This window comes from Ixodes scapularis, unplaced genomic scaffold, assembly GCF_016920785.2.
Source record: "Ixodes scapularis isolate PalLabHiFi unplaced genomic scaffold, ASM1692078v2 PGA_scaffold12__126_contigs__length_90152505, whole genome shotgun sequence".
NCBI classification, from domain to species: Eukaryota; Metazoa; Arthropoda; class Arachnida; order Ixodida; family Ixodidae; genus Ixodes; species Ixodes scapularis.
In genome coordinates, this window is record NW_024609838.1 from 51,845,801 (window position 1) to 51,917,889 (window position 72,089).

At 47.1% G+C, this 72,089-nt stretch overlaps 1 protein-coding gene and 1 pseudogene across 1 annotated transcript; both read left to right on the forward strand.

Moving 5' to 3' along the window:
- Positions 1-28,560: 28,560 nt before the first annotated feature.
- On the forward strand, positions 28,561-29,439 carry LOC121045893 (the record flags this gene model as incomplete). Its single annotated transcript, XM_040499336.2, has 1 exon — positions 28,561-29,439. A coding segment is annotated over exon 1 (879 nt), but the record flags the coding sequence as incomplete, so codon positions are not given.
- Positions 29,440-31,475: 2,036 nt separating this feature from the next.
- Positions 31,476-32,154, forward strand: LOC120837004 (annotated as a pseudogene).
- The last annotated feature ends 39,935 nt before the right edge of the window (positions 32,155-72,089 follow it).

The following is a 72,089-nucleotide window of genomic DNA, read 5'->3' on the forward strand; positions in this document are numbered from 1 at the left end:
CCTAGAGGTACGGTAGTTCAACTAATAAAACCACGCAGGTGCACCACACAGACACACACACGTATACTGTAGCACGTTTAGCGAAAACCACGATCGCGAGGAACGAACATCCACCACCGTTGAAAAATCCAGGGCACATTCATGATGTCGTTCCAGATGCCGTCACCGCGGTTGCACCAGGCGGACGCATAGACACTCTCAGTAGCACGTTTAGCGAAAACCACGAACGCGCGAAACGAGCATCCGCCGACGTTGAGAAATCTTGGGCACAGTCCTTTCTCTCGCTGGATCCTTCTGAAGCGGGATGTACAAAAAGGCGTAAGAAACAGGTCACTGAAAAATATTTTCTTTTCATCTGCACACCCAGCTGCTCTGGAAGATAGAGGTCGCACACATGGAACAAGAGACCGAGACTGAGCGTCCGTTCCTTGCCGGCTGTTGCTTGTTGACGGACAAAGAAACCGGTTTTCTTCAAAAGAGTCAGCAAAACGACCCTCTCGCATTTTCCCAGCGAACCCAATGCGAGGGAGAGGATGCGTGAGGACTCGTCCTTGGTGCGTTGTGGGCACCATAACTACACGCCCAGTGCCCGGCTCGTCTCGGCTTCCCCCTCCCCTCGCGTCGGCTTCGAGTGAAGTTCGGTAAACAGAGAAGCGTGTCACCCATTTTCGGTAAGATGTCTGGAAAAACCGGGCCGTCTGGTAAAGAAAGTGGCTGCCGGTGACATTCCAGCGAAATCTGGAAACCTGATGCCGGTGAAATTCCAGTGAAATCTGTTTGCCGGCAAATAATCTAGCAAAGCCTGGTAAACTGGTTTCGGATGAAAACGGGTGAAAGTGCCGATCTTTGTGGATTGTCAAAACAGTTCGCTGTTCGCACTTCTTGAGGATTGCAATGCCGTCCCAAGCTAAGACTCGCACTCACCGAAAATGCCGTCCGAGAGGTCTCGTACCTGCTCTGGCCCCGAGTTTTGCTTGTCGGAAATAGCAAGTTGTCGGTGATCGCTGTCTACCTTTTTGCATCGTCAAAACAGTTCGGTGCACGCACGTCTTGCAGGATTGCAACGTTGTGTCGAGCTAAAACACGCACTCACGAGAATGCCACTGCATTGGCGGCCACCATTACAAACTCAGTCCCCCTGCTCGTCTTGGCTTCCCTGCCATTACCCGTTCCCCTTGCGTCGGCTTACAGTAAAGTTCGGTGTCCGTCAAACGAGAGCGGCTTCTGGTAGGGTTCCAGCGACGGGTAATCGAAAATGGTTCTCGTAAACCTTCCAGCAAGTGGTTGCCGGTAATATCTCCACCAAAGAGTGGTAAACTACGCTGGTTGCTGGTGAAAATAAGTGGATATTACCCCGTTTCCACCGAGTGTCACTGGAAGTTTTTGACGGATTTTAACCGAAAGTGGTCTAAGTAAGGCATCCACCGAAATCTGGTAACTGAAAGTGGCGGCCGGTAATACTTCCACCAAAAAACTGCTAAACTACGCTGGTTTCTGGTGAAAATCAGTGAAAATTGATTCGCTTCCACCGAATGTCACTTGCAATTTTTGCGGGATTTTTCAATAGGGTTGTTCTTTTAAAAAAAACTGGGTCGTACAATGCATCAAAAAGCAAGAACTTAGTAATAAAGCAGCGGTTGCCAATAATAGGTAGCAGAAGTCTGCAGCATTGAACAAATATTTTTCCCAAATAAAACACAGGAAGCTTGTCTAACGTTGCCGGCCGTTGGTAATGCATGCAACAGCATTTATTGTACCAACGAAAGCGTCGCGTCGCCTGCAGGTCAAGAGAGGCATATGACACAGCACAGTTGATGCCGACCACAGACGCCCAAATTGCACCTGCCGCGGCAAGCTAAACACTAAGGAGAGAGCAACGTATTGCAAAAGCGCTAACGGCAGTGCCTGCATCAAAGGTGACGTAGCTGCTCTGACGCCGAGCGAGTGCTAAGATATCGACGTCATTAACGCTCTTGTGCTGGTCAGTTTTGGTTTCAAAGAGCCTGTGGGAATGAAATAATTTAGCCAGTAACGCACGCGGGAATTCTTTGTGCCTTTACTTCGGTGTGGGGTTGGAGCCTATTAAGGTTGGGCTTCAATTTCGTAAATGCAATAGGTTTACTAACAGCAATTAAAGAAGTTAATTAAAAGGTCTCCGTTGATTAGTCGCTTAGTTGCACAAAATACCTGGTTCCAAGTGCGCGCCAGGTCGGGTATGCTAATTGTCGTGAGGTTAGTGATATGGTAAAGAAATGACAGAAGACACGATGATGCGTTATGGGATAATTCACATTGCACTGTAGAAATATAGAAAAAGAATATTTACACAACTATTTACACCACTTCAACAAATGTTAAGGTTTGAGTGTCCCCTAAAAAGTCACTCGCTCACAACCTTTCAGTCCTTGCGGCGTAGCACCCGTGGTAGCCGATGATCAGGCGTCTACGATGTCAGGGCCGAGGTCCGGACGTAGTGACGAGGCAGTTTACCGATGGCCGAAGGCTTGAATCAGGCCCAGAACGTCTGTGTCACGGAGTGGCAGCGGGTGTTCAACTGCGCCACGCATGCAGTCTTGTCTACCTCCGAAAGGTTGGCGCCCGGACTGCGTGAGAAGTTGGTTGTGGGTCCCCTACTGAAAAAAACCATTTGGCGCCCATATGAAAATAAACGGGTCCATACCGGTAACCGTTTAACCATACTGGTCACCAGTTTGTCAAAGGGGTCGCCCGTATGGCTCAAAGGGGTCCCCCGTATGAGCCATAACGGTCACCTATTTAGCAAACGGGTCGCTCGTCTGGGCAAATGGGCGACTCGTTTGGGCAAAGTTGTCGCACGTTTGCTCAAACCGGCGACCATGTTGCAAACTGCACCGGTTTAATCAAACGGCTCTCCGGAGCCCGTTTGATATTGAACGTACAGATAGGCGGCGTGGGCACGCCTAGCGTTTCAGCCGTGGCAGCCAATGTTTTCCGGAAGGCTGGGAGCGCCGGTTCATCGATTTCAGATCGTCCGCGTAATGCAAGTAATTATATATATATTTCAATTGCGCTGATTTTCGATTATACTGCAACTAAAACTAACACCTTTTTTTTTGTTTTACGTAAAGGCGCGACGTTGGTGAGCCGATATTTTTGACAGACCTTTAATACTTTGTCCATCTTTGTTGCCTCAATTTACTTATTCAGCTCGAATCTCCCTCGCAGAAGACGCGACCGCGTGAAAGAATGTACGTCTAGACTCCGTTTCACTTTAATTCAAGACGCAGCGAAGGTAGCACGCGTACACGCGGCTGCAAGAACATCGAGCATTGCGAGAGCACGCCCGCCGTTGCAGCACTCAAACTACGAGCTTGCGCTGAGTTCTTTCTTCGCTCGGGCGCAAGCCGAGCTTCTGGCAGCCCCGCCGCCATTTCCAAAGTTCGAGCGCGCGCGCGCGCGCGCGCTTGTTCTTCGGGACTACAAAAATGCATCTCCCTGGAATGCCTGGGGAGAGGGAGAGGGGCTGTCGCGGTGGTCCCAGCGCCTTGACCTCGCCCCCTCCCTCCTCTCTTGTCACCCCTGTCACGTGACCCACAGCAGCGCGCGAGCTACACGCTGATAAGCATCGAGATCCGGAAGGGCGCGCCTTGCAGCCGCTTTTTTCTTTGTCTGCTTGTTGTCAGTTGCTGCTCGAAGTTCGCTCGTCCTACCTGCTTCAATCTGTCACCTAACCCTGCGGTCGTATTGGGATGTCTCTCGACAACGTATTGGATGTGCACCAAAGCTATCAGTGTTCGAAAAGACCCACGTGTATGTCGGCAACGAGCGATTCTTCAAAGAAGTCGCAAATTCTCGCGGTTTGGTTGGGTTCGGCGAATGACAGCTTGTGCGCCGCATCGTGTTGAAACTTCCAAGGAGCCGTTCCCTCTCGTTTGTGTTTGTGTGGTTGTCCTGCTTTGACCGTGTCGACAAATATCACGGATTACCTCTTTCAAGTCCGCTATTGTTATGGCAAGTGCACTGCAACCTACGTGTTGGCAACGATTGACCGTTCTTCTACGCGTACTCTTCTAAATTATCTAAAGAATTATGCAGCGCCTATTCGCGCGGCAGCCAGGAGAATAATTTCCCCGAAAGTCTACCTGTATAGTGTTCACAGATCGCTTGCACGTTTGTACTTGTCTACAGAAGAGGTAATGAACTTCGAGAAGAATTGAAAACAATCTTTTGTGTCGGTTTTCCTGTCCACTTACAAGCACCTACGCGAGTGCATTTGTTCTACGTGTTTTCTCCATGTTATAAATACGTTTATGAGTTTCGGGACGTCTTAAATATGTTTAAGATAACCAACCTCCCAGACGACACCCATTTAGGGCTAGCGCATAATTTGACATTTCGAAGTGCACGTTCAAACGTGTGGTCACGTGCCATGTCGAACGGGTACTCGTACCATACGACACCCGTATGAAACGGGCACCTGTATCAAACGGGTACCGTTTCGAACGGGTACCGTTTCCAAACGGGTACCCGTATCCCATAATCACGTTTGATCCAAACGGATCGACAGGTTTGATTCAAACGGGCGACCAGTTTGCCACCCGTTTGAATTTCAAATGGTTTTTTTCAGTAGGGTCGGGCCTCTCGACATCTTGTCACGCCGACGGAGGTCCGGCCTGGTCGCGTCTGCTCCGTCCTTTGTCAACCGCCCGAATCCCCTCTCGCGCTCTTCGCATGCCCCCCCTCGTCTTCTTCTTCCTCGTCCCCTTCGGCTGGTCGCGGGATCGCTCATCACATTAATGGCATATCTAAACGTGCCCTAACGCAGGTCTTCTTTTTTTTGAAAATTCGGTGCAGCTAAAAAACACCCTGTATATTCTATTAAGCACGACGTACGCAGAAAGCAGACTAACTCTCAAGTCGTATAATCCTTCAAGTAGCCTCGACGCCAGCCGCCTTTAGTGAACCTTCATTTAATTGAAATATTTCTTTGGGTACCTTGAGCTTACTCAAGTGAGAATTTACTGTATTGCATCAAAATGAGGCTGAACTTCCAACTAAAACCAATAATATAATGCGCCCAACGGGCTTTCACCGTCACTGTGGTGCAAACCCATCTTCTTCCTGCCTTTCCACTGCTGTGTAAAGTGATAACTATAGCTGCTTTTTACCTTTTCTTGTTGTTCTGTTTCGTTTGTAGGCAATTTACACACCTAGATTATCCCTTTTACTATGTGTCAACCAGGTTGAGATACTTGCGTTTGACTGCTTTTGAATTGTACAATTAGCCATATACATACTTTGTGTGCCACTTGCTATGCTGCAATTTGAATTGGTTGTCATACTCAATTACAATAAATACGTGTTTTAGGGCGCAGCTCTTAGGCGCCCGTTCCGGCTTGAGCGGCGTCGCCGTCGGCGTAACCAAGGTCACCCCAAGGTCACGTGACCCCCCAAGGTCACCACAAGGTCAAGTGACCAGCGAAGACACGTGACCCCCGAGGTCACGTGACCCCTCCCAAGGTCACCGCAAGGTAACATGACCCCCAAGGTGACCCCCACGTGACCCCCCCGAGGTCACGTGGCCCCCCTCCCCAAGGTCACGAGACCCCCTCCACCCCCGAGGTCACGTGACCCCTTCCCCCCGAGGTCAGGTGACTCCCCGGAGCATATTAAAGAATGAGGGGAGTAGGATGAGGAGGGGTCTACCCTACCCTCGGTACCCTTCCCTCCTCCTCCTCAAGAGCTGCGCTCCAATTCGGTGTTACAGGGAGTTCTAAACGGCTTTCACTTTTTTAGTGCATTTTTATACCCCCTTTTGAAGTATTCCCTTTGGGGTTTACACGATTGATCGCTTTTTGATCAGTCAGATTTGACCTTGGAATTTTTGTTTTCAGGTGAGTCTACAGTGCTGGACAGCAAAACTGGGGCGTCGTGGGGCAGCTCAGAAAAATCGGCGGACTCGGAGGAGTTGTTCCATTCCTTACCTGCAGGGAACCTATCGTCGCTGCCTGTGTAGGCTGCAGAGACTGACGAGGTTCCTCCTGCTGAACCACACAGCAAGTTTGCTGACAATGTAAATTAGCTGAACAGTAAAAACTATAGTTCATTCATAAATAATGTGTGGGTCAACTTCGAATGAAAAACAAAGAGGAATGTATTTCGTAGTACTAACATACATAGAGTGTAGGAACAACATCAATGTCCCTATACAAGGCCAGGATGACCACTGCAAGTGCACAATTATTATTTCTTTCGAATGGAGCTGAGGTACTTTCTGTCTCTAAGATATGCTCGCCATTGGAAAGAGATGTAGGTCCGTTATGAGCCTATTAAGAATACTATAATATTTTAATGGCTCCCTCTTTCCTATTAAAGCAGTAGCGAGATCTGATGAACCCAGGCATTGCCGAATTATCAGTGACAGAGAGCTCGAGAATCTCTCGTTCGGTGCTGGTCACGAGGTTTAGACAAAAAAAAAATGAAAGCCGTTTACAAATCCCTGTAACGCCGAATTGGAGCGCAGCTCTTGAGGAGGAGTAGGGAAGGGTACTGAGGGGGGTCACGTCACCTGCGGGTTGTCACGTGACCCCGGGGGGGGGATCACGTGACCTCGGGGGGGGGGGGATCACGTGACCTCGGGGGGGAGAGTCACGTGACCCCCCCCCCGGTTACGCCGACGCCGACGCCGCTCAGGCTGGAAACAGGCCTCTAAGAGCTGCGCTCTAAAAGTCACACTTCCCTTGATCATTCGATAAACTCGGGAAGCAGAATGTCTGGTGTGTGCGTTACGGCTGCGTTATGTATGATTGGTTATGCTCAGTTACAAGGAGCTGTGAGATGTTTCAGATAGAAACTCGTGCATGCATTTCATACACAACAGATTCATGTTCTTCCATGTTTATCAGAATAATCAAGACAAGTTTAAAGTTTTTCAGAAGTCGAAGTAGGAGCAGTTGTTGGATCATGTGCCGAGGTGCAATCAATTATTCTCAGGGCAACTGTGTATGATAACAGTCACCTGCTAACAGGGGCTCCCATAAGTAATTTTCAGGGTGCATTTACATGTATGCATCTGTTCCAGAGTACTGACATCAAATCAGTTTCATAATGCTGGTTCACACACTTACCAAGGTATATGTATATGGGTAGCGAAGCTTCCATAGAAGCCCACATGTCGAAAAAATGGCGGCCCATGGAGCTGCTTTAGCGCCATCTATGAGTCGTGGGGACACTTCCGGCGGAACAAAAAATCAACAGGAAATGACGACACTTCCGGAAAAAAAATGTGACGTCATGCGTGCGTGCGGTTTGGCGCGAAAATTAAACAAAACTAATTCCAGAGATCACAGGTAAAGGAACGACATATACACTTAAAAGTCTCTAACATAGCTCCGTGTTTGAGCTTTGTTTGATACTTTTTAGTGTATATGACGTTCTTTTTACCTGCAGTCTCGGGCTTTTCTTGGGGTGTTTACACCTTGTGTTCACTCTATACTGGAATACTGGATCGTTTACACCCTTATTTGCCCTTGCTCTTATATTTTGTTCGAAATGTTTTTTTTTCTGCAGCCAACTTTGTTAGCCGACCTGCTATGAGAGTAGTTTCATTTCGTCACACCATCGTGTCTTTGCACTGTGGTCAAACTCCAGCCGCAGTGTTTTGCTTTTTGTTCCTTCAGGATCCCTGGGAAATCTGTGAGAAACCTTAAAGCAAATTATGTAATGTCACAAAAAAGAGTGAATCAAATTTCTGGAGTGTGTTGGGCGTATGGAATACACAACAGTAACTCTAATGCAAGTTCAACGTCGCTTTAACAGTCGCGTTTTATTTGTTTTATTCACTTACAATTATTCAATCATATTACTCACTAGAATTATACACTCGGTATCAACTATTTTTAAAAGGTCATGGTCGAAGAAAATGAGTAGATCGGTACGTAAGGCACACACTGTTATAACATAAGACATTGTACAATCGGCTGGATGTTGTGAGGACATTGACAGTTGATAGGCAGCCACTAATAACTCGGAGGTTCCACAGTGTTCCGACGACAGCTGAGGCCACCACTGTAATACATAGAAAAGCTACACTTTTCTACACATTCCTTGGGCAAGGTACCATAATGCTGAAAATATCTTAACTTGCATCTGCTGGTGCTGCTACACTGCAACACAGCGATTGTTTGGTGCAGGTCAAGGAAGCCAAGTGGAGTAAACCCTCTTGGAGCCCTGTGGTATGCTGCACTTCATAAGCCAGTTTTGCTTCACAGCTTTAAACTCCATATATGTGAATAAGTTAGAAGACTACATTACTCCTCAAGAAACCGAAGAAAATGAAAGGCTCGAATTGAACATGCCTGAACTGCTTTAAAAAGTACTCTGGGTGGTCTCACATACGTAGTCTGCGCACTTGCTGCCTAGCTTTACACTTTGCTACTGTATCAAATAGTCAGCATTTTTTTTTCCGCTCGAACCAGTGCAGAATGACTCCGGCAATCAGAGAAAACAAATTATCATAAACACTTTCGTCACATACAGTCAGAGACTTTGAAATCTTCTGGTTAAAAAGGACACAAAGAGTTCGCCCTACGTTCTCCTTTGAAATTAGGTTGTTGATACATGCCTCGAAGACTTCCCCACAAGCTTCAACAAATAATATGAAAGAAGCAGAAGGAACTGAGAGGATTCCAAAGTGGAAGTCGGCAGTTCCTTTCACACTCAAATACAAGAGCACTTGATTTCCCTCATAAAAACACGCATTTTCTGTCCTCAACTCATATTTCTGGGATGTTCCTACACAGGAAAGAACCTTAAGGAATTTCGATGCCAGCCACCCAGCAAAATAAACCATGTTGTTTTCTCCTATTGACAAAGGGTAGTTTGAAGGCGAATCGTCTGCCGTGGTAAGAAAAACTGTGCTTCCTAAGGCAAGACGAGGAGAAGGTGCCAAAAGGCCTGCTGGGAACGTAGCAAGGAGAGACATGTCATCAGCACAGTTTAATTTTTCCGACAGCTTGAATAGGTTGCTAATCAAAAGGTGTCTGAACGCAGCCTGAAATTCACGGAAAGTGGAGTTCGTGTTTGCACCTGATTTTGAACGTATAACAGCAAAAGTGTTTTCAAGGGTGTCCTGGTTCAGAGGGCGGTTTAAAGGTGGGAAAAACCGCAATTAACCGCGTGGTGATTGCTGAGCAGCAGTAGAGACTTAACTGTTAAGCAGAAGCCACGAATGCAGTGCGGCTACCTTCCACATCCGAGTACTTGCAGGCTCTTAAAAACCAGAATGCACTCTTTCAGAAACTCCTCATGGATAGAGCCGCTACAGATTGCAGAGGCATATGGCGTCTTTGCAGATTTCTGCGAGCTATTTAGGCTGTCAAAGAGACGGTCGATTCTTTCAAAGAATCTCGCTGTGTGAACAGCTGTGGCTGGCAATTGCTAAGAAGTAACAAGGGCATATATTGCAGCTGCGCAGTGATTGCTAAACACTTGAGCTGCTAGCTTCACCGACATCTCTGACGAGAAGGTCAAATTAAAATGCTTCTCCTTCAGCTTTGGCATAGAACCGATCTCAAGTTTACGGTCCTTTTCATAAGCTTCCTTGATGTAGGAACTTTTCACTATGTAATCACCAACTTTTTAGTCGTATTTAAATAACATGTTTCTTAGTCACTTCAAAAGGTGCGGAGCATCGAAAAGGAAAAAAAAAAGAAAAGTCGCTTGCCATTGCTCTCTACGTAAGGCTTTTCGGCAGTTACGATGCTTGAAAAAGAGACACGTTCTGGCACCGTTCATCGCATACAACAGCTACCGGCTTCAGGCCAGCGTCCACAAGGGCGCTGCAGCACTGGAAAAAGAGATCTTTTAGTACATCTGAAGGTGTGCCTTTGTGAGCAAAAAATAGCCAAGCGGCTCCTTCCACGGTGTTCCGACTCCTTTCGCCATGAACATGAGAGCCTTATTTGCCAGTTTTTTGCCTTGCTGTCCATATGTTATTTAAGTCTTTTAAACCTGTCAGACGAGGGGTTGTATGAAAGCTCTTTTTTGATGTGCATTTCATCAAAGACTATGCTGCAGGCCCGATCGGCTCGAGGAAAAGAAGCTGCCCGCCTCTTTATCAGCTCGAAAATGCCAGGGTAAAATCCAATCTTTAGTGGCACACGCTGAAACCATAGCTGCAGTGACCTTACTGATGGCAGCCTGAGCAGTCGCCTGCAATACTTATAGCCTTTGAGGCTATGAAAGTAGAGGCCTAAAGCCAAGGCTTTGTTGTGGCTGCACCATCTCTGGCCAAACAGGCTCACATTGCTCATTCTAAGCTCGGCTTCAACGAGTGCGGCGACACGAGGAGACACATGAACGCGGACACTCTCAACGACTTCGGCAACAGTCCTCATCTGACGAAGTCGTTGCAGCCTTCTTTGCAGCCTCTTGTTGCGCTCTTGAAGCTGTCGCACCTTGGCTCTCAGGCGTTCACCTTCTTGTTGCCGATGCTGCGGCTTTTGCAGGGTGCTGCAATTTGGCAAATGACCCAGATTAGGTCTCCAAGAAAAACTTGCATTCGCCATCAATTTATTAAATGTGTAATCGATTCACGCTCAAGAACATTCCTCAATGATCTGAAGTGTCTTTAAACAACAACCGCAAGTTTGACAAACTACACATGCAATTTAAGTTTAGGAAAGCAACAGTACATCTTTATGTTGGACTAGGTGCTTGATGTTGGCCAGAGACCTGATAATCTAAAAAGACAAGGGCGCACACAGAAACATGCAAGTCAGAATAGGCATCCAAACTGTAAAATGCATTTTTTTAAAGCTTGATCATACCTTACTTATTCCCATGGCATTGTAACAGTGAAGCGCTCGCACAACAACAGGCGACTAAAGTTTGGCATATAGGACAAGGGACCATGACAGGCTCAGCATCACACACAAATGACCACGGCAGCTTTTCGATAACTTTAAAATATACTGTCTTACGTGAGGTATTGCGGTAAGACTTATAATTCAGTGAAACCGGTTCAGCTGTTTTTATTTGACGGTGTTTTACACCTGAGTGTTGAACTTTTTTTTTGTCTTTTTGTGTGCTTGATAATGATAATACCGTGAAACAAAAACGTGGTGAACTTTGAACAAACTTCGATTTGTAGCTACCAGCTAGTCGGTCTGGTGTTATGTGACCCCTTGCGTCATCTGCTCTCAAGTTAAAGTTTAGTATCCCCGGGTGTTTTTCGAGGATTGGCTTTTTATTTTTGCGGCCTGATCTTTATAACTTCACAAAAAAAAAAAACTGCAAAAGAAAAAAGTTCGCATCATTGAAAGCACTCACATTTGTGAGAAGGCCCAGCAGCACAGCCAGAGAGAGAGTCTCTAGGCGACGGTGAAGAAACCAAAATCTCCATGTCAGCCACGTCCCCGCTGGACTCTTGAGCAGGAGCAGCATCTTGACGTAGAGCGTAGCTGTGATCAACCGCAAAAAAAAAGAAAAAAAGAAAGAAAAGCTTTTGTAAAAACTGCAAGTAAGAAAGCAAGTTCAACAGAGTGGAAAGTTGGACGAGTTGGTCGTTCATTTAAGCTGGCAGAAACAGTGCCTCTCTGTGTACTTTTACTGCGCCTGTCTGTATACTCCTTGTTTCCTGTTTTACGTCAAGTTGCGCTGTTTCTACCACTTGAGAAAGCAAGCTCACAAAGAAAAGGAAATAAAAAAGATAGAACAAGCAATATTCGGCCACCACTTATTATTGGCCCCTAGTCGACTGTTTTCTAGTAAGGTGGACGAGTATGTGTGGTCCAATGAAGCCACAGAAATCCGCTCTGCAAATTTAATGTGAACTTAGCAAAGGAGAAGAGGAAGTCCTCCCTTATTCCTCTATTTGAATGCAAAAAAAGTATATTCACCTTCTTTTATGACAAGTTTAATTCAGAAGACTGGTCGTCAGGGTGACTACAGGAACTCCACCAGCCTGAGTGGCCGGAGTATGTGCAGCTCGATGAGGCTGGCGAAATCCTCTCTGCAAATTTAGCGTGAAGTTGGCCATGGAATAGTAGTTGAGTTCCTTCCTATGTGTCTATTCTAACACACGACAAAGAAAATCACCTTGTTCCCACGAAAGTTTCATTTCGGAAGATTGGTCGTCAGGGTGACTACAGAAGCTCCGTGAGTCTGAACTGCCGAAGCATGTGTAGCTCATTGAGGGTCTCACACTTACCTCTGCAAATTTATGGTGAATTCGCCTATTTTAACACAAAATGTAAATCACTTTCTTTCATGGGCAGCTTTATTATGGAAGACTGGGTGTCGGCAAGGCAAAAGATGCTCTGTGACGTTGAATATGTCACCTCAAGTAAAACATGCCATTATAAACGGGCCTGAAATGAACTTCTAGCAGTACCTCTGTCCATGTTCAACCAGCTTTTCCCAGCTAATCTCACCTAGTTCTTTTGCAAAATGCTCAAGTCATAAAGACCATAAGGTAATGCAGTGGTGCTGGCAGTTGCTGCCACTTTATGTTAGTGTCAGTGAAAAAGCTCACCATGCAAAACTGCTGAACCTGGAGAGCTTTTTCTGGAAATGTCGCCATGTGTCGTCCCTGCAAATAATATAAAAATGTTATGAGCCCACAAAAGCAATATTTCAACCCCATGTGGTAACCATTTTTCTAAGAGCGGGTTAACCATGCTTAGTCACAAAGTGCACGGAAGGTTTATTGGTCTGCTTACTTTTTGTGGGAAGCACACTTGGCAACGCATTGTGACGGAGGTGTCCAGGGCGCAGGAGAGCTGACTCCTCGAAATATAAGGAGCAAACTACCCTCTCTCGTAGCTGCCATGGAGTCTTCCCCTGTAGACTTTGGTTGTTGCAGAACCGAACCCAGGCTTCGCGCCTGCAGATAAGGCATGGTGCTATGAGGGTGCCATGAATACTTACGAAAAGAAAATGTAGCCAAAATGTCCACAAACCAAAGCAAATCAGTGCAAGGACCTTAACAAATGCATGACATCACTGCTCTGTGTACATCATGAAGAGTAAAAACACGAGTCTTACGCACAGATGCCCTATTAGATATCTGTGTTGTAGCACTGATAACCACGCCGATGATCACGACATTAGGCTCCTCAGAGCCAGGCCGGTACAGGTAAATTTTAATATCGTGGGCACTTTTATAATGACGGCACACAACGCTGCGAAGTCAGAGTGATTTCGAACTTAAAACATTCCTAGTATAACATATTACGCCTTCAGGTGTAGTTTCTTGTGCACATCCAGACAACCCTAATAGATTTAGGTAAAACTAACAAGAGTTAAGAGGAGACCGAACAAGGGGCATACATCACACAGCAGGCATGTCACTAACAGTAGCGAAGTCTCACCTTCGAGAGTCGAGGGGAAACCGGTGCAGCGAGATGCCAGCCGTGCGGGTGTTGCTTTCACACATTTCGACGGAGCACCGTTTCTTTCCGTATCGCGCTGTGCTCATCATCGCAAAAGACGTCGAGCCTTTTGGGCGCTGTAGCGTCCAAGATCCAAGCGCACGACAGCCGAGTTCCCGCGCAGGTAACTGGGCTAATCACGCCCGAGCAAACAACAAAACTCCCGAAACGGTGTTAACTGCCGCTAAAACAATTAAAAGCGAAGAGCACGTGGAGGCCCAAACACAAGCAAGCAGACGGACGTCAGTAGACTGCCTTTCCGCGCGCAACGAGGTCTACAAAAAACTGCAAATATCGCTATTGCTAGTCGGCCTTTTTGCTAGTGGCGTACAGAGGACGCTAATAAGAAGTATGCATAATATTAGCAAAAACAAAGACAGTTTTGAATTTTGTAGCGCGTTAAATATGATTAATACTATCTAATAATTATATTTAGCTTGCTTAAAAATACCAATGATTATACTTCTAGTCACAAACTAATTAATTTTAATAATGTTTGTCCCCACCTCTCCTAGTCGCGCTTCAATCGCATCCTTCACGTGACCCTCCAGGTCGATGTCGCTGGCGATTTGTTTTGAACCGCTTTTTGGCCGAAGCTTCGCTACCCATGTACATATACCTTGCACTTACGTTGAGTCTGACCGAGTGCGACTGCACGCACTTGCGACACTTAAGACAAGATGACGGCGTCTACGATGTTCAGCCAATGGCAGTGTTAATATGGTTCATGGAACGAGTTTTCGAGTAGTGTGTTTACTGTTCTATATCCGCCCCCCCCCCCATATTGCATTGATAATAGTCCGGAAGTGGCAACAAACTTCGCCAGAAAAGCCAAAAATGTCATGCAGTCGGGCGTCGGAATCCTCGCGGTTGGTTGTCGACTCACCAGGTGCGCCAGGTAACAAGATGACCGGACATAAAAAGTAGCTGTTGTCGGAATGTCCCGTCTCATGTCCACTTGAGTTTCCGTCAACTGTTGAGCAGCAGAGTGAGACATGGTAGAACAGTCGTCTGCCAGCTCTACCTTCGCTATTACACCGCCGCCAGTGTCAAGACCAGCGACAGCATGACACTTTTGCGACATCAGAAGGTGTAAATCGAGGAACCAAAATGAGAACGTCTTAAACGCACCTGTCAAAGACGCGTTCTATCACCGTAGTGTTGCCAACACATTTATTGCTTAATGCAGTGAATGTCATCTGCGGTTATGTCTGAATGCATTTTGATACATTAAGTACGTTCCTAACGCTGCCGTTGGTGCCATCTCGCAGACGCCTCCATGTTGTTTTAAGCATTGCAAGTGGTTGAAGTCACACTCGGTTGGACGCAACGCAAGTGTGTGAATTAGACTTTTTTCAACGCTTCTTTCTCTTTGCTCTGGAGCATCTGAAAGAGTGTCTCAGGTTTGAATTTATATTTTGCCTGCACTACAGCAGCATTTGTGTTGTGCTCTCCCTTTGTGTTCTCTCCACGAGTATGTGCTGTTGTTCAGGTACTACGAAGAATAATGCAAGAAGAACATAGAGGCGCTCTAGTCATCCTTAGACGAGCTGGTTCCGCACCCCCTCACGGTCCTAAAGTAACGCATCGGCGTTTAGGTCACTAGGTCTGCTCTTCGGTTCTATTCGCCACCCAGGGCCGGTTTGCTCATCTCGCAGCTTCTGCTCCAACTGCGGCCAACTTAGCCACATGTGTGTTATTTCACGAGACCAGCTTCATGGAATCATAAAAGTACCTTGCGTTCCTGCCTAATGGCAGAGTCATTTGCGTCGCTTACAGCACAATGGTTCGATTTTTCTCCCAGAAATCGACTGCAGAAGCTTGCAATTCAAGTTAAATCAACTGCACCCTTACATTTTAGGAGTGGCTGGTAAATTTACGGCTGGAATAGACTAAATGTCATTCATTTCTCTATATAACTCCTTAATTTCATAAAGCCAGCTAGGTTTTTCAAGTTGCTGATGTTGAGAATTGGCAATTAGCACTTCAAGGTGATGCCAGGGCTGCTGGCTGGGGGGGGGGGGGTCTGGGGATGTTCCTTATCCTCCGCTTCTTGCTGTCCTGGATGCTCAAGTATGCATGGGAGCCTAAAAATATTTTGTTAAATATTTCCATTGAAAGGGCAGTTTTCGGAACGAACGTGCTATTGATTATAATAACTAAGCTAATACCTAGGCAAGCTTCTTACGTATGTAACGGAGTATCCCAAGAGATGCTCCACCACCTAAAGGTAGTCCACTGGTCACCTACGTAGAGACAGGGCAAGCCACAAAAGGGGGCGAGCAAGCCATGAGGGCTGAAAACAAGAGATAGCCTTCATTCAGTTAGCCCTTGCAGCTATAACAGGCTTGACAACAAACGGGGTCAAAAACAGCATCATGTAAATCACAAGTAGGCAGTTGGTCTTGCCAACTCGACTGGAAATCACCAGGCTTTGAAGTTCTTGAAAAAAGTATGTGTTCTTGGCTTTGTTGCTACAAAATTTTTATATTTTTATCAAGCTCTGAAAGTTGGCTTTCCCACTACTTTCACTTAGTTTGCTCTTAAATTGAGCTGGCTATCTTTTAGTGTAGTATGATATGTCTACGTTGTCTAATGAACCAGTCAGAATGGGTGTTTGCTGTAGATGTTGAAGTGCATTTTTTTTCAGGTGGCAAACAATGCAATTAATGGTGTGTTAACGCTTAAGAAAATAAGTTTGCATTTTTTAGTGCCAGAACTAGGTAAGTAGGATCGAGGGCTTTTGAGAGCAAGGTGCATCACTTATTTAGGCATAATAGACGGTGCTTGCAGCCAGCTCCATGTAACAAAAATATTGTGCCTATTACTCGGTCAGACCACAGACGAATGCCACAAGCTCGGCCACCTGAAAATGTGTACTGTTAGGGCTGAGAACTCGTGACTAACTAGTCCACAAAATTACTAAGCATGCGTCCTGCTAAATCTGCTACTTTGTGGCTAATCAAATTCAATACCATTGCGAGCATTACTGGTGATACAGTGGCAAATTGTTGCTTACTAAACCTAAATGAATAGATGATAACTCTTATAAAAAATACAATTATTAAGAGGGATGCTGTATCCCCCCCCCCCCCCCTTTTTCAGTATAGAAAAGTTGTATCGAAAATATTTTGCATGGAGAAAAATGAAAACAATTTCAGGGTGTGAGTAATTTTGTAGTGATCTGTGTTTTCCTTCATGTGTCCTCTTTCGTTTTACTGTAACCATACCAACGTGGTGCAAACAAGTACTACAGAGAGGAGGGGAGAGTTATGATGATTAACGGTTTAATGGCAAAAAAGCAAAGAAGGCGATGCTGCGCCAGACTACAAGACTGATGCGACTCAGAGTAACGGTAATTGAGAGCACACATGAAGCTGATGTTTTATGTATTTATGGTGAACAAAATGCAGTACTTAAATTTTGTGTAGAAGGCCACTTGCTTGCAAAACGTTGAGGACCCGATTGAATGGAATGATGGGATGCTCTGCCTAACAAAACTGTTGGATGAAAAGGAATCTGATATATAAAAACCTCTGGAAAACAGGCAGGCCGGTTCTGCTCAAAGCCCGGACAGGCACACAAAATATGCAAAATTGTCAAAGGTTCACCGCAATGCTCGCAGCTTGGAGCGTCTTCTCCACAAAAAATATGTCCGTCAGTCAGGAAGGTGTGGCCGATTCTAAGACGGCACAAGAGAACCTCATGAAAACGGTTTTTACGAGATGAATTCTCCCACAACCCCAAAACTGGCTTAATAGCATGCAGCTTATTTGCACTCTCTAGGTTCCACTCAGATTGCCAAGCATCGAGGAGAGCTTTCCTAAGGAGGGGTTTGATAACTTGAAAGGGTATGCCCCGTCGGATTTCTAGGAGATTGCTTGCGGAGGTAGCCAGCTGGTCTGCTTTCTCATTGCCTTTGATCCCAACATGGCTTGGGATCCAGCAGAATTTGATAACGAACCCACGCTCTAAACAGCGATTGATTTTATAGTGTTTTAGCTTAGCGAGCATGTTTTTTGTATATCTTACACAGCAGAGGGCCACAATGACACCTTGGGAGTCTACAAAAAGAATCGCCCTCATTGTTTTGCTGGTGGTGATATACTCGATTGCAAGGAGAACACCGTATAGCTCCGGAGTAAAAATACTAGCCATGCAGCTAAGCCACTTGGCCTGTATGAAAACCTCAGAATACACAGCCGATCCCACTGCAGAAAAAGTCTTGGAGCCATCTGTTTAAAATTGAGTATAGTCGTCATATTTTTTCTGTAAGCCAAGAAATTCTTGTTGAATAAGCAGAGGGGACACATTACGCTTCCTATACCGTGTGAATGACTAGTCACATGATACTGGAAGTCTTTTCAAAGGGGGAATACGTTCGGCCTTTTGGAGAAGGTTAATGCCATGAAGGTCGAGACCGAGAGATGACTGATCACTGTGAACACGAAAGCTCAATGGCCGCACAATGCGTGGTTTATTTTCAAAAAGGCGAGCAACTTGAGATTGCTAGAAAGCAAAAAAGGTTGGATGGTGAGGATCAGACAAAATCCTCGAAGTATAGCTCAATCCCAGGTACTGCCTTCGCTTGAAAAGGGGCATCTTTGAGAGTCCGCGTACAAGCTTAAAACAAGCGATGTCGGAAATGCACCCGTAGCGAGGCGCAAGCCAAGGTGGTGTACCGGGTCCAACATCTTCAGGGAGGATGGTCGCGCTGAGTTGTTCACGACGGCACCATAATCAAGACGGGATCGTACCAAGGTGCTATACAAGCGTAGCAGGCATAGTCTGTCAGAGCCCCACGTTTTATGTGACAACATTTTCAGGATGTTTAGGGATTTCAGGCACTTTTGTTTCAGTTCCTTTAAGTGAGAGATAAAATTCAACTTCTTATCAAATATGACTCCCAGGAATTTATGCTCGGCTTTAACTGGTATAGGTGCTCTCTTCAATTCCAACACTGGCTCAAGAGACAGCCCTCGTCGAAGAGAAAATGGAACGCACACCGTTTTTCCGGATGAAAACCTGAAGCCATTTTCGTCGGCCCACTTACTGATCTTATTAATTGCTAGCTGCAGCTTGCGTTCACAGCTGGACAGAATACAAGAGGAAAATGATATCTGTAGGTCGTCTACATACAATGAATGTTAAATGGAAGGTGGCAGTATTTGAGCTAGGGTGTTAATCTTCAAAACAAATAATGTGACACTCAGGATGCCCCCCCTGAGGAACCCCATTTTCTTGAACAAATGTGTCCGATAATGTGGTGCCTAGTCGAACCTGAAAGGTCCGCCCAGTCAGAAAAGCTTTTATAAAACGTAACATCCGGCCGCGTACTCCGCAGGCATAAAGGTCTCGCATGATTCCATATCTCCAGGTCGTGTCGTACGCCTTCTCCGTGTCAAAAAACACAAACACACAGTGCTGCCTCTTTACAAAAGCCTCCCGGATCCTCGTCTCGAGGCGCACGAGGTGATCTAGAGTAGACCGGCCTTGGCGGAAACCACACTGATTGTTATCAAATAGGTTTTGTTCTTCAAGAAAAAACACCAGCCGTTTGTTGATAAGTCTTTCGTACGTCTTACCAAGACAGCTCGTAAGGGCAATTGGGCGGTAGCTCGGGCAAAGAGAGGGGTCTTTGCCAGCTTTCAAGAAGGGTATAACATGTGCTCTTTTCCAGGATTCAGGGAAGTAAGCTCTTTCCCAGAGAAGGTTGAAAAAACTAAGCAGATGTTGTAGGGGCAGCTTACGAAGTGTCTCATAGTGGATGAAATCAGGACCTGGGGCAGACTGTTTCCTGATGTCAAGAGCCAACTCCAGTTCACGGAGCGTAAAGGGCTGGTTGTATGGTGTAGAGGTTGCCTTGACAGAACTATTCGCTCGCATTCTGCTTTCATTTTAAAGTGTTTAAAATTGGCACTGTAGTTTTCAGAACTCGAAACGCTCTGGAAGTGAACGCCAAGAGTATTGCCCAAGTCTTTCAGTGATGTGGGAACAGTCTTGAACAATGGAGGGGTAATAAAACAGCGGTTTTATTATCCCTTGATTTTGCGATAACGGTCCCACACCTCCTTTGCGGGGGCAAAGCTGTTCAGTGAGGAGACATATTTCGTCCACGATTTCTTTTTTGCTTGCCTTCTAGTCCAGCGGGCTTGAGCTTTTCGCCTTTTGAATTCGATCTTGTTATTTACGGTGCGGTACCGTCGAAATATGCCCCAAGCTTTGTCGTGCTTCTTCATTGTCGTGAAACATTCTTCAGTGTACCATGGCCTGCACTTTCTAGGTAATTTCCCAGAGGTGCGAGGAAAAGATTGTTCTGCAGCCTCAGTTATCTTCTCAGTAACATAGGCAGTAGCATCATATGGAGACAAGACTGATAATAAAGAAATATCAAATGTTGCAGATGAGCAAAACAGTTCCCAATCAGCTTTGACAAGGGGCCATCTCGGCGCACATACTTAAAGAGTACTAACAGCAGCAAGGCTCTCTACGACAATCGGGAAGTGGTCGCTCTCGAATGGGCTTCCTAAAACCTTCCAAGAAAAACAAGGAAGCAGAGATGGCGATGATAAAGATAAATCGATGCAGGTGAAGGAGTTATGTGCGTCACTAAAAAAAGATTGGAGATTTCGTGTTTAAAAGACAAAGATTCGATGACAATAAAAGTCGTTCTATGAGCTCTTCACGCGAATCAACTTGTGCACTGCCCCACATGGAGTGATGAGCACTAAAATCCCCTAATATTAAAAAGGGTTGTGGTAGTTGGGCAATGAGCTTTTGAATCTCACGCATGTGCTCTGTGATGTGTGGCGAAAGGTACAATGAAACAACGGTGATTAAACGGTCGGTCAGAACCCTCACAGCCACTGCCTCGGGCGGAGTGTCCAGGGGCACCCCGGCACATGCCGCCCTCTCTGCACAACAACTGCCACACCACCGTCTGAATGAGATGATGGGCGGTCTTTACGAAAAGCGTGATAGGACCGGAAAACCTTTCAATGACTGGAATTCAAATGAGTCTCCTGCAAAGCCAGAGCTATCGGTCGTAGCTCACTAAGAAAAAAACTAATGTCATCAATGTTGCGTAGGAGACCTCGACAGTTCCATTGCATAAAAGAGAGATGACCCATAAAAATTATTTAAAATCAATAAAAAGTCGTGGGCAAAAGTGCATAAAAATATCGGTGTGGCTGCCTTTTAGTGAAATTCCCTGAAAACGCATAAAAAAGTTAAAAAGATACATATTTATAGTTCAGCTAATTTTCTTTCGGAGCTAAAATGCGAGGAATATTTATTTTCTTTGTAGCTTTGTCCTTCTGTCGTTCTACGAGCTCACCCGCGGAAGACGACAAGGACTCCGCTCTCGAAAGAAGCAAGTCGTCATCTGAAGCTGGACTGGCCTCTTCCATTTTTTCTTACGTTGATACCTCTGGGCCCTTCAACGAGACTGCCTCGTCAGAGTGACCCGGCTTTCTCGGATTGTCGGTCAGGCAAGTGGGCTGTGCCCGGCCTCTGCCTGACGGGCTGGCACGCACCTGGAATGCCTGCGCTGGTTTTTTTAGGGGTGCAGAGGAAACACTGCCTGCCTTCCAGCATGAAGGCACAGGGGTGGCAGTTTCCATGCTACCCTCGGTGGATGGGACATTGACCTCCATGGCCTCCTCCACCCCCTGTGTAGAGGAAGGAGGGAATCCCTTTCGGACTTGGGAACGGGTGGTGTCAAGCACCACCCGAACCTTTGGGGCCAGGCGTTGCGGAAACGCCTTGGACTTCGTGAGCATCTGTGGGGCCTCAGGCGTCTGAGATCGCACAGAAGTCTCTGTAGGGGTGAGGGGACTGGGTGGGCACTCAGTGTCTCGAAGACTATACTGGGAACTCACTGATGCCTTCGACAGCGACCTAGTCCCCCCGACGGCCGCCTCGGCGTACGTTCCTCCTTGAAGGAACGAAAAGCGTTTTCGTGCTTCATGGTAGCTCAAGTTCTCCTTTGTTTTTAAGGTTAAAATTTCTTTCTCCTCTTTAAACTTTAGACACGATCGCGAGTAAGCAGGATGGGCACCAGTGCAGTTGATGCACTTAGGGGTTGAGCTGCCACACGTGACTGTTGGGCGGTCTATGCATGCACACTTTGCACAGGCTGTTTTTCCGCGGCAGGTGGCAGAGCCATGACCAAACCGTTGACACTTGAAGCAGCGTTTCGGGTTGGGGACGTATGGGCGCACCTTACAGTGGAGGTAGCCCGCCTTGATACTTTGTGGCAGCACCGTGGAAGAGAATTTAAGTGTTATATGTTTTGTTGGTCTCTCGTTTCTGTCTTGACGAAGCAGAATTCGTCGTACTGCATTGCTCCTTGACTAGAAAGACCTTCTAAAATCTCCTCGTTACTTGACTCTAGCAAATCATCCTCGGAAATTACTCCTTGGCAACTTTTTAATGTTCGATGTGGAGTGACGGAGACTCTATACTCAGAAATCTTGTTTAGGTCCAAGAGGGCAGCACTCTGTGTGCCATTTTTCACTTCAACAGGCAAGTCACCAGATACTAGCTTTTTTTGCTTTGAAGTTTTTGTCTTCAAGGGTTTCTAGGGTTTTTGCGATCAGAAAAGGTGACAGCTTCGCAAGAGGTTTTTCTTCTTGTTCAGAGTGCATAACCAGGACTCGGCTAAAAGTGTTCTGTACTGGTGAAGACTTATCATTCAGTTTTACTTCGGTCCGACCCCTTTTCAGGGGCCGATCAGGGGGTTTAGTACGGAGGGGTGCCATAAGAGGGCAAAGAATGTTCAGAATCCGCGGTGCACCGCCCACCGCCGAGCCCAACAAGGGGTTAGGTAACGCACCATAACAAGAAGGGCATGGCTGGAGACGTTACGCTAACAGTGCTGCCGGGAAACAATACCCAAGTGTGGGTCAAGACAGAGGTCTATTGCCACCCAAGGTTAGGCCTTGCCGCCAAAGAGGAGTGAAAAAGGAGTAAGAGAAATGAGAGAGAAATAAAAGAAGCAGGAAAGGTAAAGGTAAAAGATTGGAGGGGATAGTAGAAGAAAAGGCGACTAGACTGAATCATCCTGGCCGGGCCTTACCAGGACTCCCGTCTACAGGATGCAGGGGCCAAAGTGGTGTATTGCCTCGCCCGGGGGGCCCCGAAGGGTCCAAACCTACCCCGGGCTCGGCTCAACCACCAGGATGCCCTTTTACCTGGACACGGGCTCGCCACGCACAGCCAGACGTTGGTGGGTCTTACCCACTTGTTACTCAGGGTCCGCAGTGTAGCCAAAGTGGCTGGGGTCCATGGTGACGCTGCGCACCAAGCACATAGAACCTAAGGTGCAGGCGCCCCCTGCGGGGCTCGGGGTCCGTGGAGACGCCACTCTCCAAACAGCTGCTTTCACAGGTGCCCCCTGCGGGGGAGGGGAGAGGTAGACAGCTAATGTAAATTCCATTGTGCAGCATCAATAATAAGCTAAATTGTTTCTTAAAGGAAAATGCATCTTTGCAACATGCGTGTTGTATACGCACCGTTAAAGAAGTTATTTTTTTGATTGCAGTTGCCTTTTGAATTGCGATGTAGCACTGCATTTACACGTTTTGCCTAGCTGATGGTATCTGGACGCACAGTAAAACCTCGTTAATTCGAAATCTGTCGAACTGAGAAAAATATTCCAGTTAAGCGGGATTTCAAATTATACAAAAAAAAAATAAAAGTACTAAAATCACGTGCGGCAAACCTTAAGAAACTTTTTATTGCAAAACGCCATGCAGTTACATAAAGTAATCACCAATCTGTGTTTAACGCGTCCTGTGGTTGGTGGTACTTATGTTGTCAAAAATGACGATTAGGCAAAAATTGTCCAAATAGCCGCCCTATTTACACTCAAAAAACTGCAGACAACCCCTAGCAATTGCAAGACTTCTTCAAGAGCGAAGGTACGGGTAACTCCTAGTCGCTGTCATCTTGGGCTTCAACAGCCACACTCCGAGTAATATCACTTTCAGTGCCTGCATAGCATGTCTGCCAGGTGATCAAGGCGCCTTCAACCTTGGCAAAGGTAGGAAGAATAATTAGTGAACGCTTTGATTACTGTGTCTTGTCGCAGGCTTCGAGAATCGTCTTCCTCGTCGAGGGGCAGCTGACGTTTCTCGACAAGCTTCGCTCTCAAAAGTGCGAACTTGTCTGCTTTCTCAATGAGGCCCACTTTCTGGCGCGGCGTTGGAGTTTTGTACTTCGGCATGTTCCATCCGCACTACAATCGTTGCCGAGAGAGTTCATCTCGGCCACGGCATAGCTCTGGTGCAGGCCACGATAACCCATGCTGTGAGCAGTGCCTCCACTCCAGAACAGTTCGTGAGAATGATCAGTCGTGGCTTCTGGGAGCGTGCAGCGCTGTTTGACAGGAGCGTCACCGGACAAGCCTGCAGGCGCATTCTAAAGGATGGGGCAGTGGGGAAGACGCCCCTCACCCCAGAAAAAGTTGATGCCGTCGTTGGTGAGTGGATTATTCACGTAAGTTACCCCGCCAAGGGTTTCCAACTAGGTTTGTACGTGCATAAACTACGCCCACGCTAGTATATGGGACTTTAGTAACACAATAAAATGTATTTGTTAACCAATTTGTGTTACTTATTTTATAATATGTAAAATAAACTCATGATTGAAGCTACTTTTTCTCTTTGTTGATTGTGCAGCCAGAACCAGCAGCGTTCGTAATTGTTGGAACATCTCTTTAAAATATGTGAATGACATGTGGATTTGCGGGTGCTTCAGCTGAAAGTGGGAGCAAAAACCACTCACCAAAAGGCATACACATTATTTCACGTCTACGTTTCCAGCCAGTCTTGTCTCTGGATGCCAATGCCGTCGGCAGGACGTCACCAAGCGCACGCGTTTGCCATCGACTGGCGCTCCGTTCGAAACACACTTTAATTTTCTTCTTCATGGTGCAGGGATCTTTTAAAAAAGGGCTTTATACGTGGGAATTTTAGCCCCTAAACTCCAGGCAATAAAAACTAAACACGCTGCAATTCTTTGGTTTTGCCAGTTGCCTACGGCTGCTACGAACAAACGCAGGAGGCCGGAGTCAAGAAAGACAAGGAGGAAGGCAAGAAAGACAAGGAGGACGGCGTCCTTGACGGCGAAAAGCCATGTGCCAAGAAAGGCAAAGAGCGGTTCGTCAGGGACATTGTCAAAAAGCTCTTAGGTGACTACTTCTTCGATAAGAACAGGGAAGAGGAGAGGGCCAAGAAGAAAACTATGAACGCCCACGGATCTCTGTTAGGAGTCCCCCCCCCCCTAAACGCCTGTCGCTTCCGCTATTTGTCCTGTTGTTTTTTCACTGCGATTTCATTTTGAAAGTTTTATTGTGTTTTTTTATTATGTATTTTTATTCACAAAGCTAGTTTTTCTCTACGAGTTAATAATTATTTTGCACAGTCTTGAATGTGTGTTCTCTTCAACGAGATAGAGGGCCTTGAGCAATAAACTGGCAGCTGAGATTGACCCGCGATTGGCTATCACCACGTTGCACATTTGTTACCAATAGACACGTCTAGATTTTAGTGAAGCACCGCGCACAGATAATGGAGTATTGATCTTTAATAACGGTACCGACGAGATAAGTTTTATTTCGTTTGTTTTAAGTCGAAAATGTGCTTTTACAAAACAAAACTTGGGCAGCTTCGCAATGCGTGCACCAGGTGCTGTCAGCCGTTGTGTTGTATTTTGGGTTTTTATCAAAGCTAGACACTGATCTCTGGGGCTAACAATATTAAAAAAATAGTTTATCATGCTTTCACAGCAATCGCAATAAAATCTCGGCTCAGGTTTTTGTAAAAGCCTCAGGATTTTGTATGGTCATGTGTCCAGTGGTCTAACAACATAGCGGCAGCCAAGCAGGGGTCAGTTTTTCCTGGTGAACGGAATACCAGTTTATCGCTTTAAGCCCCTCTGTATAGCTAGTTGGTACTCTTCTAGATATTTGTGGTTTTGCCTTATTTTGTTGATTTTTTTAGAAGATTTTGTGTCTGCAAGGTTCGCACGGGTCCTTTCGAATATCAGCACCTCTTCGGCAAATACGCCTTTTGCTAGGTATGGTACAATAAAGAATTTTTGCAGTGCATTTTAAAAAAAAGTTTTTATATTACAAATTTACTAGATGAATATTGTAATATATCTTTACAGGCCCCTAAAAGTTCTTAAAATCCTTGAATTTTTTTAAAGCCTGTACGCACCCGGGTGTGAAATGTTTGAGTTTTGAGGAACCTTAAAAGTATTCCCTAAATTGTTTTACGAAATTTTAAATGTATCATTCCTCAGATTTTATGCGATTGTGTGTTTTCATAATATATATATGAAACCTCTCGTTTTTTCACAATTTCCTGTGTTGCGTCGTACCTCATTATTTCCGGTGATATTGGTGAGTAACCAACACTATGTTCTGTTTTACTTCTGATGTAGAGCAGCAGATGCTATGAGCCATTGCTATCAACCAAGGGCAGTGAATATTTTGCATGGCTCAATGCATTCCGTGCCGCTGGGTCTTGCCAGAGAGTCAGATGACATGCTCTCAAGCACTGGACTGACTAGAAAGACTCTTAGCATCAGCTTCAGTACACCAGAAGGTGAAAGTTAGCATTACCTCTGTATTAATCTAACTCCTTTTTTGTTCGTAGTGCCCCGGTGCGGCATAACCTCCGGTTAAATTATCCGTATTGGAAACACCCGATTTAGCTTACGATTTGAACAAGTACGGTTAGGCCTCCGAATGGTTGTCTCCAGTTTAGTTCCCGTTTTCATATGACGGTCCGAAACTCAGGATACGTTTCTGTTTAATTTCAAACCGCTACTTTTTGTAGGGAAGCGCAATAAATTTTGCTGAACCTGTACTAAAAATTTCGTTCTGAGTATCTGAGCGAGTTGCACAGAGCGATCGTTCAAAAAAGGCATGAGCTGTGTTGAATAAGGAGGAAAAGTGCCACTGGGAGCATGTCTGGTGTGGCCAGCAAAAGTACGTTTGTTGTTGACTTCCCTTTTTTGTCGTTGCAAAAATGACAAACGGATTCGTTCTGCTACGCGTGGATTGTCAGTAACTGCCGAACAGCGTTCCGTAGTGTACTGTCAGTAGTCGTCATTGGAATTTTTAAATTTAAGCATAAACCCATCTCGCGAGGGCGTTGGGTTGGAGTTCACGTTTCATTCTCCACCTACACCTGATTTGTTGCTCGGCGGGAAAGTCTCTAATTTTCTGTGTGGCAAAAGAAATGAGCACAAGAGTTTAGGAAGAGCCTGCTTCCGCTCGGCGTGCAAGGCGTCTGTGATAAGATAGCGTACTATGCCATCCCACCAATCCCACTCACAAAATTAAAACCGCACAGATGCGCGTCCACCACGGCACGTCGAGAAGTTCCAGCAATAAGCTCCAAAGATACTTGAATTTGTGCAGTAAATCGAGTGAATTATTTCACATTTGAGTTTTCTCGAACACAGCAGACAAAAACATTTCACTTGCACCGCGTCTATGCCGGATCTCCAGCCACCGCCATTTCAACTCGCGCACTTACACACGCCCTAGGAGTGAGTGGACGTAACTTTTAAACTGCTGCTTGATTGGCTGAGGAGGCCCCTAGCCTTCCGCTGCGGTTCAACGTAGGATAAACGAAGTATAGTTACGCTTTGGCAAAACACGGCTTCGCAATCGCGAGGCGTGAAGGCGCAGATCACGCCGAAACTAAGCGGCGGACACCGTTTTGAAGGGCAGCAAAAAGAAGGGAAAATACCAACTCCGCTTCAAAAGGAGACCAAGATGGTTTCCGTCCGCCAATTAGAACAGGAGTGGCCTAAAGGTCCGTTTCGATTTTGCCGCTTAGGTACCATCAAAAGCCGCCAAAAGCTCGTGAAAATATTTATTCATTTATTTTAGAAAATTGGGTGCTCATACTAACATCTGAGACAGTCTATGTAACTAAAACCCCCAAAAAGGTGAGTAATTTTTTTTCTCAAATTAATGTGATACATTTTTCACTAAGTTTTGGGCATTTCGTTAGCACAGAACTGAAGCCTGGATAAATGCGTTGGATCAAGGCTCGACACTGATTGGTTGACAGGTGGAAGAGGAGGAGTGCAGTGCTCGACCCTGATTGGTAAGCAGAGAAATTACGTGACCAGAGGGGTAGGCGAGGTTGTGTGAGGCAGTTGAGGAGCAGCTCGACCGCCTGTGCGGATTGACGGAGAGGAGCTCGAGATATTGGAAGGTAATTGAAGATTGCCAGGCTTATCTGCCTGCCCGATGAGCGCTAGTATCGCTTCATTCTAGGAATTATCAAGTGTACTATGGTACGTGCTCACTTATCTGATGAAGAGCACCGTGAACGCAGGAGGCTGGCGTCGGGAAACTCAGACTCGCTAAATGCCTGTGACTCTAAAATGTTTCACGTATTCAACATAAATACCTAGAAATTTGCCATAATTTTTAGGCCCCTGTTTTTTCGAAAAAGTGTAATAAGTAGAAAATGTATCAGAAAGTGCTTGTATCATGCAAGTAACGCACGCGCTGCATGTAAACCGCGATGTCATATCTCGTTAACAGGTAAACTGTTGACAAGTGTTGCGCTGCCGCGCAGCCGCGTCGTACTATATAACTAATCGCTTTCTGAATAAACGTTGTTGTCTTGACGCATCACGGCTGATGCATGCTATCACAAGTGGGATGCCGTCCACGTTGGCGATAGCTCGAAGTAACGACGTCAGTCACCGTAGCTATGGAACTACTCAAGCCACCGGAGCTACTGCTGCTCTCTGTGAACATTCCAAAAAACTGGGACCTGTTCAAGCAGAAATTCGAGCTCTTTCTGAGGGCAACGGAGCCAGCCAAAAAACTAAGGTCGGCAACTGTCAAGACCGCTCTCCTGCTGAGTGTAGCCGAGGATGACGCTTTGAAGGTATTCAACAATTTTGTGTTTGCCGCAAACGAGAATAAGGAGGATTACGCGACGGTCGCGCTCAAGTTTGAGGAGTACTGTAGACAACAGCAGAATGAGGTCTACGAGAGGTACATCTTTCGAACAAGAACGCAAGTTGAAGCAGAACCCTCGAACATTGTTTGCGTGAATTGAGGAAACAAGCACGCGGCTGTAACTTCGCGCAGTTGACCGACACAATGATTCGGGATCAGGTTGTGTTCGGTACAAACAATTCAAAGTTATGGGAAAAAATGCTCAAAGAAAAAGATATAACGCTGCTCAAGGCTGAACAGATCTATAAAGCAGCGGAAGTATCCGCCCAGCAGAACGAAGTGTGGGCGCAGGCGGAAAAACAAATGGCGCTGGTGAAAAAGAAGCAACAGTACAAATGTGCCAAGTGCAACCGGCCGCTCGAGCCAGGACGGTGTCCGGCATTTGGAAGGTCATGCTTCTTGTGCACAGGTACTGACCATTTTGCGGCTTGCTGCAAGAAAGGTCCGCAAGTCAAGGTCCACCTTAAGATAGACAGCGTCGGCAACCATGCAGACTGGATCATCCACGCAAAGGTGGCGGACCAGCCAGTCGTCTTGAAGGTGGACACGGGCTCCCAAGCTAACCTGCTGCCTTACTCGATCTATCGGAGGTGCACGGAGAAGGCGAACTTGAAACCAAGCGCCTCTGTGCTTCGATCATACAGCGGGGACGCCATCAAGCACATCGGGGTTGCAACTCTACGAGTGGTCATTTACAATCGGTCCGGCGACATCGAATTCTTCATTGTCAAAAAAGGCAGCCAGGCACTACTCGGACTGCTAGCAAGTGAGGCGCTGGGACTTGTGTCGCGCTCGGTGAGTGTTGTGAACACCAGCAATATCGAGAAAATAGTGACAGAATTCCGCCCTCTGTTTCAGGGTACCGGCTGCCTGGCACGTCAGTATCGGATGGTCCTGCGAGATGACGCAACACCGGTAGTTCAACCGGCACGACGAGTACCTCTGGCGCTGCGAGAGCCTCTTCGAGAGGAGCTGGAGCGTATGGAACGAGCTGACATCATCCGCAAAGTCAATGGGCCAACGGACTGGGTAAGTACATTGGTCATTGTACGGACAAAAGACGGAAAACTACGCGTGTGTATGGGCCCCAGGCGCATTTTACGAGTGTCTAAAGCTCGAGCACTATCAGATACCTAAGCGGGAAGACATTGAGGCCGAACTAGCAGGAGCTAAATATTTTTAAGCCTCGACGCGAACTCTGGGTTTCACCGAATTCCCTTGGATGAGGATACCTCGGCTATTTGCACGTTCGGTACGCCTTTTGGTCGCTACCAGTTTTTGAGACTTCCATACGGGATTGCGTCGGAACCCGAGGTGTTCTAAAAAACTCCAAGCGAGATATTCGATCCGTCCCCAGGGGTCCGCGTATACATTGACGATATTTTGATCTGGGGATCCACTAAAGAAGAGCACGATTCACGCCTCAAAAACGCACTGCAGTTAGCCAGTCGGACGGGTTTGACATTCAACGCCGCGAAATGCAAGTTTGGGCTAACTGAGATCGAATTTCTCGGTGACGTCACAAGCCAAGAAGGAATAAGGCCGAGCTCGGCATTGATCACGTCACTGGGGGAGATGTCATGCCCTACAGAAAAGACAGCGGTGCATAGAATGCTCGGAGTCGCAAATTACTTTGGGAAGTACCTACCGAACTTGGCAGGAAAAACAGAACTTCTGCGTAGTCTTTAAAAAAAAAAAAAAAGAAACAGTTTTTGAATGGAAAGACAACCACGCCAAAGAATGGAAAGATATCTGCCTAATGCTTACCAGCACGCCCGTGTTTGCTATTTTTGATCCAACCAGAGATACGAAGATCTTGTCAGACGCATCAAGGAATGGATTAGGGTCTGCACTTCTGCAGCGTCATGGTGACAGGTGGCGGCCGGTCACCTACGCATCACGCGTTATGACTGACGCAGAACAGTGGTTCTCGCAAATAGAAAAGGAAACGATGGGCATCACGTTCGGCTGCAAGAAGTTTCATCACTGCGTGTACGAGCGTAAGATCGCGTTTGAAACCGATCACCATTCACTGTTAGCAATCGCCTCAAAAGGAATCGGTGATATGCCGCCGAGACTTCAGCGTTTCTTTCTGCGTTTACTGATGCACGATTATACCCTTCAATTCGTACCATAAAAACTGCTACTGCTGGCCGACATGCTATCAAGGTCGTCACCAGTTACCACAAAGGACACCGCCGGCTCAACGGAAGACGGGGAAGTTTACGCAGTGAGCGACCTCTCAGACTTGGTAAGCAAGAAAACCCTAGATCGCCTTGCTGAGGCGACCGCGAAGGACGCAGACCTGCAGTCAGTCATTTGTTACATGAACGCAAGGGTGACATTGACGGCAGGCTGAAACCTTTTGTGTCCGAGTTGTCCCTGGTTCAAGGAATAGTATTTAAGGGTAGCAAAGCTGTGGTCCCGAAGTCCATTAGACCGGAGATGCTCCAACGTATTCATGAAGGTCATTTGGGAATTAAAAAGTGCAAATCAAGAGCCCGACGATTGCTGTTTTGCCCAGGACTCATGTGTGACATTGACGGCAGGCTGAAACCTTTTGTGTCCGAGTTGTCACTGGTTCAAGGAATAGTATTGAAGGGTAGCAAAGTTGTGGTCCCGAAGTCCATTAGACCGGAGATGCTCCAACGTATTCATGAAGGTCATTTGGGAATTAACAACCGCAAATCAAGAGTCCGACGTTTGCTGTTTTGGCCAGGACTCAACTCGGACATCGAGACTCTGCTACAAGGGTGCTCAGCATGCCAAATGTGTACGTACAAGCAGCAAAGTGAACCCCTCATATTAAGGCCAGCATCGAATCATGCGTAGTAGAGAGTGGGTGTTGATCTTTTCCAGCATGGCGGAAGTTCGTGTATTTGTGTATTTGACGCGCAATCGAACTTTCCGGAAGTAGAAAAGCTGACGGGAACCACGACATGCTCTGTTATTGCAAAGTTGAGCTCTATTTTTTGAAGATACGGTATTCCCCTAGAGGTCTGCAGCTATAACGGGCCCCAGTTTTCGTCTCATGAGTCTGATGTTTTACATCGAGATATGACTTAAAGCATGTTACATCGAGCCCGAGGTTTCCCAAGTCAAACGGACTCGCCGAGAAAGGGGTGCAAATTGTCAAGCGGATCTTGAACAAAACTGAAGAGGCCCATGAAGACTTCTGGATGGGGCTACTGGGCTATCGATCTGCTCCCCCTGGAGGATGGTCGATCACCAGGAGAGCTGTTACAAGGCAGGAGACTACGCAGTCGAATCCCCGACTTCAGCCATCAACCCAGCAGGCTTGTTTTTAGAAACCGGCAGCTCGACACCCGAGGCAAGAACCTACCCGACCTCAAGAAAGGCGAAATCGTGAAGTTGAGAGACAAAGACAAAGCATGGACTCGTAGAGCTCTGGTCTTGGTATCAGCCGCGCCAAGATCATATCGGGTGGTCACCAAAGACAACAAGCTGCTGCGACGCAACCGGCAAAATTTTCTTCCAACACGTGAGCCGCTTCAACAAGAAACTGCTTAAAGTGACGACTCGGACAGCGGGGATTCAACCGAGGAACTGAGAGCGACACCGGCCTCCTTGTGGACAAGACCGCCTATGCCGGGTTTGCACGACCACCCCCTGACGCCGGTCCCAAGACGATCCAGAAGGCACACCCGTCAATCAGAGCGCCTGCAATACGACAGCAATTTCAACCAAGTGCATCCCATCTATCGTTGGAACTCCTAATGTTATTTATGAAACAAAGGAAAATGTATCGTGCAAGTCACGCACGCGCTGCACGTAAACCGCGATGTCATATCTCGTTAACAGATACACTGATTAGACGTGCTGCGCTGCCGCGCAGCCGCGTCGTACTATATAACTAATCACTTCCTGAATAAACGTTGTTGTTGGCTTGACACATCACGACTGATACAGTTCTAATTTGCTTTTATCGTTCAAACCACAAAAACGTCGAATCACTTGTACGAAATCGATATACTGCGTATGCACTTTATCATCCGCATTTAGATATCATGTTTTTTAACTCTAAGTTGGTGTGCTTTGGACACTAGGACAAACTTAGGTGGCCTGATTTGCACAACAATACTGTGCTGTGTAGTGCACACAAAAACACACTAAGCTGGTTTGAGTGGAAAATTTGGATACTGTCTGCACGGAATGAAACCCGAACGCCGGATCGTGTGGCCATCGACACAGGCTGCTCCACCTGGAGGGCCCATGAGCACTAATGAAAGTACGCCGGGGTGCGACGCTGCAGGTCCTACAAAGACGAGCTCGACCCTCGCGTGGCGTGTGTGGGACTCTCGCGTTTCGCCGCCGGCGCGCTGTAAGCGCCGTCAAATCCGATACACAAAACGCCGTCACTCGCTTTGTGTATCGGATGCCCGGTGATATCTCTTCAGCGCTGTCATTAATATTCGCTCTGTGTATCGCAAGGGCGAAATGAATGTTGAACCATTTCGTGCAGAGAAGACCCGTAGTGGCTGATGACCTGTCACCGGAACTGCGCTGGGGCTCCGGTGAACAGCGTGCCACACACGGTTTCCGAGAAATAGGGAAACGTCATAGACGTGAAATGGCATGACCATACTCTTATAAAAAAAATGTTGCAGCTGACCGACGCGAATGCCTTGGTTTTTATATACGCTGCGCATGTTCTCTTGCGAGAGTATCAGTCGATTCTTATAAAAAGAGAGGAATTGCTCGCTGACGGCTTCTTTCGTAACCACCGATATGCCAGGCGTATTAATTTCGGAGCGGAATAAATGAATCGACCTGTCTGAGCAGGGACTATCGCGAAGAGCTATAGCCTGGTTAAGTGGCCACCCGGTTTCAGCCGGGCGGCAGTGTGGCGACACAGAAGAACCCCGAGTGACGGCGCTTACAACGCGCCACCGACAAAACCCGGAATTCCCAGACGCACCACGCGAGGGTCCAGCACTTTTTAGTAGGACCACCACCCTCGCACCCCGCGCATTTTCATTAGTTCTCAGAGGCCCCCCAGGTGGAGCAGCCTGTGTCGATGGCCATGCGTTCCGCGTTTGGGTTTCATTCCGTGCTGACTCTACATTAGCTTGTGTGATGTGCGCACTAACACACTAAGCCGCTTCGATGTGCACATCAGGATACCTTGCTAGTGCGGTGGACACACCAAAACACACTAAGCCGCTATGATGGGCTCACCAGGATACATTTTTCTCTGTGGGGTGCAACCAGAACACATTAGGCCACTATGATGTGCACGTCAGTAGACACTAGGCTGGCTGGTTGTGCACACCAAAACACACTAAGCCGTTCTGGTGTGCACATAAGACACATTAAGTGGGTCTTATGTTAAACACTAAAATGCACAGGTGGGTCTGATGTAAACACTAGAACACAGTAACTGAGACTGATGTGTAAACCAAAACTCAATAGGTGGGTTCGATGGGCAGACGAAAAACATTAGGTGGGTCTGATGCGCACGCCAACGCGCATTAGGTGACTCTGATTAGCACACCAAAATACATTATTTGTGCCTGATGTGCACACAAAAACACATTGTGAAGGTCTCGTGTGCACACCAAACATAGAAGTCATCGTTGTCCGTGTCCCCTTCTATGTGTCTTCGTCATGTTTAATTACTGTTATCAACACACTCGTTTTGTACTTCATTAGGTGAGTCTGGTGTTCACACCAGGACACATTCAGATAGCCTGGTGTTTACACGAGGAAACATCAAAACACGCCCGGCACGGTCTGGTGGATTTTTGAATAGGGATATCGCGGAGGCAAAAAGAACGGAAATGGTTTTAGGGGAGCGGACACACTGTGGCTAGTGAGGCCGACTAACTGCGGCATTAGCGCCCAAGACTGGCGTGCTTTTCTGTTGTTTTTTGTCGAAAAGCTCAGGGAGATTCGACGCATTTGAAGTCTTGCCTACTGCAGGACGCGTACAGCTGCATGTTAACTCAAAAGAGTAAACAAAATGCAGCATGCGCTCTTAAGCTTATATGGTGCTCCTGTAGTTCATGCTGCACTTGAAAAATCGTGCGCTGAAAGGCAACACAAAGGGGATCCCTTTGGGTCACCTTTTCTCTCGAAATTCAGAGTACCCAGGTCTTTCAAAATTTGAAGATCGTTCGAAAAACCCTTATAATTCTCCCAGCATATTGACATAAATAAATATTAAACAAGCAATATTGGGGAGTCCTTTAAGTAGATGGTACTTGAAGTCAGGGTTGGGCAGAAATACTCAAAAATGTATTTGGAAATACAAATACTGGGATACATCAAAATAGTAGCTAAAATACAGATACTAAGATACATCTGTAAAAATGTATCGCGATACATATCGGAAATGCATTTTAAATAGAGGCAAAAGGTTTTTGGAAATACAAATACAGGAGTACATTTTAGGGAGAGGAGAAATACAAATACAGAAATACTGATACTCCAATACATTTTTCAAATTTGTTTGAGACGCCAACTGAGATGAAGCTTGAAGTACGAAGTGGAAGTTTTTGATCTCGAAATTACTTTCCCGTAGGCCTTGAAGGTAGTGGTTTCGGACGGCTAGGAGTCTTCAATGGGCTCAAAAAAGCGTTCCATCAAGGACTGACCGCGCTCCCTTTCCTGACATCCTGCCTGTCTGACGAGGGATGCGAAAAGACTTCGACCTCTAAATAAATTCGATGCCACCCTAAATCCCATCAAAACGTCACAACGCCCCTGTCCAATAAGGATGCCCTTGTCCACATTGATCACATGACGTCACGGTGAAATGAACTCGTATTCGTTATCTGTAGGTGTGGCCTTGAACATAAAACTTTAACACACTGCTGTATGAATGGACATAGCGTACTTTCGTTGTAGGTTACCTTGTTGAAGATCGTGCAGGCAGTGTCGTTTGGAATTTTCGAGAATAGTAGACAACCTGAAGCATCCTGGAACACATATCTTATTGTCTGTTACGGTTGAAAAAGCGATATGGTGGCATCCCTGTTCTAATGGTCCTTTCTGCCGTCCCTCCACCACCGACGTCGCCCAGCATCATCCAAACAGAGACCTCGTGGGTTGCGACCTGATATTGCCGCCACAGGTGCGAGCTCTCCGAGAAACAGCGCGCTCGAGACGAGTCGCAGGTGTACGAGTCTGGGTCAGCACCGCGAGGCCACGTCTGGCCTCCTTCCTTGGCTTCGGATCACCAGAGCAGCGGGTCACGTTTACGTTGACTGATGACGTACCCTTGAGCCGTGCAATATTACGGGCGCAGACGGATTCCGATATGTGTTCAACTTCACTGCGCGAGTCATCCTATTATATCACGTCAACCACCGCCAGACTCGTGCGGCAACGGACTGCGACTCAGCTTTGCCGGCTGGGTGTACTGTGTACGCTAAGGCAAGAAAGACGGTTAGCCGCGGTCATTGGATGCCAGGAAACAATGACTCAAGAAATTCCTACCTAAAAACCTGCGGCAGAAGATGCTCTGACTCCACTCCTGGCAAGCCACCTGTTTCGAGTCCCCGACTACGCAACACTTCTCAGAAGAGAGGAGAGGACGCATGAAGAAATAGTTCGGAGAATCGGAAGGAACCTTGGTCAGCATAGTAACAATGCCCCGGTACCACCTTGACCATTGGTGCCCTCAGAAGTAAAAAAAAAAAAGAAGTTCGGACTTTTTTTTTTTGGAGGGGGGGGGGGAGGGGTATTTCTCTAGAAATGTAACGAAATGCATTTCATCCTGATTGTATCGAGTTACAAAAAACATTCCAAATGTATTTCGATATAGGAATACAGATACTGGTGAAAAAAATGTATCGCGATACAGAAATACAGATACGAAATGTATTTCTGAAATACTATCGCTATTCAATTGTATCGCGATACTGCCCAACCCTGCTTGAAGTACAACTTCAAGGAGGTTAAGAAAAACCTGTACTTTACTTGAAGTACATTCTCTGAACATGTATTCTTACTTTTCTAAGGCATTTGCTTCTGGTACTTTACCAGGAATGTAAAGCTCCCGACTTCAAAGAACAATCGGCAAAATTGAAAACGAAATATGGCTTATAGTCATGTGAAATCGCGTTTATTTTCTTTTGAGACGTAATCTCATAATGTTAGTCTGTGAAGTGGCGGCTATGCGACCAGTACATATAAGTGTGGGATTTGTTGATTCAGTTATATAATTCGTCAGCGAGAGTGACCCAACTAGCCTGTGGCGACTTTACTTTATCCAATATTTGACTCCATTTGAATAAAGAACAACTAATGCAGCCTCGGTTATCCCTGGAGTAATGCGCAAATGGCATCATAAGAGATTATGTTGAAATTTACATGGAATTTACTTTGACAGTATACTCTATTTATACTACTTCACTTCAAAAGGGTTGTACACGGTGAACTCACTACCTTACTTGAAGTGTATAATCTCTCATTTACTTTGTACCGGGTGTTTGTGAGACATTTGAACCCGACTTTTCGCTCCGCGAAAATAAAGTGGACGATGCGGAGAGCTGAAACTCCGTAAAAACGTAGATAAACGTAGCCAGAGCCGTTCGAACAAGATTCCAAAGTTTCAGCACGGGCCGTTCTCAAGCAGCACATCACAACCGGCTCAAGCTTGAGAAAGACTGGGTAGCCGGGGAAGTTTCGCTGGGCCTAGATTGTTTTGCCCCGTGGCGCTAGGCAGCCCCATCCTGGTATGCCAGTCTGGTGACCACCGACAGTTCCCTGTGTAGCCATGAACCGGCTCACCGCTGGAATCATGGCCTGGACCAGGCGGGAAGCTCAGCGGTACCCCAAGCTTGACTCTTTATTGTATATACAGTATGGCCAGGTTAATGGCCGGGTGGTCAGCCAAGCTTGGCTAGACAAAAGAAATTCACCATGCAGTTAAACCAGTTTAACTGGTCATATTAAGAACGCACGTCGTAAATTAATAAAATTCAATCTATTTCCACAACAAATACATATGCAGGCCGCAAAAATAAATATAAAAACATATGTACAATGCGAATAATATTGGCATGATAGTATTCATGTTTCCCAGGCGGTTGGCGAGATTCCCCCCATCTTCTGGAGTGTCGGGGTTCCGGCGGTGGCTAATATGCCCCAGGGCCCCAGGGCAACTGAATTAAGAATAAACATCAAAGCTACTGAAATTCTTATTTAGGAAATAAGAATAATTATCAAAGCAACTGAAATTCTTATTTCAGTTGCCCCAGAGCAACTGAAATAAGAGTAAGCACCAGTAATTAGAACCATGGCAGATTTATTTGCACCCGTCTGTTCTAAAATGGTGTGTAACTGATGCCACGAATAAAACATATGCACTATTATAAACAGTATAAGAGGGAATATGAAAGCGTGTGCCATTCGTACATCTGGGGCCTGTCTCGCGGCAATTAAGTATACACCGCATGTAAGTGATTTCACAAGCGACGACGATCCGCTTCACTCTCGTTCGGTCACTCGCGCGATGCGGCTAACCTCATGAACGCGATGGCAGCAAGCGACCAAGGCGATGAGCGACGATTTCTAAAAATCCAAAAACCGAGCGACCCGACAAGTGACCGTTAGAAGTCTCCGCCGCTCGTCGGTGACTCTCGTCGCTCGCTTAGTCGCTTACATGCGGTTCAGCCTTTACGCAAAGCAACTCCTAGAAATGAAAAGATCCTGCTGTTGTTACCCCTTCCTGCCTCCCCAGTCTGTCGTCCGGCATGCAACTCGCAATTGCGAGTTCCATAGCGGACGACAGACTGGGAAGGCAGGAAGGTGGTAACAACAGCAGTATACTCTACCACAGTGGTTAACCACAGTGGTAGAGGATCTCTGAAGCTGAATGCACACACTGGCGGTTGTATTACTAGCATAGCTGTTCCAAATTGGGTTGCAAAAAGGTTCAGCTTCACATGCACCTGATTATGAAAATAAATGCAAATGGTCGAGTCTGCTTACCTAGCTCGCTGGCGCGGACACAGACAAGCATTGCCCGCGCTGCAATGAGGACGGAGCGAATTCCGAACACGCCGTTCTGGGATGCAGCCATTTCGCCCACGAGCGAGTGGAACTCTGGCGGTGGACGTCATTAGTCGCAGGAACCATCGGCAGAGGCAGCACTGAAGGCACCGGCAAACTACTTGTACAAACAAAGCAACTTGTAACCTCCCCAAGCAGAACAGCAGCGCGAACAAAGACCCGAATTCGCGCTACTAACGCGAAATCTTTTTTGTGTTTTTTTTTTTTTTTTTCGAAACTGCGCCGCCGTCGTCTCAAAACTAGCGCTTTGAGCGGACGCGAGGGCCGCGCTGATTGGCCTACGCGCTCCCTGTCCTGGCACCGTGAGCAGGTCTCCTCTTTCAAGGCATCCGGGCTGCGCGCGGGGACACTGCATCATCTCCGGTCCCGGGGCATTGGCGCATTCCAGGGGCCCTAAACTCGTCAAATACAAAGTTGGAGCCAAAGTTGGCGGAGCGCGCCGATGGGACGATCACGACAATGACTTCGCGTTTTTCTCGTCGACGTCCAATCAGCGCGCTCTGCCGACTTTCGGCTACAACTTTGTATTTGACGAGTTTAGGGCCCCAGGCGTCTGATTCATCTGGGGGTGCGAGATTCTTCCCGCGCTTTTCCAACATCACGTGGGAGGCTCCCCGCCTCGGGCACTTGGGCTGGAAGCGGCTTCTTCGTGCAAGCCAGGGTAAATAAAGGCCGCGATAAAAAGCGGGAAAGTTATGAAGTTCGAGTTCGACCAATTTCGACAGCTTGATTTCCAATTTATCCGGTGCAATCCCATTGCAACCAGTTCAATTCGGGTTTGGCCTGTTCATACCCAAACTCTTTTCAGATAGTTTTTTTTTTCTTTTTCAATGGGGAAAACGTGTTCTTTTTTATGTCTCTAGCTAAAACAGACTTCTTGCAGTTAAACGTCGCTTTCTAGTGCGAAGGCTCCTGCCACAAAGCTCCAAAATATGTTAAGAGAACGCTCATACGAATTAAAAAAAAGTGAAAAAAGTTAAACGTACTATAGAGTAACAGTGGCTTTCAGTGGGCATTCTGCGTCCAATAAAATACGAGCTTGAGCCACGGAACATTGCATAGCGGCAATTCCCTGCCATTCCCTAACTCACCCTATCTTCGATCTGGCAACATGCCCGAACACTGGCTGTTGCTTGTATTGAGTGTACCAGGGAATATCTGCCAACCACCATGGAACCTCAAAGCTTGACAGAGGCTTTGCTACCTTGGCCATCTTTGACCGAGGAAAATCAATAGACAGCCAGGGTACATCCAATACTGGCAGCGGCCTGTTTACACTGGCCATCAATGACCAAGGAAATTGATTGGTCAGCAAGAAAACACGTTCCCTGGTAGTTCCATGGCTTCCTGGAGCAAGGAAATACTGTGAAACGCCAGGCTGGCATACAGACGTAAATAGCTGGTAAGTCGTGGCCAAGGTCTAAGAACTAAGTGCCAATCCTGGACCCAACTAAACCAATCAAGTGTGCTACCTGGGTTATCTTATTCAAAAGTTATGTGATTTTTTGAAATTTTCAATGGGAAAATGGGGCCCATTTTTGCCCGTTTTCGGTGTCTGGCGCCATAGAACGTCATGTATTCGAGAGCGCGGTCGAAAGTCATTTTTACAGTAAAATGTTCAGAAAATCGTTTATAAATTTTGAATAAGATAACGGTTGGTGCTGAAACTTTGACATCCTGCTCGACCGGCTCAGGCTACGTTCTGGCGGAGTTTGAGCCCCCTTCAATGTCTAATAATTTTTTTCGGTGCGTGTACACTCGGCATCAAACCTGGCTAGAGCGCGGGAGCGGTGCGCTCAGGACTGCGCGTACGACGTCTGCCGGTGGACGCTGTGCTCGAGATAGCGTGCTTCTGAGCCTGCGCCGATGTTGGGTAGCGCTGCGCAGACACAAATGTTATTGAATTAGCTCAGTTACGGCACTGCTCATACACGCTGCATGCACGCGCATTACTGCCCCTTACTCACCAGGACTCGCCTCCCGTCACTTGACGCGCCAGGCGGCTGCTATGGTAACTGCAGCGTATTCTATGGAATACGCAGGTTTTGAAGTGCAGCGTCTGGATGGCGTTCCACCGTACTCGTAAACAAAAACCTAGATGGCGCTTCGAACGACGGGAGGCACACTGAAGTGATTGATGGGGGTACCGACTTCCGGGGGAGTTCCAAAACTGATGTAATCTAGTAACAAAGGCAGGTACCAACGTTCGTGACTAACCAGCCGCCGAAGGAGCACTTGGTGCTTGCAGGCCACGAAAGGAAGGCGCTCGGTCTGGCGGCCCACGCACCGCCGGCTCCGCATTATCGCACGTTCCCCTGAAATGTATTTAGCTGCTGAACTGGCACGCTCGTTTTATCGGAGGATCGCAAGCTTCCATGCGGCTTAAGGCGGCCCTATCGCAACCGAGTCTACGTGCCACATCTCATGCTTCGTTATAAAGATTTCAAATTATTTTCTGTCGAGACTTTTATTTCTTCATTCATCGCGTTTCCCTTTTTTTTTTTTGCTTTAAATCAATGCGAACTTAAAGGGATGCTGAACTGAAATCTGGATTCCCCAAAACACGCAGCAAAAGCGTGTAACGGGATGCTACAAACACCAAAACATAACTCATACAGCGATATATCGAACGGATCACCGTATTTTTCAAAAAAAAGAGGCGCATTGGGCAGGAATGTTGACGTCATGTTTCTCCGAGAAGGAGAGGGAACGGCCTCACGTCTTCTCCGCCTCGCGGCCTTGAGGGAGCGAAGCGAAGAGAAGAGGAAACTAGGTATCTTGACGGTCACGCGCGCCGTCGGCCTGGTGCAATCTCGACTTCTTTTTCCAAAACTATAGGCGTCCATTTGAGATATCGCCTTGCTAGTAGTGTTGTAGGGATCGTAGCGTCCCGCCTACATCTCCAGCATTGTTTTTTTTTTAATCCAAATTTCAGTTTACCATCCCTTTAATTTAAATATTTGCGTGAAAACCGAAGTGTCTAACAAACTATTTGCTAGAAGATTCAATCATACATCAAATAGTTGAATTGATAATGTCATTACGGGCCTGGTACTGCTTGCACCTGCAGCAGGAACCTTTAAGGAACAGTATAACTTTAGTGTCTTACCTATGTTCATAAACTCGGAATCAGAAGCCGAGGTTGCGTTCCCAATTGTTAAAGCAATCCATTGAAGGTGGAGAGATAACTATCACTTCCAGTGGTAGCGGCGAACAAGCATTACACGCAAACAAGAAATTTCGTTGCTTCCGGCGCACACCATGAGCTGTTTTGCGCTAGTAGTGAAGCAAGCGAGCGAGTTCAGCGGCGATATTTCTTTCAGAAAAACATGCAATAATGTGAAGCCGGCGGCCACACAGAACGCCTTAATTTCGCAGCCTAGACGAGCCTAGCGCTGCTCTAGCGGCCGGTGGAGTCTGCAGAAGGCTCAGCACAAACGTTGGGATCTGCCCAGCGCTGCACGATGGCAGCACATGCTCCAGGGTGGGCTCTCTCGAACCCAGCGTCCACCGGCAGATGTGGCACGCACAGTCCAGAGCAGATCACTCCCGCTTTCTAAACAGGTTTGACTCCGAGTGTACTCCACGCCGCACTGCAAACTAGCAGTGGTTTTGCAATCAAGCTCAGGCATTGCTAAACTTTAGAGCAGACATGATACATTCCAAAGAACATAATTGGACCAAGCGGGTAAAACTAAAAAGTGCAAAACAATTAGGCACGCAGAGAACATCTGCCTAAAGGAAATTTTTGTAAACATAAGCCGCTTTACATTTGAATAGCAGAGTTTCGCAAACTGATCAAAACCTATGTACTTTCTCGTTACTATGAAATGCGAAACTAACTCCAAAAGTGATTCGCTACTTCTCTACGGTGGCTTGCACTTTGCATAATTAGTCTTCCTTTGAATAATTTATTTTCTACTAAAATTACATTTGAGGCCAATACTCATTAACTTCACTTAATTCTTTCTTTTTTTTGTAACTTATACTTGACTGATCTGAAGGTATTTTCGGGCGGCCAGAATCCAAGGTGATAGCTTTATCTTTGATAGGGTCTCTTGCTGAGCTAAAGCTCATGCAGCTGAGGTACCCCCTTGAGCAAAGCTCGCACTTGAAGCCTAGTAGTTTCCTAATACCATGCCGGTTTGTTTACGTGAAGAGGACCCAGAAGCTAACAATTATATGAAGAAATTTTCAGTTCGTAAGAAAACAGTACATTGCAAAATGTGCGATCAAGCCATATCAATTGCTCGCTTATTAAATTCCAGTATGTCCGTTGCTTCTTAAAAAAAATGTGGTGATGCCTTCATTGTCCTTATATGTTTATTATTTCTTCAATACTGACTCGAAGCGGAACACTCTTCCTCCATCAATGCGGTATATCAGACGAGCGTCTTTTTCAGCGGAAAGGGACGGACGATATGAAACTATTTATGGCCCACATTCGAGGTAGACGAAAGGGGTTTCGCAGCCACGGGATGCTTGTGGGCCGCGTCCCAAAAAGTCGAAGGCCACATGCGGCCCGCGTTTTACGTGCTCGAGATCCCTGGTCTAGATAGTGGTTTTGAGACACTGCATGTTGAGCGTACTGATGCCACGGCAATGCTTAATTCCTTGTGAGCGTCGCGCGCCTGCCTTTTACTTTCAGGAGTATGCTCTCCTTTTAACCTTGCCGTTTCTGAGGGAATGCCCTACGGTATGATATCGCAGTGACAGAGGACTATCAGGCTTTTTTAAATCTCCTGATTCCTTTGATTTCACAAAAAACATAATCATGTTTGCCCCTCGTCGCAGATAAGCCACAGTTCTGCAGTGTGTCCTTGGTTTTTTTTTTTTGCATTTGTATAATGTTACCATTGAAGTGCAGCAATTGAACTTTGTGATTATATGTACTGCTTTTTTGTGTGCTGTGGCTTTCTTTTCTTTTCTTTCTGTTTTCTGTGTATTACTACTGTCAACGTATTCCTTTTGTATGAATTCCCCCTATGTAATGCCCGAAAGGGCCCTTAGGGTAAATGAATACATAAATAAATAAATAAATATGTGTTCGCGGCCGATGGTGTGCGCTATTCCAGAGAAACATGTGACCTCCAGCTCCTGGAATTGCAAGGCAAACCCAGACAGTCACATACCTTCAGCACTGGATTGAGAGGGAAGACTTGTAGCGTCCGAATGATATATCTCGGCTATTCAGTGTCCCATTTCTGTGTTTGCTGATTGCATGACCTTTTTCATCTCTCGGGAACTTTGCAGGACAGACATCATAACACATGCCTTCTGTTTTTGTTTTGTGTTACCTCTAGTACTGCGCTTCGCCATTACCATAGCAGGCCAGAGAATTGCCATTTGAGACTCTACTGCGTGCTTCTTCCCAGCTTTGGCCTTTGAGAAGAAGCTCGCCAACACTCGTCAAAGTTCCTTGGAATATCGATAAAGCAAGAGAGGATACGCTATGGCGGTTGAAACATGGCGCGTGTCTAAAGCGTCTATGTACCAAGGCTCTCTTTCACCATAAGTGCAAGCGAAGCGGAAGTCCCGAGCACAGTGGTTTTATGGCCTGCACTGACGTAACACCAGCTACAATGCGGTGGTCTTGGAATCTTTGCAGCGTAAACTGTGTAGTATTGCTTTTTTTTGCGAGAGGAAGACGAATACACACCGGCATGATACACAGACGTTTCATGCAAGCCATCCGTGGTGCTAACTCGGCCGAATTTGTTTCTTCTAGGATTTTTAGCTACGAAAGGCCTTAAAATAAAAAAAAAAAGCTGTTTCATGACCAGATTCACAGTTGGGTCTCGGGGTCATCATCAACGCCCGCCTGGTTCACGTACGTACCGTTCGTAAAAAAATTGGCATTTCTAGAGAGATGCATAATTAAACGTAATATGGCCCCACCTCTCACGTTAATATACACCACAGCGCATCGTGCTTTGCGAACATGAAATGGGACAGAAAATGACCGAGATTTGAAGCGGCCGATAAGCCAGGGAAGTCAAGCCAGCACTGTGAGCTGAAGTCTCTAAGTAAAAATCATGCTTGGCGTTCCTTACAAGAATGGGAAATTGCAACATGGCGCCTCACTGGTGCCAAATGCATTCTAACATGTGCAGCATGCGCATCAACATAACTTTGGCAAGCTTGCAATTTTACGGGCTTGTTCGCACGAGCAGGGACATGACGGCGGCCAGATGTCGTGCTTGCAATCACCTAGAGACGCCCAATATTGGCGAACGCAGGAGAGACGTATACTTTCTAAAATAGGAGGCGTAGAGGAGTACCCCCCTTGCCCCATATGTAACACCCCAAAACTACATTTCGACGTTCAGTTCACCTACGTCGAGCTTGCGAAACCAACTTCAACGAACGGCTTGATAGCTCTTGGATGTACTAGGGCTCCGTTTTTTAGAATAAGACTTAAAAACTCTGAAAAACACCTGCCGGTAAAACTTTTGTCAATTCGGATTTTTCCGCTAAAGTCCAAATTCCAATGTACCAATGAAAAAAAAAAAAGACGGTATTTTACAATCAAGTTTGGCCTTTGCTCTACCACCCCAGTTAGGTCAGCAAAACTGGGGTGGCATTTTCTTGAGAAAACGACACCCCACTTCTCTTTCAAATTTCGGATCATTGACACGAGGGATTGCCCCGCTTATCTCGTCAAGGTTAATTCAGGACAACAGGTCATTGAGCCTTCAGGTCACGACAAAAGCGACTGTTACGGTTTTCAGTTTCGGCCATATTTGTTTGCTTCTTAGAAAAAGGACGGGTTGTGTTTTTGTAACAGTGAAAGCTATGTACCTTAGAGAATTCATATGAGGGGCAGACGGGTTGGGCTCTTGAAGATTTTCTACCACACCCGTTATCACCACATCCGCGCAGCCGCGGTGGAGTTTAATGGATGCGATGGGGTGAGTATGAGCTTGCCAGCGCTTCCCTCCAGGGATTTATTTTAGCCTTAGCTACACTGGCCCAGGTTGAGCAGTTGCACGTGGCTCTCAAGAGCCGTGCTGCGCAACCGCGAGGAGCAGTGACGTCACTCGGTGCACAGCTGGCGCGCCGGAGATTCCGCCGCCAAGCGCTCCGCCGCCACCGCGCGCCTCGCCGGTGTGCACATTCCAGAGAAGTGGTGTCATAGCCGCAGCAGATGCACTGGCGCCGCCGCGTGCCCAGCTGTCCGCCTCCGTTGCGCAGTACCCAAGTCTGGCGCTGTACCGGAGCCGCTTGATAGCGCCTCTCATTTTGGGAGCATAAGCTCATTCAACGTATATCCTGGCATAGCCGAGCTAAGCCACCACAATATTTCGATTTTAAGTTATCGACATTTATCGAAGCAGCACTTGTTTGTAACTGTTGTCGTAGGACAAATTAATATTGGAACTGGAAATGGCGCTTACGCTGAATCCAGCTGAACGAATTTCAATTGATAGAAGCGCATTCTTTTAAATCTAGGACAAGTTTACATCCTGATATATCTTAAAAAAAAACTAAAATAAAAGGGAAGCTGGAACACTTCTTTAAAAATTAAGAGAGGAGTATTATAGCTTAGTTTTATCGCGTGAACCTGTATATTACTCTGGTTTTCCTTGAAGGTGTAACTAAACGCAAGAAAACAAAACAAACCTTCGGCCATGTGGGACATCATAAAAGGATCTTTCGGCCACCAAGCCTGTGTCGCTGGAGGGCCGCGCTAGCAATCGCAAGCTTGCTACATATATTTCCACACACTGGCACCAGTCGTGACGTCGTTTTCTGCCCTTTTTAAAAATAGCAAGAGTGCCCGTGCTGCCGTGCATAGTTGTCATAGGCAGCGAAAATGCTCTGGAGAGAGTATTCCGAAAAACTGCTTTCGTGACGTCACGCTCCAGCAAGATCGGCTTTCATAGGTACTTTGAAAGTTTTTTTCTGCAGCTTCCATACACCAAATAAGATATTAAAACTAGATATTTAAGATCTTGGAGCTCAAATTAAGATGATTTAAGCGTGTTTTCTTAATTAAAAACATGTTTTATTTTCCGTTCAGGCCCGCTTCGAAGAATTTGGAAGAGAACAAAAATAAACTTCGATAATTTCGAATTTTCAACAAAACGAAAACACCGAAAAACATCCCCTGAGTTTGATGAAAAATAAGCTCCGAAAGCACGGAATCCTAGATATATCGTATAGCTAATATGCATACCAAAGACTACAAAAAAACACTTAGGTTTTGCAGCCGAGCTAAAAAAACCTTGATTGTCTTACTGTAGCGTTTAATGCCCACATTAGTGATTTAAATGAGTTTTACCACTCGATTATCAACCCGCTCGTAAATTTAGTGTAGTCCGTTCGACGTCGGTGGACTGCACGTCGAATTGTTGCTTTGGAGTGTTACATATGGGACAAACGGTGTACCACAAGATTACGAGCAATAGCCGCACCGCAGTTTGCACATCGCGTAATGTACTTTTCACCCCCCCCCCCCCCCCCCCCCTTTTTACTACCTGCCTCAGACCTAGACAAAGTTGGCCGCCCTTCCCCGAGTCTTTACTATGGCCCCTTCTCGTCCGATATGTCAAAACCAGGCGTGGTGATTAATGGTAAAAAAACGGGATCTCCACACTCAGAGCGAAAATATGTTTTTTTTTTATCTGCCTTTCAGTGTCTGTTTCCTAGCCGCTTATTTTATTGCAGCGCCGCCTTTAGCATCTACGTGTCGCACAAGGCTTGCAGATTTTATTCTGTTTGCTGGACAAACAAACACATCAAGCGGCTTTACTGAGGTCTGGGACTCTTGGGTGTGACCTAGGGAGTCGCGGAGCGCGGGGTTAAGTAGCTCGTTCTTACCGCTAGATTGGCTGCTTAGGCCGCGGGATCGGCCGTGGTCAATAAAATTGAAAGAGGAAGCTCGTCGCGAGTGCACTGAGACACAGCCCTTGCCAAGGCATGACCACGTCATACATGCGTCGCCTATTTTTTGTCGTATTTTCTGTGTAATGCAGCAGACAGAAATCTTACACAGACTATTCTGCAGAAAAACGGCAAGGGGGTCGGTGGTCGAGTGGTCTAGCGCAGGAGCACGTCGAGCGAAAACTCGCGCTCCAGATCCCATGATCCTAGGCTCAATCTGCACCCCCGCCCGTTTCGATCTCGATGAGCATCTTAGCGGCGTGCTGTTGTGTATCACAACTTTACGGTGCATGCTAAAGACCCCAGGCAAGCGGTGGTACTGCACTGCCTAAATTGCTCATCTATAGCTGAGAAACAAGTCGCCTGTTGAGCGCAGACTAAGTTCAAGGTGCGTAAACATACCTAAAACGCACTCCTTTTTTAAAACGGCACAACTGGTTTTGGCGGTGTCAGGCAAAGAACTTGAGCCGCGAGTCGGCGTACGTGCAAGCTCGTAAAAAGAGCAGCAACAAAAACAAATGCTCTTGCTTGGGGCATTTGGTACTGGTGTCGCCATCTCTTTGAACACATCAAATAAAAAGGTAAGGAAAAGAACCATATGAATTTTTTTTACACAATACGCAAATATTTTTTTCAATTTTATTAAAAAGCTCCAGCGCACTCAGAGGAAAATCCAAGGGTCGTAAGACTTTCATTACATCTCATAACAACCTCCCCCATCCCCACCCCCCCCCCCCCCAAAAAAAAAAGGAAAAAAAAGAAACAATAATCGGGTGCGGTCTTCAAACGCAGATTTGTGTAGCCAAGTTGGCCCATTGAGTGACGAGCGGGTGGTTCCAAACCCAATGTGCAGCCCCACTGTGAACGCCGTCTTGATTTTTTTCTGGAGGTTTCTAACTTTTGTCCTACATATTCTACAGTAATAGAATTAATGTAAAATTATTTAATTCTTGTTCAAATATACTTCATTGTGTCGATATCACGTCAATTTTTATTTTTTAGTTTATTTAACCTTAATTAAGCCACGGTTCCTTATATTGAAAACATTTTTCTCGACTTATAACGTCCCAATGACCCCGGTAGTACACGTGAAAGGTATGTTCGATATAGTGAATTTAAATGTAAGAAATAAAGAGTACAGAATATGTACATCTTAACTAAAGTTTAAAATAGTCCCAGGCAGCACACCAATGTTGGACCTACATTGGGCCAACAATGGCAAACACTGGCTCCAGAGGTTCGTCCAACATTGGCATTCTGGCCAAGTGTAACTTCTTCCAATGTTGACCCAGCCATTGGCACCAACGTTGGGCCATCGTTCAATGTTCCAGCCTGAATGGCACCAACGTTGGGCTATCCTTCAATCAATGTTTCAGCCGTCATTAGCATCAACGTTGGCCCACCGTTCAACCAATGTTCCACCCATCATTAGCACCAACGTAAGGCCATCCTTTAACCAACTTTCAAGCCATCATTGGCACCGTTGTGGGGTCATCGTTAAACCAATATTTCAGCCATCATTAGCATCCACAATATGTCATTGGCTATGCCAATTTTGGATTTCACACTAATTCAATGGCTGTGCAACCATTGACATACAAGTTCATTCATTGAATAGGGCGTTATTGGCAGTCAAGCTAATTCATTGGCATGTCCCAATGTAAATGTCACATCTTTAGTGCTTGCTATACAGTGATGGCAATACGTTTAAATCCTGGTTATTCCAACATTGAGTTTTAAGAGCCCCTGGCCTGTTTTGTATTAGTAGCCCACTGCAAAAAGCATTCTGGGCATGGATAGCAAGGTCCTTGTATGCTTTGTCTATGCACTATTTTATCTGGCGAGCAAATGGCTAATTCAAGATCAATTTATACTTTTTCCGAACTTTTATTGAAAGGGGCGAGAGAGAACGCTTAGCGGAGAGCCTATGCCTGGTCCTGCGGAGGGTCCTGAGGAGGTTCCTGGGGCGAGTCCTGGGGCTGGGGAGGAACTACGGCTCCCGAACGCCTCTTCCTCCCACCTCCCCTGTCGCAAGACCCTGGCAACCACTTCAGCACCATTTTTTAGGCTGCCGATTCTTCAATTTTGTGCTTTGCACTGACGGCATCTACGAAACGATCAATAGGTCGAGGATCAACCCCGAGAGCACACGACGTCGGGGCAACATTGGTGTTTAATTGACAAACAATGGTCCAATGTTGGGCCAGTGTGTCTATCGTACAATCAATATTGGCGGCACAGTAGGGTATACTGGGCAACGTTGGCCTGACTTGACCCACGACTTACCAAAGTTGGCCATCGATTGGCTTAGGCTGGCCAACATGGTCTATAGCAGGCAATGACTTACCAATGTTGGCAATCGATTGGCTTAGACTGGCGAACATTGACCAATCTCAGCCAATGGCTTATCAACGTTGGTAATCGGTTGGCTTATGCTGGATAACATTGGCCTGTCTTAGCAAGTTGGTTTGAAACATTGGTATTCAATTGGCTTAGGCTAGCCAACATTGGTCTATGTTAGCCAAAGAGTTGCCAGCATTGGTAATCGATTGGCTTAGGCTGGCCAACATTGGCCTGTTTCAGCCAATGGGTTACCAACATTGGTAATCGATGGACTTAGGCTGGGCAGCATTGGCCCGTTTTAGCCAGTGGCTTACTAACGTTATAATTAATTGGCTGAGTTCTTTTAATGTGCTGATCGAGTATGCTGAGAACAGTCTGTAGCTATGGCTCCGGGGGGAGGGCAATTATTCTGTTTTCACACGCAGAGAAAGTTAGCAACTGAATTAGAACGCTGTATGCATTGCGAGCTGTAGCCATTTTGAACGTCCACGAAGAAAAACACCGTGGTCGGAGCAAGGTTAAAAGTAAACTCTGGGGAGGAGGTCGCCTCCTCCCGATCCTTCGCTCTGCAAAAGTGGAAAGAGATGGGAGAAGCTTCTACCACCTGTCACCGACTATAACTAATGCCCGTCTTCCCAAAACTGATAGTTATGCTTAGTAAATTCCACACGAAATACAAAATACACGCTTCCCACGATTTGTGTATAAGTTTATACAGCAAAAAAATACTGTCTCTTCTTTTATGCCGATTTAGCGACGCAGCCGGGAAACCTTTCCAAAGAGGGGGGGGGGGAGGCAGTGTTCAGCCTCGTAAGCTCCACCCGCCTCCCCAGTACCTACGACACAGGTGTACTGTCAGCTGTATGTTATCTTGAAAATCTCAAAGCAACCCGCTCTTTGCTGAGCCGCGAAACACGGCCTATAGTTCAGACTGAACCGGACAAAATTAAAAATAAATAAATAACACTAATATTTTCAGCAAAAAAAAAAAACCTTAAAACAAATATCTAGCGATTGATTAAGCAATTACACGTCTTTACGAATAAAAAATCACGTTGAATTAACATCTCAAACCCGCTATGCTTTAGATAGGAGGTGACATAAAGTTGATGCACATTTCAATCTGCAAAGAAAAGTTATCACGCAACGTACAGCAGAACAAGCTGGGGCATTATGTCTGCTTTCCCAAAAATGACTTCAAAGTGCGTACAAAATACGACAACTGCAGTAATGACTACGGTTGTTACAACGCCCGCAGAAATGCAAACTGTAATAGAGCCAATGGGTTACTAATGTTGGCAACCGATGGGTTAAGTTGGTCACCATTTGCCTGTCTTAGCCAGTCACCTACCAACGTTGGTAATTGCTTAGCGTAGTCTGGCCAACAGTGGCCTGTCTTAGCGAATGGCTTACCAACATTGGTAATCGATTGGCTCAGGCTGACCAACGTTGGCCTGTCTTAGTCAATGGGTTACCAACACTGAAAATGTGTTGGCACAAGGTATCAGCCCATGCAGGACATTACGTCCGGCTCAAGTTTGAGCCAGACTGGGTCGCCGGGGAAGTTTCACTGGGCCTTGATTGTTTTGCCCCATGGCGCTAGGCAGCCCCATCCTCGTATGCCAGTCTGGCGACCACCGGCAGTTCCCTGTGTAGCCATGAACTGGCTCACCGCTGGAATTATAGCCTGGGCCAGGCGGGAAGCTGCGTGGTACCCCAAGCTTGGCTATTTATTGTATATACAAGATGGGCCAGGTTAGGGGCCGGGTGGTCAGCTAAGCTTGGCTGGACAATAGAAATTCACCATGCAGTTAATCTAGTTTAACTGGTGATATGATAAAACACGTCGTAAATTAATAAAGTTCAATTTATTTCAAGAAAGAAATACATACTACAGGCCGCAAAATAAACATAGAAACCTATGTAGAATGCACAAAACATTGTCATGATATTATTCATGTGTCCCAGGCAATTGGCGAGATTCTCCGCATCTTCTGGAGTGTCGGGGTTCCGGTGGTGGCTAACATAGTACCCCAGGACATCTGAAATAAGAATAAACATCGGTAATTAGAACCATGGCAGATTTAGTTGCACCCGTTTGTGCTAAAACGGCATGTAACTAATGCCACGAATAAAAAATAGGCACAATCATAAACAGAATGAGAGGGAATATGGAAGCGTGCGCCAATCGTACATGTGGTGCCAGTCTCGCGGCAATTAAGTATAAACCACATGTAAGCGATTTGACGAGCGAAGAGACAAGCGACGACGATCCGCTTCACCGTCGTTCGGTCACTCGCGCGACGCGGCAAACCGCATGAAAGCGACGGGAGGAAGCGACCAATGCGATGAGCGACGATTTTGAGAAATCCAAAAACCGAGCTACGCGACAAGCGACCGTGGGAAATCTCTGCCGCTTGTCGCTGACTCTCGTCGCTCACTTAGTCGCTTACATGCGCTTCAGCCTTTACGCAAAGCAACTCCTAGGAATGAAAAGATCCTGCTGTTGTTACCCCCTTCCTGCCTCTCCAGTCTGTCGTCCACTATGCAACTCGCATTTGCGAGTTGCATAGCGGACGACAGACTGGGAAGGCAGGAAGTGGGTAACAACAGCAGGATCCTCCACCACAGTGGCTAACCACTCTGGCAGAGGATCTCTGAAGCTGAATGTATACACTGGCGGTTTTAATAAAAAGTTCAGTTTTACATGCACCTGATTATGAAAATGAATCCAAATGGTCGAGCCTGCTTACCTGGCTCGCTGGCGCAGAGGCAGAGACAACCATTGCCCGCGCTGCAACCAGGACGGAGCGAATTCCGAACACGCCGTTATGGGATGCAGCAATTTCGCACACGAGCGAGTGGAACTCAGGCGGAGGACGTCATCAGCACTGGAACCATCGGCAGAGGCAACACTCAATGCACCGGCAAACTATCTTATCCAAACACAGCAACTTGTAACTTCCCCAATCAGAACTGCAGCGCGAACAAAGACCCAAGTTCGCGACACTAACGCTAGATCCGTTTTTTTTTTTTTTTTTTCGTTTTAGGAACTGCGCCGCCGTCGACTGAAAACTGGCGCTTCGAACGGACGCGAGGGCCGCGCTGATTGGCCGCGTGCTCCCTCTCCTAGCACGTGAGCAGCTCTCCTTTTTCAAGGCATCGGCGCTGCGCGCGAGGACACCGCATTATCTCCGGTCCCGGGGCATTGGCGCATTCCGGGTGCATGATTCATCTGGTGTGCGGGAGTTTTCCCGCGTTTTCCAACATCACGTGGGAGGCTCCCCGCCTCGGGCACTTGGGCTGGAAGCGGCTCCTCCGTGCAAGCCAGGGTAGATAAAGTCCGCGGTAAAAAGCGGGAAAGTTATAGAGTTCGAGTTCGACCAATTTCGACAGTTTGATTTCCAATTTGTCCGGTACAATTCCACTCCAACCAGTTCATTCCGGGTTTGGTCTGTTCATTTCCTGTTTTCAAAAAATTTTCCTCTTTATTTTTTACTGGGGTAAACATGTTCTTTTTTATGTCTCTAACTAAAACAGACTTCTTGCACTGAAACGTCGCTTTCTAGTGCGCGGGCTCGTGCAACAAAGCACCAAAAATATGTTAACAGAACGCGCATACGAATTTTAGAAAAATTAAAAAAGTTGAACAAACTATAGAGTAACAGTGGCTTTCAGCGCGCATTCTGGGTCCAACGAAATACGAGCTTGAGCCGATTAACATTGCATGCGGCAATTCCCTGCCATTCCTTGTCTCACCCTATAATCGATCTGGCAACATGCCCGAACAATGGCTGTTGCTTGTATTGAGTGGACCAGGGAATTCATATGAACCACCATGGAACCTCAAAGCTTGGCAGAGGCATTGCTACCTTGGCCATCTCTGACCGAGGAAAATCAATAGACAGCCAGGCTACATCAAATACTGGCTGCGGCCTGTTTCCCTGGCCATCAATGACCAAGGAAATTGATTGCTCAACCAGGAAAGAGGCTCCCTGGTAATTCCGTGGATTTCTGGGGCAAGGAAAGACTGTGAAACGCCAGGCTGGCATACAGACGTAAATGGCTGGGCAGTCGTGGCCAAGCTATCAAAGCTAAGTACCAGCCCTGGCCCCAAGTAAACCAAGCAAATGTGCTACCTGGGAGGGTGCCTCGTTTTCTGGAACCGAGCTTTAAAAACGAATGAAGTATTCTAGGCAATGAAGATCAGTCTTGCCAGAAGGCGTCTTGATAAAAAGGCTGCTAGGAACAGGCTGTAATTAAATAAGTTATTCATGAATTAAAACTATTAGGCAAACTTTATTAAATACGTATTTGAGGGCAAAAGTGTCAATTCGAAACTTGTATTTTGAATAGATCCTTGATGTAAAAGTTCACAACATCGTACACCCCAGGCCGCACACTTGCTGAGACTACCTATGGGGCGAAGATTGGGCCTTGGCCGTAGTAGACTGGACCGGGACTGCCCAGGAAAGTCGGTGAACTGCCAGCATTGCGTTTCGCTGTATTTCCCGGGCACCGGAATCACACGGAACTGCCAGGGATCGCATATTCTTAGCGCCTTTTGTCTCTTTTTGGTCAGAGCAGACCAGGGTAGACAGACGGGCGGCCACCGAAAATCAAAACTTTGCTGGCGCTTCATTGTATTCACTGGCCTCAGGGTTCCACGGAACTACAACGGAGTGGTTTTGGATGGAGTTTATTGGCTTTGCAGGATTCAGTGCACCAAGGAACTACTACTCTAGAAAATGCAAGTTTCGAAACTCAAAAGATCAGTCTATTAGTGTAGAGTGCGAGCCGAATGAACGCAATAATAGTGTCAACAAATTAATCCCTGGATGACATTTACAGCATTAATGTGTCAAATCGCCTTATCTGAAACTCGAAAAACCCGCGAGATAATTTTTCTCTGTTTGTGTTTCAACATCACGCATCGTCGCAACGGTTCACGGATTTCGCGGCTGCTCTGCTTCTACTGAGAATGAACCGCAGCGCATGCTACGGGCTCTCTTGGGTTATCAGACCAAGAGAGCGATGCTGCGCTGGAGATTTTCCAACCACTGGAACGGCTTCGCAGGCGTTTGGAAGGTCTCAGCGGCAATGCAGCCTCTCGCAACTCCAGTGAGCTAACTGTGCTCGGTTTCCTACGCTCGCATTACGCACTGTAAAAAGAAACACATAAGTTAACAGCCTTTTGTCAAAACTGGAAAGCGCCGTGTGAGGCGCGCACGGGCAAAACGCCGTAGGGGCGAGATGACGGCACGAGTCCGTAAATGTACGGCTTCACATATGTCTTAGTTCAGGTCTGTGTTCCCTTTCCTTTCAAGTAAAATCACATAACACGCGCCACATTTGTTCTAGGGATACTTTTCTTGTTGGCAGATGTTTCATGTTACGTGTCATTCGCGTGAATACGAAAATCTCTTTTGAACGGCGGAAGAAGACCCACCCGAAGGCCGGCGCACTCACGTCGCGGACGAAGACATCCGAAGGACGAGCGTCCGTCCGTCAAGTGATGTTTACTTCCCGGTCCGTACGCTCGCTCGCGCGTGAACCACCACAGGCGGTTAGGGCGGCAGCTCTCTTCGTTGTGTCCGCGAACATCTGTCACCATTCAACCGCACCAAAAAGGTAAGCTAGCTCATTTTCGCATGCGCCTTGCGAGATAACCGAAGTGCAGAATTAATCAAAGACGCGTAACTTAACGGAATAGCGCGAGCTGAGTCAGAAAACGCGCAGATTTTTTTTTTCTTTAGCTTCCCGACTCAGTTACACGAGGGAAACCTATCCACGCATCAGACTCGACTCGATGGACGTGTGCAGGCACAGGACTCTTCGCCGTGGGTGTTTGGTTTGCTCTGGGCCACGGTGTAGGAAGGCTTCCTACACCGTGCTCTGGGCTGAGAGGGCTCTCCTGAACTCTTCCTGTTCCTACCTTTTTTGCTTTCCGGCGCCGTCACCCTTTCGCTTTCGGGCGCGGTAAGAACCGGAGAAATCCGATTTTAACATGAATTACTGAACCGCGCTTGTTGAATAATTAATGAGCACTCTCGCGTTCTGAATTTAAGAGCATGTCGTGTTTTCTCTAGTTTACACACTGACGTTTAGGACAATCGCTGGATCGCCTATCCCCGCTTGGTCGCTGCAACCCGAGTGCCGCCCGAATGTGGCCGCACTCGGGCTGCCAAACACGTCATTCGCAAAAAACGTTTTTTTTTTGTTTTTTTTTAAACGCTGTGTGAGCCGGATACTTGCCGTCGAGAAGACGTGACAATTTTTAGGAAGCCCAGTGCCGCGAAAAAAAAGGCACAACTCGTCGAAATCAAGTTTCGCCCGTCTCGCGGCGTGTTCAAAGCTTCCTTCGCACGCTTGAATGCCGGTCTAGAATCGACACCGTGTGGATGTGCTTTGCGAGTGCAGTGTGCCTGTAGCTTTAGGTTCCTCTGGAGCAGCGTTTGACTTTACTCAGACGACTGTATTTTAACTAAGTGGCGACGGAAGACGGGGGGGGGGGGGGGAGAGGTACGTCTTTTTCGTTGTTAGACGGTTCAGAGAATACCGCGCACAACAGCTCCTCATCACTGATCGGCGGTGGCTCATTATGAACCTATTTAATTTCACTTGACGTTTGAGCACGTCTCGCCTAATTGTCATTGGTCAACAGACTGCACACGACCATATGGGCCGCGCTTCAACGATTTTCATTCTCGCAGTCTTTTATTTTTGCCTTCGAAAACCCTCCTTGCTCCACAGTGTCACTCTATTCGTGTTCTTATGTGATCCATTAGAGTAGATTTGGAACATAACCATCTTTAATAGTGCATAAGATCAACTGTACAGATTGCTTTCTCCCCTTTATTGATAGCAACTCACCGGAACATCTAGACGATCCCCAACTCTTTGGTTGATATAGGATGCAAAGACATCTATGCCTCACACACCTTCAAAACTTTGCCGCGGCACCGATTCTTGGTTGGTATTCAAGCGTGCGAAGGCCCCAGAGACTCACAGCCGAATTCATAAACGGGCCTCGACTCGAACTCGACGCAAACTCGACTCGAAACTCCACTCGAGGCCGGTTTTGCGCTTCATAAGCCGAACTCCACTCCAAACGCTCCTCGACTCGAGGAAATACTCGACTCTTTCCTCGAGAATCTGAAGGTAGCTTTGTCGCTTCCTCGAGCCGCTCCTCGACTTGAGTTTGGAGTGTCATGGTGGCCGGCGAGTCGTTCGCGGAGTTCGCGCACTTCGTTTTATGCGCCGAATAGATCCTCACGACGACGCAGGAAACAAAGAATCGAGACGTGTGACGGGACGAAGTTTCAGAAAGCGCCTGAACCCGCTGGAACACTTCAGTGACCGCGAATTTCTTGTGCGGTGCCGCTTCACGAAGGCGACCGTAGCGAGCACTCTGCTGTCTCTGCCAGGAGCGCGAGTGCTCAGGGCGTGCCGCCCTCAGCGATACTGCAGCTCCTCGTTGCTTTGAGCTTTTATGGTGCCAGGACGTTCCAAGTTGTTACGGGAACCATGCGAACATGCCGCAGCCGACAGTGTGCTGGGTTGCGGAGAGAGTTTCGCGGCTCCTCGCACTGACCATTTTCACCCGCTCGGTGAAGTTCCCGCACGGCGCAGCGAACTTCAATGCATTCGTGAGGGGGCTACTGCGAAATGAAGTTTCCAGAGGCGACTGGGTGCAATTGATAACAGGACCCAGCGGTCCCGATGTGGAAGTGTTCTCGAAACAGAAATGGATACTTCTCCATCAACGTGCAAGTAAGTTTACCCCTGTTGCTTGCGTTAGTAGTGCCAAACTTAATTAACCAAACTGTGCGCTGAGATGCGATATCGTATGTCTAAACTCTGACGTAACAATATCAATCAGAACTTTAAAACAAATCTGTATCCTGCGACAGTTTGCATGACCAAGAGCGCATGCACTCCCGTTCTTATGAAGAAAAACAAAATATATTAAAAGATTGCCGGCTCTTGTGAGAACACAGAAATACGTTAAAATAAAACAAAGTCCCGATCGGGTTACCGAGCACAATGATAGTGGCGCCCGAGCGTACCCTCCTTGCCTGAATGATCATGACCAAGCTCATTTTCAGTAATTGAGGGATGAGACGATGTTGTGTTGCAACACACTTTCAATCCAGATGAACCTCTTTGATCGTCAGATTCTCAAATATGATGACTAAAATAAAACTAAATTCAAATTGAAAATGATGAGCGAGTGTTTACTTTCTACTTACAGAAAAAAAGCATTCATTTGGTGACATTCGCTAAATTGTCTGTGCAATTGGTGTCTACAACAGTCCCATATGTAAACAGTTTTTGTGCCTGCATGTGTCTTTGTAGTGTCCACAAAACTGCACGGCGAACACCCACTGCTCAATAACATTTGTTGTTCATCGAGGTTGGTTGTTTGTTGGTTCTTGGCATTTGTCCAGAGCGTACCGAAAATACAACTAGTACCAAAGGTCTGTATCATACAGCAAACCACCCGAACTGGACTGATGCCTGCAGCAAAAAGTCTCTAAAAGAGACTTTTTGAAGCTTAATTTGCGCGAAGGGACATTATCCGCTCACGACAAAAAACTGTGCGTGTACATCTGAAGAGTGTTATCGTACACAGCACTTTCGATCAAAAACAGTAGTCTGAGCGTTCATTGGACATAGACTACTCCACAAACTACTCCCACATGTTTTATTCAAACAATAATTGTGCTGTATTGTTCTTCATTCTTGCCTTATGTAGGTACCGAAAGGCTCACTTCCGGACAAGGAACTCAGTGCATCGGGCCTAGGCACTTTCCGTGCCTCGGTATGGGGTTGCAGCACAAGACTGAATGGTCAGCTGTGATGATCACTGGTGGACTTGCACTGCAAAACTTGGCCCACTTGCAAAACGAGCCACTTCCCACTCTACCAGTCCCACCCCGCACTGACGATGCTGAAGGCAGTCTCATCTCCCATCAGCTCTAGACCCCGTGGATACATTCAACGGGGCATGGGTGTGGGCTCAACTTATTGCGTGGTGTTTCCAGTAGGCACTGAATGCAGAGCATGTCTGTCCTTTTTAGCTTAGGTCACCGGAGAATCAAGTGACTGGCCATGTTAAAGCTCAAAATGCGATCGGGAAAGAAACAATCAACCTTTTACTACGGCCACACACTTTCTAGTTTGAACCGAGAAAATCCGTCGGTTTCTCAGCTAGTTGGTCACCATGGGTTGTTGCAATGTCTTTGTTCTACTCAGGATCCCGCTGTACGACAGTGTTTGAAACTATGCTGGTGGTTGCTCTTTTGTGAATCTTCCAAAAGAAGTAAGACCAACTTGCCTTCTTTGTTGTGGAATCATTTTGCTCGGAAACAGTTTAATCTTTTAATCACACAAAGCAGGGGGGGAGCAGAAGACAAAGAAGGTGAAAAGCTTCAGGTAATCACATTGAAATAACTCAAAATTTTGCCATGTTCAGACTCGAGACTTTTCAGCGAGTTGTTCAGTGCACATTCATTCGAAATAAACTTATACATGAGAATGTCTGAAATCATGTCTTGGAGCTGTTACCCCCCATGAAGAACTTTCGGTTAGAATAAATATTGCAATAGTGCAGCAATTCCATTTGAGGACACTTTCGGGTGTTAGGCAGTCAAGGGTGTCCTACCTAACAGTACCTAACACAAGCATGCCGGGCCCATGCATTCAAACTGATGGCATCACACAACATATTACTGAATGTGAGCATGAATGAAGTGAGCACCATACCAGTGTTTAGCTGGAACTGCTGCTCAATTACTGTATCACTATGTAGTCAGCTGCAAACTTGGGCCCAATTGCTATGTCGGCACAGTAATGTTTCTCGTCTGTCGTGGGGTGCTGCGCTGGCTGGAGGCTGGCTTCTTTCCGGTGACTTCAGTGACGCTCAAGACTCGTTGGTTGAGTAAATAAATATATATTTACAAATTATGCACAACTTTTTACAAGACAAAACAGGAAAACGTCTCGCTGCAGATGCCGCTCGCGACAACCCAACGCCAACAATAGCGCCTCGGCGCCATGTCCCTTGCCGCGCACGGCAAGGTCTCTGTCTCGCGAGGCAGAATACGCGGAGCCCTCGGGACCGCGGGGGAATAACGTCTTGCTCCGCGCACGGCCTCGTTCAGACTCAATTTCTCCAAAATGTACGCCGACATTCCGAAGAGAGGCCGGACCTCCCTCTCTCGCCGGAGTCGCCGACATGGCCCTGACAAGGTCGCTTCCCCAATTACCACGGCGGCAAGGGCGACCACCCGCTCCCGCCTTGAGAACGAAGGTTTTGTTTACTTCCCACGCGTGGAAATCTGCTTCCACTTTCGGGAGCTGGCCGCCGCATGCCGCCAAAGGGAAAACGTGAGACATCGGGCGCCTCCTAAGGGCGCTTCGGGTGACCGCGCCGCCAATTCCCCGAGCCCTTTCGGCTAAGCACCTTCGGCCATCCCTACACGTCCCCCCGGAAACTGCGCAAGGACTTCTGGACTTGCCAGCAGTTACAAAAATAGGATGGCCGAACCCCTACAAAAACACAAAAAAAAACGCTTGAACTCAACCGAAAAATAAAAACAACAAAACACATGGCTGGAAATAACCAAGGAAAGTATAGACTGTAACTCAAAAATAATGCACGCGTACGTTAGAGATAAAGCCTCATTCTCTTCATTCAACATTCCTTGCTAAAATGTGAGGTCCCTCAATTAACGAAAGCAAGTCAAGGAACGACAATCCTCTCTGCCCTCGGCTATGGGAACAAAGACAAACATGTCATGCATAAGCGGCACCTTGGTGGGCCCGTTCCACTCGTCCCCACAACAACGTTAAAGTAGCAAAAGTTCCCCTCCACAAAAAAAAATCAAGAAAACACATAAACGCTGCAATCCGAGTCCAAGTTCGCTAGCACAAAAAAGCCGTGGCCGTGATCGCCTCCCCACATGCACACCCGCTGACACCACGTGTATGAGCGCAACGAAGCGCTACCTTGCCATCATACAATCACCCCTTACTCGGGCACCTGTGTCGAGTGTCACGAGGACAGCGTCCCTCGGCAGAGCCTCGTTAGGCCCACGAAGGCGTCTCGGCTCCGCCTCCCCACTGAACAGCGTTCGGCTTTCGCTACGCAGTCAGTTCGGTCAGAGGAGGGACCAACTTTGTGCCCTGGCGCGCCATCGCCGTCCCAGCTCCGAGAATGTCGCCCCACGGCGATTCGTGTTCCTGCACCTGTATTCGCCCGCATCGCCCACTTGGTGGCACCCACTGTGTGCACCCTCACCACAAGGCCCATCGTGGGGACACCGAAGTCCAATCTGAACAACTGCGGCAGCCCCTTTGGCGACCTCGGCCACTATCAGTCTCCCCAGCGCCGGGCCCGACAGGTGGTTCTGCGGGAGCTCCTCCCTTCCAGCTGCCCGGATGCAGGAAGACCCTCGTTCATGAGCGACCCGATTGGCCTCAGACCCCGCGGCAGTCTCCGGTCCATGTACGGCACGATCGGCCTCAGACCTCACGGCAGTGTCCAGTTCCTGGACAGCGTGGTCGGCCTCGGACTCTACGGCAGTCTCCACTTTCTCTACGGCAGGATCCGCCTCGGACCCTACGGTAGTTTCCAGTCAATAAACTACACGATCGACCTCCGACCCCGCGGCCGCCTGCGGTCCCAGTACGACACGATCGGCCTCGAACCCTCCGACATTGTCCGATTCTTGAAGAACGCGATCGGCGTTGGACCGCGCGGCAGTCTCCGATTCCTGAACGACACGATCGGCCCCGGACCCCACGGCTGCCTCCGGGTCGCCTCGCGCGTTCGGTTCCGTCTCCTTTACAGATCGAGCCTCGGGCACCGTGTCTTCCGCTGCCCGATGCTGTGTCTCTCCACGGCGCTCCCCTAGGAGCCGCGCTCTTGCTCTCCGCTCCTCCGCCCGAAGTTCTGCGAGTCGAACCTGCCGCTCTAGCTCCTTCGTTTTTTTTCCTCGCAAGGGCTAACCAAACGCTCATCGGAACCGCTTCCCTATGCGACCCCTGGTCGCCTCCGTCCACTAGGGCTCCCCCTCCTACGCAAGTTACACTTCGCCATGCAGCTAAGCACGCGGGTGTCAGCCGGCAACGAAAGGGAAAGCGACCACGTACCTGGCGGTGCTGTAGAGCCCACGAAAGTCGTTGACGCCGTCGAACTCGCGAGTCCCCGGTGTAGATCACCGCACGCAGAGTCCGTTCTGTGAGACCCGGCTGTCACCGCTGCAGGCGTCGGGTGTCGCCAAACCCGCAGGTCACTGGCGTCGATTGCAGCCGGCGACGTTCGCTTGCCTGAATCTGTTGTCGCCGCCGAAGGCCCCAGGCCTGCAGTTGTCGATGACGCCGAACCCGCAGGTCACCAGCGCCGATCGCCCCACGCGACGTCCGCTTCTCGGCTTTCGCCGCTGTCGGCCACGGGGGTACTCGTAGCCGTGCCTCGCTGTGCCAGGCTGCTAGTCGTCTCGACTGGTCCTGGGCTCCTGCCGATGTACACCGCCCCACTCCGCGCCAGCACTGGCCTCGTCGCCTTCCTGGCACACGACGTTGTCGAAGTGGCCGACAACGTCCACGATCCTGTCGGCTGCGCCAGTAATGTTTCTTGTTTATCGCGGGGTGCTGTGCTGGCTGGAGGGTGGCTTTTTTCCGGTGGCTTCAGTGACGCTCACGACTTGTTGGTTGAGTAAGTAAATATATAATTACAGATTATGCACAACTTTTTACAAGACAAAAGAGGAAAACGTCGCCCTGCCGATGTCGCTCGCGGCAACCCAACGCGAACAATAGCGCTTCGGCGCCAAGTCCCTTGCCGCGCACGGCAAGCCCTCTGTCTCGCGAGACAGAATACGCGGAGCCCTCGGGACCGCGGGAGAATAACGTCTTGCTCCGCGCACAAGCTCGTTCAGACTCAATTTCTCCAAAAAGGCACGTCGACATTCCGAAGACAGGCCGGACCTCCCTCTCTCCCCCGAGTCGACGACATAGCCCTGACAAGGTCGCTTCCCCAATTACCACGGCGGCAAGGCCGACCACCCGCTCCCGCCTTGAGAACGAAGGTCTCGTTTACTTCCCACGCGGGGAAATCTGCTTCCACTTTCGGGAGCTGGCCGCCGCCTGCTGCCAAAGGAAAAACGTGAGACATCGAGCGCCTCCGAAGGACGCTTCGGGTGACCGCGCCGCCAATTATCCGAGCCCTTTCGGCTAAGCACCTTCGGCCATCCCTACAGGCACTGCAGTAGGTTGCAGTGAAAAGGCAGTGAAGTCAAATGTGGGGGTTTTACGTGCCAAACCAACGACGGGCATCCGGCACGCCCCAGCAGAGAACTGAGGATTAATTTTGACCACCTGGGGATCCTTTGACTAGCAACTAAAAGCTCGGTGACACGGCGCCACCTCCGCAATGAAAAGGCAGTGGGCAAGCCTCGTCAATCTGGTGTTGACTTTACTTTGGTAGGCGGTGCAAGTCCATAGAGGATTGCTAGGCACAAACCCCTAAACAGGAAATGAGACGTTTGAACTCAATGAAAGCTATGGCTAAACTCTGCGACAACAGCATTTAATGAACGAGGCTGCACATGGACTACACAATAATAAAAGAGACATTACATAAATAACAGTGGCAATGTTTAGGAAACACCTGGCTGTACATTCAAACAGATTCCTACATTTCTTTCAAGGGGATCGGTGGTCGCTTGCATTAATCCATCACAGCTTGGAGCACGTGGACTGAAAGCTCGCACAGCTGAACATAGGAGTCTTAAGTTCAATCTCTACCTCTGCCTCTATCAATGTGGATGATCATCGTAACAGCATGCGGTTGTGTATCACTACTGTGATGCAAGTTAAAGACCCCAGGATAGCTGTGGTACGACACTGGCTGAATATCTCGTCTACAGTCAAGATAATTTGCTCACTGGGGCTGACTAACTTCCCATTGTCTAAACATACAAACAATGTAATTAGTAAGAAAGAAAAATACTCGTTTACTTTTTAAGTTTTGAAATAATAGATTTAAAGCTGACGTAACTGCCCTTTTGCATAAAATGTTCACAGCAAACAGCCAATCGAGAAACAAGTTAAAAAAATGTTAGGCTTTACTGAACAAGATACGGTCAACACTTGTAACAACTTCAGGTCAGGGATAAAATGAAGCAAGTTACAGGCTTTAAAAAGGCATTCTTAAACACAGAGGATAATGTAAAACATTGTAATTAGTAAAGACGAAGATGAAACAAATCGAATAAATCAGCCTACTTTTGTGGCTGTGCAACCAGAACACGCATATCTTGCAGCTTGATTAGTTTGTTGAGCTGGAGCAGCTCAAGCTCGAACCAGCTCGTTACGCTGCTGCTGATGGAAAACCTGGGCCTGCGTCTGCTAATGGGCCACCTGACCCTGACGTAGCTCCACCTGCAGCAGGTGCAGCTCCTCCTGTCGGTGCGGCCTCCAGTCGTCTTCACTCGGACGACCACACGTGGCGACTGAGGAGGTGGAGGAGCCGGGGGCTTGGTTTGTGACGCAGCAACCGCCACCTTCATGATGTCACCCCAGTCCAGCAGCGGTGAGGCAGGCGAATCTAGGCAAGCACAAAACATTGACGCCGAGTGTTACAGGCACGGTGAAGACACCGGAGAACTGGTAGAAACCTTCACAATGACCCCACCAGAGAAATGTTAAATGCCAACTGTTGGTAAACATGAAAGTCTTCCTTCCTTGATCTGACCCTTTCCTTTCCGTGATACTGTCAGTAGCAGCAGCGCAGACTCCAGATGGTGATACCGTCAAAAGAGACAGCGCTGCTATCTCGTACTTTGTTGGCTCTCAGGCAAACGTGTGGCGTACTTGTCAATAAACATGTCAGTATCCAGACTCATGGAATTTACTGTATTCCTACGTGGCACCCCTAAGTAGTCGTATTCATGAAAATGCGGCTGATTGTCACTGTTTTTAGCGTTCCTACGAGACAGTATGTGCTGATTCTTGATATGCACGGAAAATACTGGAGTAGCTTTATGTGATCGTCGACAACAGTCATATTGCGGACACACAATTTTTCAAATCAAGAATGTATACTTCTACCCATATTAAATTTGTGCCGGCATAATCATGCCAGTTAAATGCGCTGGTTAACCTCGCAAATAAATCACAATGGTTGCACACTAACATGAACACCTGAAAAACATAGCTGTCAACAACTGGACTCCAGCACGTCTCATGGTCACATTATAGCATTTCTAAAGAGGTTACAATTAAGAATTGAGAGCTGGTAGTCAATTAAACCTGCACAATATTTTTTTTCTTCAAAAGATTAGCACACAGAGGTATGACGTGCTAGGCCTAATTAACATATACTAAACTCGTACTTAGCGGACTTTCTACGTGCAGTTGTGTCAGTTTCGTGCGTCGCGTTTTAATGATACGTCAGGGTGCCTCTCTAATCTCAAGAAAGGGGCCGGAGCTCAAGCTAAGGTAGTGTGGCGCAACCAGAATGTTCGCTGCGTAATTGTTTCTTGGATATAGCACAACACGCAAACGTAAGTTGTCGATGTCGGCACAAGAATCACCAAAGATAGGGACAATTTACCGTCACTGCCCACCTACGGCCTCGACAGTAACGTGATTGACTAGCTCCTGCGGACGCTGCAGGTGGCCACAGCAAAAGTCCCTTGCAGAGCTATTTAGTTGACACCTCCTGTCATGTGATTTTGCGAACGCGTTGCGTTATTCTGCCCGAATATGAAAATTGCCTACACGCCTGTTGCGTGGATGCACTGCTTCTTCTCGGAGTCTGTTTTCTTCTACATGGGTTTACTATTTTCCCAACACTCGTGGGCGGACATGCGGCTGGCGGTTATACTTGATACAGACTCTTCTACGCGTCAATTTTAGCTTCCTTCGGGGAATTGTTAGTAGAACGACCAAGCTCCCCTACTTCGTTGGGCCACTCACCCCTTCTTGTCACCTTCGTTGAACGACATCGTTGTAGGGCAAGGCACTCTAGCAGGACTTCCAAGAAAGAGGAAGGGTGAAGGTGCCCGTTCCAGGCGGTGACAGCGAGGCAGATAAGTGGTGAGACAAGGTGAGACGGCGAAGAACGGGTGAGACGCAGAGACGAACGACGGCAGCGAGCTACACTTGCCTCTACGACGCAGAAGCTAGAGAACGGCCGCCACCATTGCCAGACTGGAGAACGCGTGTGGCTGTTTGTCCAAAAACCGGCTACAACACAATACGTGGAGCGAAGCAGAAATCTTGCAGACTCCTAATGCAATGTCAGTGAAATGTGTGCGATCAAATCAAATGAACTAATATATTCATAATTCACACCACAATATTGTTTTCAACTTCGTGTTTTTTTTTGCTACAACCTCGTAACCAGACGCCTTTCACGTCTCCTCGAGTTTCCTCAAGTGGAGGAAGTTTTCCCGTGGAGCTTCTCAGCCGAGGAAACGCCACGGCGCGTCTGTGAAGCCCGAGGGCTCCTCGAGTGCAGGTGAGCTGCTTTCCTCCATTCGAGTGAGTCGAGGTGGGGTGTCGAGTGGAGGCCCGTTTATGAATAAGGCCGTCAGCGCTTCGGCATGCCAAGGAAGCACTGATCACGCCGCAAGACCGGTGAAACTTGCTTTCGACGAGTTGTGCCTTTTTCTTCCGGCACTGCGTTTCTGTAAAAATTTACGCGTGTTCTCATCAGCAAGAATCCGGCTCACACAGGGGTTTAAAGAAACGTTTCTGGCGAATGACAACGAACGAGTAGAAAACGTGTCTTCAGCACGCTTCCGCCAGCCTCCGCAACGTTCCAGAAACGCGATTTTTCAACATGCAAGATGGCCGCCTGGTGGCCGCACTCGCGGAGCGGGGATGCGCGATTCAACAATTGTCATAGAGATCAATGAGTTTATGTATAAAAAAAGTTCTTGTCTATGGCAGTTTGTTTTGAGGTAGGCCACTAGTCTCCACTAGAGAGCTGGATGGCGAATTGAGCAAACAGGTACGAAGCCACCGGAAGTAAGCGGCTTGTCCCGGAAGTGAGCGCTTGACAAGCTTTCCCACTCTTACGAGCGGTGGCCCAAACAGTGTCCAAGGCGGTTGATTTGCTTTTATTATATCAAGAGAGCCTGTTTGTTGCGCAATAGCAGGTCATGCAGGCTGAAGAAGCCTTTGTGGAAGCCATTTGATGAGTGAGAATTAGGAGATTCTAATTGATTACGTGTTCATGCCCCAAGTTGAAATGCCTCATTCTCAAGATTGATTACAAGAAGGGATAATTAAAACTCTCGTAAAAATGCAAGAAAGCGTGAACCAAAGAATTGGGCGAACGACGGCCGTGCGTGCATAACATACCACGGGATAGCACCACCGACGTCATTAGATGCTAGAGAGCCGCAAGTAAGAGTGCGTTCAACTTAAACCATGGAGAGCGTTTACAATTTAATGGCGGCGTTTGAGATGTACACACATTATACACTTTTCTGCGTGTAAAAAATGCCTATCTTATCGGAACAAAAATGGTGTCTATAGAAAAGTGTTATTTTATTCTTTGCAAAATAATCTTCAAGCACCTGTTTATAACCGGTTTTCCGTTGAAAAACCACCCGTAGCCCCATAGACTAACAGCCAAATTTCGCAATTTAATGGTGCACATAAACACATGACCCGATCTAGCAGTTCAACACACTCTTACTTCAGGCTCTCAATTTGATGCTGGCTCGAAGCAGATGACGACACGCCAGCTGCTTTTGCCGCTGATTTATTAAGTACTTTCAGCAGATACGAGATGTATTTTCGCTCGATAATAAATAGGACTGAAGTACACAAATCACTTCCGTCCCAGGGAGAGCTTCCATAGACGAAAACAATTGCGTTCTTTCATGAAATTAAGGAACCCCGAGTGACTCACTTCTATTTGTCTACGTAAAAGCAACTATTAAAATATGTGCTCAAGCAAAAAGTGGCCGCTTTCCGAGAAGAGTGTCCAACCCTTAGTTTCCCTTTTGTAGTAGCTTCTCATTGGCTGGAACGGTTATTGATGCCTTGCGTGGGAGGAAGAGCGGTGTCAATCACTGTTCCGGTGGCACCGATTACTTGAAAAACACTCGTATGAATCTTCCATTATTTTCATTTTAGGGCAAAATGCTTGTTGTGACATATGTAGTTTATTTGCTATGTTAAAATAATTTTGTTGCTTTGCAGTTGTCGAAGATGGGACTGACTTAGTGACTGCATCGAGATTTAAAGGCAATGAGGTCCTTGCGAAAGTTCTGAGTTTTCGCTTTCTATCTCTTTTTATTACAACACTTCCAAGAGCAATCTTTTTGCTGCGAATAATTTTGTGTTATAATTGCAGTTCTAATAATTTTTTGTCACATTAAGGAACTGCGGGAATGTCTATAGTACTTGCATCGCTTTTTACAATGTGATAAACCGGAATCGCCTGCTCCAAAAGCTTAAATGTGGGGGACACGCTATCACAGGCGTGATGAAGCACTCACGCATCTTTTTGCTGCAGATTATACTTGTGAGCATCGCCAGCAATGACGGGACCCATATGCTGGACGAACCACAAGACGCCACAGAATCGATTGCTCTCAAGCCAATCATGGGAAAAGAGTGGTTCCTGGGACCCATCTTTGTGGATTTGAAGTTGGGAGCATTAGGAGCCTGCCAGCACTGGTCTTCAGGTACGATGCCTCTACAAAAGCCACTATCCCACGCCAGTCATTCGAGGTACGCGACCACAGCCATGAAGGAACGCTCGGACATCTTTTTGCTGCAGGTTCATTATTTGAATAGTTTAACTTGCCGTCGTTCAAGCAACTATTGTCTGCTAGTGGTATCCTGCCCCAGTGCTTGGTTGTGCCGTTTTCGTTGCGTGTGGTCTTGGTTTCGGGACGTAATGTACTGAAGTTTGCAGTGTGAAATAAAATAAATGAAATCTGTGCTGCAAAAGCCATGTTTTTGCTGCAAAAGCAGCTACGAACAGTTATTTTGTAAGCTTCATCACTGTCGATTACATTTTGTCTGTTAATGCGTGGAACCATTAGCCACTTGTGCTTTCTTGCCTTTGAAACATGCTCAGATATAATGGTTTTAAGTAGAACTGGGGGGGGGGGGGGGGGGGGCGGGGGCTTCATTGTTTACTTTTAGAATGCAACACGCATCTCTAATGTACAGCTCAAAGAGCTTTCCGCAGCGTCCATCTGCATCACACTGGGCAAGTCTTTGTGCATCTTTTAGCATGCAGGATACAGCGCTATGTTATTTCGATTCTAGGCTACTCAATTAGCTAAGATTCGTCCTTGGAGTGTGGTTCGGTACAAGGCAGGCAAGTAGCCAGGGTGGGGGGGGGGGGGGAGGGGGCATGGGGTCCGGCCCCCCCCCCTTGAAATCTTCCATTTTGCTGCGACCTCCTCTCCCCCTCCCCTTCATACAGCATTTTGTCATTGGCGGCACCCCCCCCCCCCCCAAAAAAAAATCCTGGCTACGTGCCTGGTACAAGGAAAACAGTTTTTCTTCATACGTTCACAAATCTGGTTCCCTCCATTTTCAATTATGTATAAGTGGCTCAGAGGAGAATGATTGTAAATAATTTGCTTCCCCAAAACCCAGAAAAAGTGACTGAAGTGACTCATTATTTCTAAGTTTACAGTTCACCACTTGCGTCTCTGGTTTATTTCTATGGTACATACTACACAACAAGTAATCACCCTGTGCCACTTACCTTATCTGAATGCTGAGGATGCTTGCTTTTGTTTATTGGTTGAAGGTGATCAAGATTCTTTTTTAACAAAGGGATGGACTTCAGAAGGAAGCAGTTGTGGTTGTCACGAGCCGAAATTTCACCAGCTTCTACATATCCTTGTGATTCTATCCTGATAGCCTGCAGTTATCTGATCTTATTGAACTCTGTCATGCAACCGCATCTGGTAACTCTACTGCCAAATATTCACACAACACCGAGGGCTGTCTTTGATATAGGGCTTTGTTTGACCTGCATATACTATACAAAAGCGGATCATATATTGTTCCCACCATACAATGAACCTGGAGGTGTCTCCTGTTCCAACGTTTTTTTTTAGAGCGCAGCTCTTAGGGGCCCGTTTCCAGCCTGAGCGGCGTCGACTTCGGCGTCGGTATCGGCGTCGGCGTAACCGGGGGGGGGGGGGGCGTCACGTGGCCCCCGAGGTCACGTGGCCCCCCCGAGGTCACGCGACCCCCCCCCTTCCCGAGGTCACGTGACCCCCCCCCCCGAGGTCACGTGACCCCCTCCCCCGAGATCACGTGACCCCCCGGGGTCACGTGACTACCCGCAGGTGACGTGACCCCCCTCAGTTCCCTTCCCTGCTCCTCCTCAAGAGCTGCGCTCCCATTCGGCGTTACAGGAATTTGTAAACGGCTTTCATTTTTTTGCTCCCCTTCTCTGATCAATACACAAACTGATATCCATGTGGGGTAGGTGGTGCCATATGATTTAAGTTGTCTTCTATGTTTTGTTTTATTTTTAATTCCTAATAGCAACCTCCACTGAGAGATCCTTTTGTTTGCCGAGTCACTTCTATCCGTACCTGTTTTTAATGTTTCCTTTGTGACGTATCAACAAGCCAGTCTACAATTTTAGTCACCATGGATTTTTATCCTAATTATATTGACGAGTAGGATCACTCGTGGCTCAGTTTTGGTTGTTGGAGCACCATAAAAATCCACACTATGTTTCCTGGGAGTTACTTCAGCTCAAGTTCAAGTTCATTACTTTTAGAGCATTCTCGTGGAATGCATTATAGGAGGGGGAAAACAAGAATTTGTAGCGACAATAGCAACATTCTAAATAGATTAGGCATTAATTTGCTCAATCTATTTAGATTAAGCAAATTAGAACACATAAACAATTGTTTTTGTGTACGTGTGAAACAAAAAGAAACAGCTGTAAATATATATTTTATATATATATGTCACCGAAGCCGATTACATGTTACTATGAAACTGCTAAATTTGCTTATCAAGGAATGCATTAGTTTCACACAAAAATTCTAATTAGATGGGGGACCCTCGCGTCCACCTATTCACCGAGCCAGCCATGTTTGCAGGCGTCGGTGACGACATCTTCCTTGTCCTTTTAGTGTCCCTAGTCAGTCCCAAGCGGTGAGGCATTGCCACTCGTAGATCTCTTGTATGCACTTCCAGGCATGGATCACAAGGCGCCCAGACGTCCCTCGCCTCAACTAAGCTCCTTTATCTCACTTTTTACGCCCAAGTTTTGGGAAGTTGCAATATCTGGCACAGCTTGCTTCTTCGAATTCAACGTGAATTTTGGAGGGAGACGGCAGAGGAAGAAAAAGGTACAGAGCCCGAGTAACGGACATGCGTGGCATGGCGAACGCGGGTATAGAACAACGATAGAGAGATTGTTCAACTCTCAATCAGAGTCACGTGGTTTATGCACGAGCTGCCGTCACCACACTAGGAGTTGTGTCAAGGTATCCTGGTCATCAGATAAAAACGACGAACATTAAAAAATAAGCTTGTAAAATATGGAGTTTTAATTATTCTGAAATGATTTGTGCATGTCCAATAGGCGTTGTCATGTAACAAATAGTCTAACTTGCCTAATTTCCGTGTCCATGCCCCTGTCAAGTAATTTCATTTGGGGTTTACAGCTTTCTTAAATCACACTGGCACCTGCAGTGCACTTACGTGTAACTTATAGTTTGCAGATATCGGGAGGTTTAGTTTGTCATCGCACTCTAATCAAAACTTTACCAGATTCCACGTTTTGTTTTTCGTTTTTTTTTGTTTTTTTTTCCAGGTTCTGTAGTTGCTCATAGGGACTTGATTGCTCTGGAAGTTTTGATGATTGCCTTCCACATGTAGGCTGTACGTGACCCACTAATTAATTCTCAAGAATAAAGGTATGCACGTGTTTTACTCCCCGCTGCATCTTGTGTGCACTTCCTCGAAATTTCTTACTAACACGGTGTTCAAGCGCCTGTTTATCTCTGGGAGGTGCACTAGGCAGTAACATCTGAAATTAACTTGCGACAGCAGGCTTGAACAAATTGTGAATGCGGCAACTTCATCTTCGAAGGCACTTTTCAAACTTCCCTTGCTAAATTGGTTACGTAGCATACGTCACAAGTTGGTTTCATTGTCTAGAGTCTGCCAGAATTAAGCTAAGGTCCGTGCACTCCACTTATGTCACTTATGTGCAACTCATAGTTTGCAGCAATGGAGGGTTCGTTCTGTCATCACATTCTGTTCAGAGCCTAATGACATACCACATTTATTTGTTTTGTTTTCCAGGTTCTGTAGTTCTTATATGAACTTGATTGCTCAGGAAGTTAGAGATTGCTTTCTACGTGAAAGCTGGA